This window comes from Nicotiana tabacum, chromosome 17 (assembly GCF_000715075.1).
Source record: "Nicotiana tabacum cultivar K326 chromosome 17, ASM71507v2, whole genome shotgun sequence".
Taxonomy (NCBI): Eukaryota; Viridiplantae; Streptophyta; class Magnoliopsida; order Solanales; family Solanaceae; genus Nicotiana; species Nicotiana tabacum.
Window position 1 is genome coordinate 32,477,450 of NC_134096.1, and position 72,089 is coordinate 32,549,538.

At 37.9% G+C, this 72,089-nt stretch overlaps 1 protein-coding gene across 1 annotated transcript; it reads right to left on the reverse strand.

The window, feature by feature from the left end:
• Nucleotides 1-25,655: 25,655 nt before the first annotated feature.
• On the reverse strand, nt 25,656-53,528 carry LOC107792842 (alpha N-terminal protein methyltransferase 1-like). Its single transcript, XM_075234174.1, has 8 exons — nt 53,218-53,528; nt 52,667-52,811; nt 44,123-44,181; nt 37,405-37,524; nt 34,302-34,403; nt 31,956-32,010; nt 29,176-29,273; nt 25,656-26,009 (listed from the first exon to the last, which is right to left on the reverse strand). The coding sequence occupies exons 1-8, from the start codon at nt 53,476-53,478 to the stop codon at nt 25,884-25,886; spliced, it is 966 nt and encodes a 321-aa protein (XP_075090275.1). The 5' UTR covers nt 53,479-53,528; the 3' UTR covers nt 25,656-25,883.
• Nucleotides 53,529-72,089: the final 18,561 nt, after the last annotated feature.

Consider the following 72,089-nt stretch of genomic DNA (forward strand, 5'->3'; position numbering starts at 1 on the left):
TAAATCTAATGCGTATTCACAAAATATAATTAAAAATTGATTAGGGGTACTTACCCAATGATTGTAGATGAAATTCCTCTCTCAAAATCGCCCACTCTCGGACCTAGGGTTCAAAATATGACAAAAATGAAGCTAAAACTCGGAATGGAAGTCTTAATATCAGCCTCAGATGTCGCATTTGCGACATCCGGATCGCAATTGCGATGCTCGAAAATGTGACAAAAGCGAAGGCTGACCAGCTCTGCGAAGGTCGCAAATGCGACACAAGGCTCGCAAATGTGAGCTCAGAGTTTTCGCAAAAAGCGACAGTTTGTGTCGCAAATGCGAAGCTGCCTAATCGCTAATACGATGAAATAGTTCGCAATTGCAAACTCCCTTGACCCAGACCATCATCGCAAAAGCGAGAATTATATCGCAAATGCGGACATCGCAAATGCGATGAAAACCTCGCAAATGCGAGAACAGAGACACCTGCACATCTGAACCTTCTTCTAATACTCCTAAATGCGTACGAAACTCATCTGAGCCCTCGAGGATCTATACCAAACATCTACACAAGTCTGAAAGCATAGCACAAACTCACTCGCGCGATCAAAACACCAAAATAACCTCTAGAACCACGAATCGAATGCCAAGACACATGAAAATCACCATGAATTTCAAAAACTTCTAGAATCGCAACAAAGCGTCCGAACCACATCAAATCAACTCCAAATGACACCAAATTTTGCAGGCAAGTCCCAAATGACATAACAGAGATGTTACAACTCTCAGAATTGCATTCCGACCCCGATATCACTAAAGTCAACTCTCAATCTTCCAAAACTTCAACTTTCTAATTTTCGCCAAAATGCTTCAAATTACCCTACGAACCTCCAAATCCAAATCCGGACGCACGCCTAAGTCCAAAATCACCACCCGATCCTATCAGAACCATCAAAACTCTAATCCGAGGTTGAATACTCAAAAGTCGAAGCTTGGTCAATTCTTTAAAATTCGAGCTTCTCAAATGAGAGTCACTCATAAAACTCCTTTTCGAACTTCTCAAAATCCCGAACCGATGATGCACGCAAGTCATAATACACTGTGTGAAGCTACGTGTGACCTCAAACTGCTGAACCATATGCAATCGCTCAAAACGACCAGTCAGGTCGTTACACAGACACAATAGTAGTTCTAAAAGATTTTCTGATTAGAATAAAAATACGTTCTCTACTTTAGTAAGACACTTAGAATTGATAATTGTAGTGAATTGTTAGTCATGAGTTTAGAAATTTGATGTCTAGGTAGGTATTATCCATCAAAGTACATGGGTTTACACTACAAAACACAATAGGGTCATTGAGAGGAGACAAAAGACCATTCTAAAGATGGCCAGATCCCTCAGATTTCAAGCTGCAATTCCATTGAGATTCTGGGGAGAGTGTGCTCCAGCTGTTTACTCGATCTACATGCTACCCTCAAGAGTAATTGGTGATGGTCTCCTTTTGAGATGCTTTATTTCCATGCTCTCTTGTTATCTCACCTCATGGTATTTGGATGTCTATGTTATGTAGCCAATCCTAAAGTGTTGGAAATATTTTCCTAAAGAGCCATGCATGCTGTCTTCCTGAGCTATTTATCCACTCAAAATGGATACAAATTGTATGATCTGCACTTCCAATCATTTTTTGTGAGGAAAAATATTGTATTTCAGGAGAATCTATTCCCTTTAAACACATGAAAGCAACATACACTCCTATATTTCTAGTGTTATATTTGATGTCCCCTACTACTTTGAATTAGAGAAATGAGCTCAATAGTGTTCCAGGGTCTCCTAGTCCTTTTACAACTCATCCAGTTGAGCCTGAGACACATGCTATTTCTATCCAGGGGACACCCTCTCCCAGTCTACAGAAAGTTCTAAAGGTGACTGTTCTATACCATAGTTGTACTCTCTAATTGTAGTCCCTGCTCTGGAGCTTATAAGATCATCTAGACCTAGATGCCCCCAGTGTGGTTGCAGGACTATGTGACCAAGGCCCCTAGTCATTCTTACTCTTGTCCTATGTTATTCTATGTTACTAATGTCAAGGGAAAACCATCTTACTTGCATGCTTTGTCAGCGTGTTCATCTCTAACAGAGCTCAAGTTCTTCAAAGAAGCTTCCACATATCCAAAATGGATAGAAGCTATGAAGTTTAAGGTTGATGCATTGGAAGATAACCACACTTGGAGTATTGTTGACTTAGTTGCTGGGAAAGTTCCTTTTGTATGTAAGTGGATCTTCAAAATAAAATATAAAGCATTATGGGAGATAGAAAGATATAAAGTTAGATAGGTAGCTAAGGATTACAATAAAAAAGAGGGTCTAGACTTCACTGAGACCTTCTCACCTCCAAAATGGTGACAATTAGGTCAGTGGTTGCTCTAGTTATAGCCAAGCAGTGAATGATCTATCAAGTGAATGTTCACAATGAATTTTTGAATGGTGGAGTTATTGGCGGAGGTGTACATGCAAGTGCCTGAAGGGTTTGCCAGACAGGGGGAGTCTTTAAAGGTTTGCAGACTTCATAAATCCTTGTATAATTGCAAACATGCTCCAAGACAGTGGAACAAGAAGTTAATTTAGTCCCTACTATATATGAAGTCCCAATAGAGTCATTTGAATATTCTCTTCTTACAAAGAAGGCATGCAATGGTCTAGTTATTGTGCTGGTATATGCCAATGACCTACTAATCACAGAAAATAGTTAGTTGTTGCTCTATCAGATAAGAGAAGGGTTACATAACCAATTCAAAATTAAAGATCTAGGTGAATTAATGGTTTTTTGGTTATTGAGTTTTCAAGGTCCAAGGAAGGCATTGTAATGTGTCAAAGAAAGTATACCTTGGAACTCATCTTTGAGTTAGGGCTAGGGGGAGCTAAAGTAGCTGGTACTCTACTTGAGAGTTGAATTAGAAGCTAACTTCCGAACAAAATGACAAATACATAAAAGGTGATATGGAGGCTTTAGATGAACTACTCAAGGATCCGGGTGGTTATTAGAGTCTACTAGGCAAATTGTTGTATCTAACTATATAACTAGACCGGATTTAGCCTTCGCATGCCAAGTCCTAAGTCAATTCTTGCATTTTCCAAAGATCTTTCGCATGGAAGTAACAATTAGAGTTGTGAAGCACATAAAAGGGGCTTCGAGCTTAGGACTCCTAATGCCAGTACAAAACACCAATTAGTTGTATGCCTATTGTAACTCTGATTGTATGCCTATTGTAACTCTAATTGAGGGACTTTCCTGCAAACCAAAAGGTCTATGGCAGGGTACATGGTTAAATTTAGTGATGCATTAATATCGTGGAGGTCAAAGATAAAAGAAACTGTATCTAGAAGATCAACTAAAGTAGAGTTCAAAAGTATGGCCTCATGTAATGTTCAAAATAACCTTGTTAGTATGTTGGTTCAAGGAGATTGAGTGTGCTTGGAACTACTAGTAGCTAATGTGTGACAACAAAGTTTCAATTCAAATAACATCAAATTCAATCTTCTACGAGATGACTAAACACATATACATTGATTGTTATTTTGTAAGAGAAAGAATTATACAAGGAGTATTAAAGACTAAATATGTATAAACCAAGGAGCAATTGGCAGATCTCCACACAAAGAGTTTAGGGAAGGCTCAACATGACTTCTTACTGAGCAGGCTTGGAGTGAAGAACTTATTCAAACTATAAACTTGAGAGAGTGTTGAAAGTGGTTAAGCTTAGCAAACTAGGGTTACCTTATTTGGGTTAAGTCTGTAGTGAGATAATTTTATTAGTGAGTTACTTAATTAAGTACATTTTACAATTCTATCAATACCAGCATGCATTTATTTTCACAGAATCACTTACTATCTTTCTCTATGTCTTAGCATCTCTCCAAGCTATTGTCTCTTAGTTGTAACTTCATGGTTATAGAAGATAACAGATCATTATCAGAACTCCAACTTAAGAATAATTTTAAACCATAATAAAAGATAGATAAGTAAATCTGGAGCTTTTTCCTGAAGAACTCGGGCACGTGGAGTCCATACATTTCATCCTAGAGCTCTGTTAATGACTAGGGCAAGTATGAGACATTTTCTAGCAGCACGAATATGAACACACCACATCAGAACTCAAGAGGAAGCTTTTATTGGAACGCCCAGAAGACCTTTGACTATATCACCGTTCAAATAAATCCAAGGGAATCTTCAAGGACTTCAAATCAAGATCAATAGGTGACTAGTGATGGAAGCTAATCTCAAGGTTTTGAATGATTTACACAAGAGATTAAATATGTTTGAGGTTAACTGTGGATGTAAAAGATGTAAGAGAAATAGGAAGCACCTGCTCAGCTTAGTAAAGATCTTTCAATGCACGGCAAGCAAGCTACCATTAAGAGGAGTTTGTTCACGACCATAACAAGTATTTCTAGGTCTTTTGGACTTAGTATTTCATTAGAGATCAGTTTAAAAAGTGGCGCATGCCACATGGCTGAACGTTAAGTTTTGAATTTTAAAAACTCGTCAGCTAAGTTAGTGAGAGCCTATTTTGCAAAAAAATAGGTTTGTATCTATAAAAGACTCTTTTAAAGTACAACAACAGATTATTGTATTGTTATTTTTGGAGAATCTAGAAGCTCTAGTAAATTCCAAATGATTTGAGATATGAGACTGATGACGAAACAAATATCATATGAGTATATATATACAATATATTATTGAAATAATATTGGGAGGTAACTTTTACAAATCATCATCACACAATTAATTGTATTCTAGTTCTACATTCTAACCAAATTATAGTAGTAGGTTTAAGAGGTTATTGATGGCTGTCTCTCATCTGTTATATCTCCATCCGTCTATAATAACCCGACTAGTCATTTTGAGTATTTTAGCCCTAATACCCTATTTATTGCCTCCTCTATGTCATATTATGATTATGTGACTTGCTAGAGGTATTTGGTTTTGGTTCGGGTGAGTTTCACAGTGAAATGGGACACATAGTCCCTAAGTTAGAGGCTTAAGTTGAAAGAATTAACCGTAGTTTGACTTTTGTGTAGACGACTCTGAAATGGAGTTTTGATGATTCTAATACCTCCGTATGGTATTTTGGACTTAGGTGTGTGTCCGGATGTTGATTTGGAGGTCCGTAGGTCATTTCGGTTTGAATTGGCGAAAGTTAGAAACTTGAAGGTTTGGAAGGTTGAGAAGTTTGACCGGGAGTTGACTTTATTGGTATCAGGTCCGGATTCTTATTTCAAAAGCTGAAATAGGTCCATCATGTTATTTATGACTTGTGTGCAAAATTTTAGGTCAATCAGAGTTATTTTGGTATGGTTCGACATTAGTTTTGGAAGTCGGATGTTTATAGTTTCAATAGGATTGAATTGGGTTGCGATTCATTGAATCGATGATGTTTGGTATGATTTTTGGCTTCGAGTAGGTCCGTTATGTGTTTTGGAACTTGTTGGTATATTCGGATGGGGTCACGGGGGCCCCGAGTGTGATTCAGATTGAATCTGTAACCAATTTGGACTTAATCATTTTTGCTGAAGCTTCAGCCATTCTGGTGTCATCACACCTGCGGTGGGAATGGCCGTAGATGCAAACTCACCGGTGCAAGTGAGAAATCACAGAAGAGAAGGCTAGCCAGGCCTGGGGTCGCAGAAGCGGAGGCCCTTCCGCAAGCGTGAGAGCGCAGATGCGCCCAGGTTCCGCAGCAGCAGACGTGCAAGTGCGTGATTTGGTTTGTAGAAGCGGAATTCTCTGAGCCTTAGGTGGAACCGCACTTGCAATATATTTTCCGCAGGTGCAGCATCGCAGGTGCGACCCTGTGCCCGCAGAAGCGAAATTGCTGGGAAGAAAAATGGGTCTTCAAGGTTTTATTTTCATTTTCATCTTTTGGACCTAAAGAGCTCGGTTTATGGCGATATTTCTAGGGATTTTCAAGGAAATCATTGTGGTAAGTGATTCTAACCCCGATTTTACTATATTACATAAATCTATTATTATTTTTATCATTTAATTAGAGATTTGCGATGAAAATTGAGGGAAAATTTTGTGAAACTTCATAGACTAAATTTTGTGGATTTGGAAGGTGATTTGAAGTCGGATATGAGTAATTCTTGTATGGTTGGACTCTTTATCGAATGGGTGCTCCGACTATATAATTTTGGCCGGGTTCCGAGATGCGGGTTCAGGATTCACTTTTGGAGTTGACTTTTTGTTTCTCTTTAAAGATTGCAACGTTATTGTTTGGAATAGCTTCCTATAATTTATATTTATGGTATGAAATCGTTTTGGCTAGATTTGAGCCATTCAGAGTTAGATAATCGAGGGAAAGTCTTACTAGCGGATTGCGTTAGTGATCTCATCCAATTTCACTCCTCTATTTGAGGATATGAAAATGGTCGATGCAATAATAATACTCAACAGAGTCAGGGTCGAATTCCACTGGGAGCTATGCGAATAGGTGCTAGTAGTATATATCTTAATGCGTGGATTAGTATATCTTAATTTGCACTTCCATAATATTGGGTTTTGTTTGAAAATCTAACTTAAACTATGAGTGTGATTTTAAAGAACAAAACTAGGAAATTGTTTTTGGTTGTTTTTCAATTAATAAAAAGGCCTAGGTCTATGACCTTCACCTAGGTGTTCGCCTAATGGGTTGTAAACTTTAAAGCTTGTTTTATTGGTCGGGGTGTATTATAGCTATCAACACCCAAGTACCCACTCAATACCTCTCGGTCAGAAAGTGATTTTGCCCAATTTGGCTTTCTCAAGTCCAAATGGATATTGAACAAAGCAGTTGATAATAAGCTCAAGTCGGGTTTTACTATCTCAAGGTTCAACCCTTTAATTGGGCTTATCAATCTCTCGATTGACCCAATTTCTTACTAGCCAAGTTTTTCTAGACTAAATCTCTCTTTCTCAAGTAGAGACCAAGTCAAATAGGCATGAAATAATATTTGCAACCATTAATTCTTCAAATTAAAGCAAGAACTAGGCTAGATAATCAACACCCAACCATAAACAAAAAATAAATCAAACACCCATTAAGTTTACACACTAGGGTTGGGTGACAACCCTAGTGAAAATCTAGCTACTCATGCTTAATTTGGAAGGGAAAGAAGAAGAAGAAGCGATAATGAAACCCATATTAATGATTAAGATGATAAAAGTAATATTCAAAAAGCTCAAAATAGAAAAAACTACTAAAAGGGGCAAAGTGGACGGCTGGTGATGTCAAAAGTTTCAAAAGTTAACCTAAAAAAGTATAACTCTTCTATTTATACAGTGCTGAAATTTTCGGACAAAATTGCCCCTTCGGAGGTTCTACAGCCGTACAATTCCATGTGCGGTCCGCACTTTGCTTCAGCTTGACAACTTTGGACTCTTGCGGCCACACAATTCTGAACTGTGGTAGCATCTCTCTCTTTATGCGGTCCACACAGTTTTTAGTGCGATCGCACATGGCTCTTTTGCGGACCGCACAAATGCAACTGTGGCCGTACAATAATTGTGCGGTATGCACTTCCGTTGAACTTGATATGCATGTTCTCTAAACTTTCGGTCTTGTCTTGCTTCTGCGGCTGCACATTTCGTGTGCGGACCGCCCTTCTCACAGATCTCTGATAAGTTCTTCTACATAATCTGTGGCCGTAGATGATAATCTGCGGTCCACACTTTAGAGCTTCTGTGCCTGTTTTTGTCCTTGGTTCAGATTACTACCTCTTGAGTTGGATTTCATCTTTGAGGCTCATTTTCCACCATTCCTGCAATTAAGCATATTTTATCAGTTTTTGGGAACACAATTAAATACTTTTGGACTAAAACGAAAGCAAAAAGGTGCTAATAAGTAGTCAAAATCTCCACTCATAAACTCCCCCAAACTTAAGCTTTTGCTTGTCCTCAAGCAAATAAGGTAATTCCCACCTCCACAAGTTAAGAGCTATTCCAGCTAATCAAAAAAATGCATCAATCACACATCAATTGGGACAAACAATTACCCACACACTTATGAATTATTAACAAGGCAATGGGTTGAACTTTTAAGCACAAATAGTTCTAATGTGACACTTGAGCATCAAGAGTTGACTTAATTCATCAAGGAAGCTCACTTTTTCATGTAGGTCATTGTGGATCCCAAGTTCCTCCTCTTCTACTCTCCGTTTGCTTATCTCACTTAAGAGTGTAGTACTCAATTCAAAGATTTGTGAAAGGTTCGCTCATCTCTCTCAAAAGAATGTCACAAGTACGGCTTTAAGTACCATAGGTTTTCCCCTCATATAAATCACCACTAATGTAAGCTCACTCAGCTTGAAATCACGTAGGGCTTTTTCGAAATGCAATGAAGGCTTTTGGACTAATATTGGATATGCTATGATAGAACGAGTTCATCTTTTCTTAAGCACTCCATTTTCTCTTATCGACTCATGTTTTGCCAACTTTTTGAGGCATTTTCTTTTCCATAGGGGGATTAGAGAGACTTAACTTCACTCTTTCTTGGTTATGATATTCATTTTCTACTTCTTTGCTTTCTCCATGCTTTGTATCACTACTATTCTTTGAAACTCCTTCAACTCTTCAACTTATTCACTTTCATTTTGCATTTTTCTCACTTTCTTTTTGCAATTTTCTTTTTGTTCTTCTTTCTTTTGCTTGCCTTTACTTCTCTTCATTTATTTTCTCTTTTTGTGCCTTGATACCTTTTTCAAACTCTTCGTCTCTCCCCCAAACTTACGTTTTTAGCTAATTGTTTCACAAGAGTGTCAAGGAAAGCTCGAGTGCCAAGAGAGGGTCACGACAAAACTGGTTAAGGCTTGTAACATGGTGATCAAATGAGAAAGGTTTTAGGCTCAAATGGGTTGAATAGGGACAACAACATTGGTGGGCCATGGAAAATTTCAAGCGGGTCAAGGAGAGCCTACAATCACTTATCAAGCCAAGCAAAACTTAAAATTTCGCCTAGAAACACATTCGGGGCAAGTTCTAGACCATTTGCACGCGTACTTGGACTTGCAACAAAAATATCTCACCTCTCACGCAGCTGGATTGTTAAAAGGGATAGAGTCGAGGGCCCACAATGACCATAATCAAGATTTGAAAATCACTATGGCTCGACTAAACCACTCAATGGTTGCCTAAGTCAACACAAGAGTCACAAGGTCACTAACTAGAGTTATTTCTTTCCAAAAATAACTTGTTTCTAATCATAAGCACGTAGTTAAGTGTGTTGGTACCAAGTGAAGTATATTTGACTCTTCGATCTTGACTCAATTAGGTCTTTTTTATTCCTTATTACAACTATTCTTACCTAAACACCAAAAATGGACTCAATCCCGTAAGAAGGTTGTCACACCATCGATCGCTGGGAAGAGTCATCCGGTTCACACAAAAACTACCTTTGGAAAGAACCGTGGCACTAAAAAAACCAAAGGCTTATTGTCTACTCAAACATAAAAAGAATCTACCAGATTAAAAAGAAGCTATTAAATTAAACAAGAAGCTATTGAATTAAACATTGACTAATAAGAAAATAAAATGAAGAAGCTACAAAGCAAGCTACTGCAAGTATAATGAATATATATAATGAGGGAGGAAAAGAGAAAATATATACATCAATAGAGAGAGAAAGAGGAAAATGTTATCAGTTATTACAAACCAAATGTCAAATCATCCAAATATCAAATAAACTCCACCCCCCGAATAAAAGTAAGCATTGTCCCCAATGCTTAACAAAATAAGAATAAATAAGGGTAGGAGTGAAGAGGATTCCCTATGTGGTTATGTCCATAGCAGCATCACCGCCCTCAGTCTCCTCTAACTGGCTCTCATTATCCTCGGCTCTGGGAGAAACTGAGTGGGTGAACATCTGGTGCACCGCCTCAGCAGTGTCGGCAACCAGGTCTGGCTGCTCAGACTAGCCAGCTGGTGTCACTGGTGCTACTAGAGCTACTGATGCTGGTGGGTATGACCCTATGAGCAAATCGAATGGAAGCTCACCAGCTACTACTATCTTGGTCACCTCTATCCTCAACCTGTCAACTGATTTCTTGGTCGCCTAGGATTTCCTCATTTTCTTTACTTGCTTCCCCAGATCCTCAATCACTGATCCATGTACTACCAAGGTGTTCATGATGGTGGTTTGGTTTTCTAAGATCTTCTTCAATGTGTCCTCGACTGTCGGAGGGATTAGGGGTGCCGGGGTGGATGACTGTGCTACAACAACACTGGATAAGTTAGACAGCTTTGCAGTAGCTATCTGTACCCAGTTGTTGAGGCTCGCCAGTGTCTGGGAGACTCGCAGCGCAGATAGTGAATGAGTGGGCATAGGCATCGACCTTAAAGTCGAGGTGGAGGGAACTGATGCTGAAGGCTCTGAAGAAGGAGGTGGAGGCATGTCAGCTGCACTGGTAGAAGGCACTGCTGAAGTAGAAGGCATGTCTACTAACTTTGCAGCTACCATCGAAGGCTCATCTGACTAGCCTACGGTAGTAGTTGGCTGACCCTTTTTCTTTGGGTTTCCACCACCCATCAAACAATACCAGTGCAGCTGACATGCCTCAACCTTTGGCATCTATCACACTCTTAGTGAACCATGTCCACCCTTCCGCTCCCGAAACTGCCTCGACACTACCGGGTTGTATTAATCAAGGTCTTTCAACAAGAACTGATGCTCAAGAGTGAGCAATCTCGACGGCCACCACTCTCTGAAACTAGAGAAGGCTTCAAGACTGACGATCCTATCTTCCCAAATTTCTTTCTTCTTAGACCTCTCAAGGCCGGCTACTATGGTATCACCCCCTCGACGATCATCCAGGAGATCATCAACATCCACTGTGGTAGCAGGTGCATTAGGGGCATGTGTGGATGAAAGTTCCGAAGCCTGACTGTTACCTTTCGAACCCTCAGAAGTGCTCTCAGAAGAGGTAAGCTCGTTTCTCAGTTGGTATCTGTCCTGAAGCGTCTGTGGCTGTGATTGCACAACAGGCTGCTCTTGCACTGAGTTGCCCTCTGATGCTTCCCTAGACGGGGCATATGAACTTGATTCGGAGGGTTCTGGTTGTCTTCGTCGGTTTGCTGTGGCTTTCTTACCGATTACTCTTTGGAGGGCGAGGGGTAAATTGCTTTTGCCTCTGCCTCTGGAAGGTTCACCCTTCCCATTTGATGTATCACCACGACCACGGGATATAACCATTTTCTGCAATAAACAACAACAGGAATCAATTCTAATTCAATTGTAGATAAACAGAAAGTCACAGAACAAAACATGTTGCAGGGTGGGAAGGTGCGGTCCGCACAATTGCAAGTACAGCCACAGCTCTGGTTGTGCGGACCACATAATTTTGAAGTGCGACCGCAACAAAGAAACTGCGATCCGCAAAATTTTAAATTCGACCGCAGAGTTGAAGTGCGGTACGCACTTTTCTGAGTACGGCCATACAATGGTACCTGAAAATGGCAACTCTCTGAAGACAGATAATGCCTTGATCTGCGGCCGCACACACTTTTCTACGGCCGCAATTGAATTTCTGTGGACCCCACAATTTCAAGTGTGGTCCGCACAAACTTGCTTCACCAAATCCCTAATCTACTCTTCTGCGGACTGCACAATTCCTTGTGCGGCCGCATATTTCAAAACTTAATCGGGCAGAGTTCTTAGGGTTTTGATTTTATGCACAAATTGGACAGTGTAGTCGCATTTAAACATGAAAAACCAAATACCCATTCCCCAAATAGCAACTCGGAGTTTACCCAACACAATTCATACCCCACATAGATATGAAATTGACAAATGGTCTAAAATAACTAACAAATTGTAAACTAAACTACTAAAATTAAAGAATCCTAGAAATGATTTGAGCATACCAGTGATGAAGTGGTGTTAAGGAGTGATCATAGATGCTCAATTAAGTGCCAAATGATTGAATCAGTTGTGTGCACAATTTTAGCCTTTGTTCTAATTTCTCAGAGATTGGAAAGTTTTAACAGTAGCATTAGGGCTACTATTTATACTAACCGGTTTTGGCTAAAGGATCAAGAGACGAGTGTGGCCGCATAATTCCTTCTGCGGTCCACACTCTGTTGTTCAAGTTCCCTTCGTTGATCTGCGGTCCGCATAATTAGTTGTGCGACCGTAGATGTTGATGCAGTCTGAAGATTTCCTTGTGCGGCAGCACTTTGGCCATTTCTCTGACAAACAAACTTTAGGGAGTTTGTATTTTCACATCTCAAATTGTGCGATCCGCACATGAATTGTGCGGCCGCAGTTGACTTCTGCTATAGCATTCAAAATTGTGCAGTCCGCACAATACATGTGCGGTCCACACCTTTTCCATACTTAGCCAATTTGTTTGAGCACAGTTCTTGGAACACAGTTCAAAACCAGTTAGCACAAATTAATATCTATCTAAAGAAAAATAAACATGGGTTGCCTCCTAAGAAAGCGCCTGATTTAACGTCGCGACACGACCCTGATTACTATCATTTGAAATGAATTACCGCCACAACGTGGCCATCACCAACTTTTTCTAGATAATGCTTCACCCGGTGACCATTGACTCGGAATACCTCATCACTTTTGTTCTTCAAGTCCAATGCACCAAAAGGTGTCACACCCACAATTTCAAAGGGACCACTCCATTTGGATTTCAGCTTTCCGGGAAACATCTTCAATCGTGAGTTGAACAACAAAACAAGATTTCCCACCTTGAAATCCTTGTTTCGGATGTATTTGTCATGAAGGTACTTCATTCTTTATTTGTACATGGACAAACTTGCATATGCATGGTACCAGAATTCATCTAATTCATTCAAATGTGCAACCCACAAGTTAGCAGCTGCATCCCAATCAAGATTTAACTTCTTTAAAGCCGAAATGACCTTGTGCTCGAGTTCCACCGGAAGATGAAAAGCTTTTCCAAACACCAACCGGTATGGATACATCCCGATATGCGTTTTGAAAGCAGTTCGATAAGCCTATAGTGCATCATCAAGCTTCTTTGACAAATCCGTCGTTAGCATTCACTATTTTGGACAAAATACTCTTTATCTCCCGGTTGGAGACTTCCACTTGACCGCTAGCTTGAGGGTGATAGGGAGTCATAACTTTATGAGTGACACCATACTTGCTAAGCAAGGTGTCAAAAGCTTTATTGCAAAAATGCGACACCCCATCTCTTATGATATCCCGCGGAGTACCAAATCTTGTGAAGATGTTCTTCTTCAAAAATGCCACCACACTTCTTGCTTCATTGTTGGGTAGAGCAACGACCTTAACCCATTTAGACACATAATCAACTACGACCAAGATGTAGGTGTTTCCACAAGAACTCACAAAAGGTCCCATGAAGTCAATACCCCACACATTGAAAATATCAATCTCCAAAATGGTAGTGAGGGGCATTTCATTTTTCTTTGAGATTCCACCGGCCCTTTTACATTCATCACAATGCTTGATTAGATCACTTGCCTCCTTGTAAAGAGTGGGCCAATAGAAACCGCAACTTAGCACTTTGGCCGCCATTCTTGCTCCACCATGATGACCACCATACGATGAAGAATGACAAGCCCCAAGAATTTTAACTTGTTCCTCCTCCGGTACACATCTTCTAATCACTCCATCTGTACAAATCTGGAAAAGATATGGTTCATCCCAATAATAGTCTTGACAATACCGTTTGAGCTTCTTCCTTTAGTTTGAAGATAACTCATCCGGGTTGATACCACTTACAAGAAAACTTGCCAGATCCGCGAACCATGGCACCTCTTTCCTTGAGATGGCTAAGAGTTACTCATCAGGGAAGGAGTCATTGATTTCAAAGCCATCATGCGGCCTCCCCTCCTCCTCCAAACGAGACAAGTGGTCCGCCATTTGGTTTTCACTTCCTTTTTGGTCTTGGATGTTTATGTAAAACTCTTGAAACAAAAGCACCCATCTCATAAACCGGGCATTGGAATATTTATTGCTCATAAGGTAACGAAGTGCCGCATGATCCGTGTGGATAATCACCTTTTCACCCATCAAGTACGGGCGAAACTTCCCAATACCAAACACAATGGCAAGGAGCTCTTTTTCGGTCACAGTGTTATTCACTAAGGCATCATTCATGGTCTTACTAGCATAGTAGACCGGATGAGAGATCTTGTTGATACGTTGCCCCAAAATTGCTCCAACCGCCACATCACTAGCATCACACATGAGCTAAAAAGGAATGATCCAATTCGGGGTGGTGATAATGGGAGTAGTTGTCAACTTGAACTTGGGCAATTCAAATGCTCTCATGCAATCATCATCGAAGTGAAATTTAACTTCTTTCTCCAAAAGCTTGCACAAGGGGTTCACCATATTGGGAAAATCCTTTATGAAATGCCGGTAGAACCCCACGTGACCCAAGAAACTTCTCATGCCCTTCACGGATGTTGGAGGTGAAAGTTTAGAAATCACCTCTATTTTCACCTTGTCGACCTCTATTCCCTTTTTTGAAATTTTATGGCCAAGGAAAATACCCTCCTCGACCATGAAATGGCATTTCTCCCAATTCAACACCAAGTTCGTTTCTTCATACCTTGCCAAAACCTTATCCAAATTTTCCAAGCAATCATCAAAGGAATCCCCGACTACCGAAAAATCATCCATGAAGACTTCAAGGTAGTCCTTTACCATATCCATAAAGATCGCCATCATACACCGTTGAAACGTTGCCGGTGAATTGCATAAGCCAAATGGCATCCGCTTGAAAGCGAAAGTGCCATAGGGACAAGTGAAGGTTGTTTTTTCTTTATCTTCCAGGGCAATAAGGATTTGATTGTATTCCGAATATCCATCTAGAAAGCAATAGAACGCCCGTCCGGCCAGCCTATCAAGCATTTGGTCAAGAAAGGGTAGTGGGAAATGATCTTTCCTTGTGAATTTGTTTAGCTTCCGATAATCCATACACACTCTCCACCCGGTCACCGTTCTTGTTGGAATCAACTCGTTCTTATCATTGGTGACCACAGTTATGCCCCCTTCTTCTGAACACATTGCACTGGAGAAGTCCACGAACTGTAAAAAATGGGGTAGAAACCCCGACATCTAACCACTTAATGATCTCCTTTTTGACCACGTCTTGCATGGCTTCATTAAGTCTCCTTTGATGTTCAATGGAGGGTTTGACATCCTCCTCTAAGTTAATCTTGTGCATGCAAAATGCTGGGCTTATTCCCCGAATATCCGCTAAAGTCCACCCAATAGCTTTCTTCCTCTTTTGGAGCACCGTCAATGTAGAGTCAACCTGCACGTTAGTCAAAAAAGAGGTAAGAATAACCAGTAAAGTAGAGCAAGGGCCAAGAAATTCATACCTGCGATGTAGAGGCAATGGCTTCAACTGTAAGATAGGAGGCTCTTCAATTGAAGGCTTTGTAGGAGGGGTTTTCCTATTTTCGAGATCCAAGGAACATTTCTAAGGTGCATAATTGTATGACCCCATCCCCATCCTTTGCAAAGACTTTACACATTCCATGAAGCCATCCATTTCATCATCATCAAAATTAAGCAAAACGGCCTCCAACATACTACCCACATTAATCGTGGCACTCGTATCATCAATAATTACATCGGTCTCTAAGTCCCCGAACGAACACACTTCCTTGCTATTCGATTGCCTCATAGATTTGCACACGTGGAACACCACCTTTTCATCACCCACCCGTAAAGTGAGTTCATCGGCTTCCACATCAACAAGAGACTTTCCCGTAGCAAGGAAAGGTCTACCAAGAATAATAGGCACTTCAAAGTCCACTTCACAATCAAGAATTAATAAATCCGCCGGGAGAATGAACTTGTCAACCCGAACCAATACATCCTCAATCACCCCCAACGGTCTCTTTATTGTACGGTCGGCCATTTGTAATCTCATAGATGTGGGTCTTGGTTTCCCAATTCCCAATATTTTGAAAATCGAATAGGGCATCAAGTTGATACTCGCCCCAAGGTCACAGAGAGCTTTTGCGAATTCGGCATTTCCAATGGTACAAGGAATTGTGAAAGCACCAGGATCTTACAACTTTAGAGCCATCGAATGCACAATTTCACTCACTTGGTGAGTGACTTTGTTAGTCTCAAAATTCATCGATCTCTTCTTTGTCACCAAGTCTTTCATAAACTTAGCATATCTGGGCATTTGCTCCAAATCTTCAACTAATGGCTGATTTATAGAGAGACTCTTAATCATATCAATAAACTTCTTGAATTGATTCTCGCCATTTTTCTTGGCAAGCCTTTGAGGATAGGGAGGAGGTGTCTTAGGCAATGGTACCTTTGATGTTTTCACTACCATTTCCAGTATGTCAATCACATGATCCCTAGACGGGTTCACATCCTCTTGAGTCTCTTCCACTGTGTCATCAATATCAATCCACACTTCATCATTTGCTTGCACCATATTTTTCGGGATCTCCTCTTTTCTACCACTTGCTCATCATCCACAAGTTGACCCTAGATTGAGGTAGGTGTATTCCCACCTTTTTCACTTCTTGTAGTAACGGCCATGGCATGCCCCGTAGTGTTCCCACCCTTCGGGTTCACTACAGTATCACTTGGTAGTGCTCCTTTAGGACTAGAATTTAAAGCTTGAGAGATTTGCCCATTTGCATTTTTAAGTTACAGATTGATGTGTTGTGTGAAGCAAGTTGGACATCGGAATCGGCATTCTTCTCCATCATTTGCTTGAACATATTCTCAATATGACCCATTTCATTGTTGGAGGAACTAGGACCATGAGAAGGATAAGGAGGTGGGTTGCTCGGTTGTTGGTACATCGGGGGCCTTTGAAAACCCTACCCCCGATTTCCTTGGTTGTTGTTCCACCCGACTTGGTTGTTGCCTCCCCAATTTCCTTGATTATTATTGTTTTGCCAATTCCCTTGGTTATTGCTTCCACTCCAATTTCCTTGATTGTTTCCACTATTCCAATTACCTTGATTGCTAGAATTCCAATTGCCTTGATTATTCGAAGGTCTCCATTGTTGTTGACTAGGGCCTTGGTAGTTGTATATTTGCCTTTGAAAGTTGTTCACATATTGGACCTCTTCATTTTGATCATTGTAAGAATCTCCTTAATCAAATCCACTATCATCTTGCACAAAATTGTCCACTCTTTGTTGCACTTGTGTACTTCTTGTTCTTCTCTTGTTTACTATCATATTGACTCCCTCCATAGAATTGACTTTCCTAGGGTTTTGCACTTGTTGAAGTTGAGCCTTTGCCAATTGGTTCATGGTGGTTGTCAACTCGGCTATTGCTTGACCATGGTCATGTAACTCTTTATGAATAAGAATCATATTTGGATCACCTTGTGGGACATTGGCTCTAGATTGCCACGCCGATGAAGTATCCGTCATTTCATCCAAAATATCACACGCCTCAGCATAAGGTGTAGTCATGAAGTTCCCACCTGCAAGTTGATTCACTACACATTGGTTGGTGGTATTGATCCCCCGATAGAAAGTTTGTTGAGTCATGTTCTCCGTCATATCATTGTTGGGGCATTCTTTCACCATTGTCCTATATCTTTCCCATATCTCATGTAGTGGTTCATTAGGCTCTTTCTTGAATGCTACAATTTCATCCCGAAGAATCGCCATGTGCCCGGGAGATAAGTACTTTGAAATAAATTTCTCCGCTAGTTCATCCCAAGTATGAATGGAAGGATTTGGCAAACGTTCCAACCAATCTAAGGCTTTCCCATGTAGAGATAAGGGATAAAGCCTTAGCCTCAAAGTGTCCTTGGAGACATTTATTTGTTTTCTCCCCCAACACGTATCAACGAACCCCTTCAAATATTTATATGCATTTTGATCCGGTGCACCGGTAAAGAACCCTCGTTTCTCGAGCAAAGTGAGCATCACATTGGTTATTTGAAAGTTTCCCGCCCTAATACAGGGTGGGACTATAGCACTTGCATGCCCTTCATTCGAAAACACCCAGTGTGGAGCTGCTCGTGGTGTAGGTGGGGATGGAACGGGCACATTATCTTGAGGCGGCCAGCCTCGTCAATTGGCTTGAGGTTCAAGAGGGACCTCATCCATTGCATAATCATCAACGTCCACATCCCTCACCGCTATGTTTCCGAGCTCGTTGTTTGCCATGATTGCACTTACAATACTCACACGTTAGTAATAAGGAAGGAAAAGAAGATATTCCAAAAATACACCTAAATATATAGCTAACACCATTTTTAGCTCCCCGACAACGACTCCAAAAATTGATCTCATCCAATTTCACTCCTCTATTTGAGGATATGAAAATGGTCGATGCAATAATAATACCCAACAGAGTCGGTGTCGAATTCCACTGGGAGCTATGTGAATGGGTGCTAGTAGTACATATCTTAATTCGTGGATAGGTGTTCGCCTAATGGGTTGTAAACTTTAAAGATTATTTTATTGGTCGGGGTGTATTATATCTATCAACACCCAAGTACCCACTCAATACCTCTCAATCAGAGAGTGATTTTGCCCAATTTGGCTTTCTCAAGTCCAAATGGGTATTGAACAGAGCAACTGATAATAAGCCCAAGTCGGGTTTTACTATCTCTAGGTTCAACTCTTTAATTGGGCTTATCAATCTCTCGATTGACCCAATTTCTTGCTAGCTAAGTTTTTCTAGACTAAATCTCTCTTTCTCAAGTAGAGACCAAGTCAAATAGGCATGAAATAATATTTGCAACCATTAATTATTCAAATTAAAGCAAGAACTGGGCTAGATGATCAACACCCAACCATAAACAAGCAATAAATCAAACACCCATTAAGTTTACACACTAGGGTTGGGTCACAACCCTAGTGAAAATCTAGCTACTCATGCTTAAATTGGAAGAGAAATAAGAAGAAGTGATAATGAAACCTATATTAGTGATTAAGATGATAAAAGTAATATTCAAAAATCTAAAAATAGCAAAAACTACTAAAAAGGGCCAAGTGAATAGCTACTAATGTCAAAGTTCCAAAAGTTAACCTAAAAAAGTAAAACTCTTCTATTTATACAGTGTTGAAATTTTCGGACAAAATTTCCCTTTCAGAGGTTCTGCGGCCGCATAATTCTATGTGCGGTGCGCACTTTGCTTCAGCTTGACAGGATTGGACTTTTGCGGCAGCACAATTCTGAACCGCGACCGCATCTCTCTCTTTCTGCGGTCCACATATTTTTTAGTGCGACCACACATGGCTCTTTTGTGGACCGCACAAATGCAACTGCGGCCGCATAACTGATCTTTTGTGGCCGCACAATAATTGTCCGGTCCGCACTTCCGTTGAACTTGATATGCATGTTCTCTGAACTTTCGATCTTTTCTTGCTTCTGCAGCCGTACATTTCATGTGCGGACTGCACTTCTCACAGATCTCTGATAAGTTCTTCTGCACAATCTACGGCCGCAGATGATAATATGCGGTCCGCACTTTAGAGCTTTTGTACCTATTTTTGTCCTAGGTTCAGATTACTGCTTCTTGAGTTGGATTTCATCTTTGAAGCTCATTTTCTACCATTACATCAATTAAGCATATTTTATCAGTTTTTGGGAACACAATTAAACGCTTTTGGACCAAAACGAAAGCAAATGGTTGCTACTAAGTAGTCAAAATCTCCACTCATCAGTTAGCGTTTTTTGAGGTAAATGTCTTGCCTAACTTTGTGTCGGGGAATTACCCCTTAGGATTGGTGTTGTTTGTGTTAATTATGATATGTGGAAGCTGTGTACGCAAGGTGACGATGGTGTCACAGGCTAAATATGGTAATTGACCGGTACTAGCGATGTAGATTACTTTCATGCCTTTAATTGAGTTACCATGATATGTTATATTCATCATCATAAGTCTACCATCACATGCTTTACTTGTCTTATCCCTTACTTGTTAATTGCCTTTACATGTTTAGTTGAAGTTATTTCTTACTCTATTCCTTATTCATTATTTAACCGCTGAGTTCCTTACGTGAAGCTGGTTTTTCTTGGAATATGTTATTGTTGAAATTGGTATTGAGTTATAAATGTCGTGATTCACATTGAGGCAAAGTTGTAATGTTGTGAAATACCATTCTTGTTGAGTTATTCACTTTCGGTTGTTATTGTTGAGACTCTTGTGTATATTATGGTGGAGCCATGGGTTGTTTATTGTGGAAATACTATTATTGTTGACTTCCTTGGAAAGTTATGGTATTGGGCACTTGAGGTGCCATTTGTGATACATTGTGATATTGATACGCATGCAGTGGTATAAGGATTTGGGGTTGAAACGCATGCAGTGAGATAAGGTGGTCTTGATATGCGTGTTGCCAGTAGGGAAACTACTTGAAGCCACGCGATGTGATACGGTGGGCTAAAACGCGGGAAGCTATTTCGGGAAAAAATGATTTTCCATACTAAATGTAAGGCTGCCGCGGTGATATAGGGAAAGATTGTGAATTATTTTGTGATATAAGACTACGAGGCAGTACCTCGGTAGTGATTCTTGTTGATACATTTCTATTACATCACTTGTGTTTTGGTTGCTTTGTTTCCTTGGCATATCATTCCTTGTCTCTTCCGTGATGCCTTATTTGCCTTAGTTCAGTGTAGCTATTCTTGGTATATTTCGTCATTGTTTCATTTCCATTGTTTATCATTATTACATTGTTATATTCTTGTTCAGTTTCTTATTTATTCTAGTAGGGCCTTGACCTGACCTCGTCACTACTCTACCGAGGTTAGGCTTGGCACTTACTAGGTACTGTTGTGGTGTACTGATACTACGCTTCTGCATATGTTTTTGTGCAGATCTTGGTTCCTCTTACCAGTTATGACACCAGTGAGTCGAGTTCAGATTTGGAGACTTCAAGGTATACCTGTCGGAGTCCGCAGGCCTCAGAGTCACCCTTGTAGAGTTTGTGACTTGATATCACAGGATTTTGGGGTTGACAATCAGACACCCGCGCCCCCTGCTAAAGCCACGAGAGGCCTTGGCCAGGGCAGAGGCTGAGGACGGGCACGTGGTGCAGCCAGAGCACCTGCCCGTGCTACGACAGAGGAGCCTCCAGTAGATCCAGTTGTAGGTCAGGCACCTGAGATGCGTGTTACTACCCCTGCACTTCAGGAGTCTCTCTCCTAGTTCTTGAGCATATTTGGTACTCTAGCTCAGGCACGATTGATCCCACTTGCACCGGCCACATCTCAGGTTGGGGGAGGAGCACAGACTCCCACAGCCCGTACCCTAGAGCAGCGGGTCTATGTTGACCAGGTCCCAGAGGTCATACCAGTGCATCCGGTTGTCCCAGTTCATCCTGAGGTTAGGGCAGCATCATCTGAGGAGGAGCAGCTCAGGCTCGAGAGGTACAAGAAGTACCACCCTCCTACTTTCAGCGGCTTAGCTTCAGAGGATGCACATGGTTTTCTTGAGGAGTGCCACCATATACTCCACACTCTGGGTATTATGGAGATGATTGGGGTTGCTTTTACTACGTTCCAGCTAAAGGGAGCGGCATATAAGTGGTGGTGAGTGTACGAGTTGGGTAGCCCAGACGAGGCAGCTTTACTTACTTGGGCTCAGTTTTTACATATGTTCCTGATAGAGTTTGTTCCCAGAGCCTTCGGGATGCCTGGCCCGTGGAGTTTGAGAAGTTGCGCCAGGGTGATATGACCATATTAGAGTATGTTGTCAGGTTCAACGAGTTGTCCAGACATGCGCCTGCCTTAGTTTCCACAGTCAGAGAGCGAGTCTGTCGATTTATCAAAGGGGTCAACTATGGTATTAGATTCAGCATGGCTCGAGAGTTGGATACTGATACCTCATACCAGCAGGTGGTAGAGATCTCTCGGAAATTGAAGGGTATGAAGGGCAGGGAGTGAGAGAAAAGGGAGGCCAAGAGGCCTCAAGATTCTGGCACATACAGTGGTGCCCGTTCTCCAGTTGCAACCCTTTATAATAGAGGTTATGTGAGCCATCCAGTTTACTCAGCACTTCTAGCTTCCAATGGTATTCCGGCTACTGCCTGGTCTGAGGTTGCCCATTATAAACCTCCACTGTCTAGTGCACCTCCTGTACGGGGTGCTTTCAGCAGTCAGACCAACCGACCAAGCCCAAGTCAGTTTTAGTAGCCACGTCCTCCGAGAGCTTGTTTTGAGTGTGGCGATACTCGTCATATGGTGAGGGACTGCCCTAGACTCAAAAGGGGCGCACCTCCACAGACTACTCAGGATCCACATATTCCATAGGGTCCCCAGACTTCTTAGGCTATGGTTACCGCACCAGTTGCCACTCCACCTGCTCAACCAGCTAGGGGTGGAGGTCAGGCGAGTAGGGGTTACCCTAGAGGGGGAGGCCATACCAGATGTTATGCTCTTCCAAGTAGGACGGAGGCAGTTGCATCAGATTCAATTATCAGAAGTATTGTTCTAGTTTATCATAGAGATGCATCAGTCTTATTTGATCCAGGCTCCACTTATTCGTATGTATCATCTTACTTTGCTCCATATTTGGGTATATCCCATGATTCTTTGAATTCTCCTATCTATGTGTCCACACCTACGGGAGATTCCATTATTGTTGACCATGTGTATCAGTCGTGTTTAGTTATTCTTGGTGGTTTTGAGACCAGAGTTGATTTATTGTTGCTCAGTATGATTGATTTTGATGTTATTTTGGGCATGGACTGGTTGTCTCCCTATCATGCTATTCTTGATTGTCATGCCAAGACGGTGACGTTGGCTATGCCAGGTTTACCGCGGTTGGAGTGGAGAGGTACTTTAGATTATGTTCCCAGCAGGGTGATGTCTTTCCTTAAGGCACAACGGATTGTTGGGAAGGGGTGTGATGCATATCTAGCATTTGTGAGGAATGTCAATGTCGATACTCCTACCTTTAAGTCAGTTTCGATAGTGAGAGACTATCCAGATGTATTTCCAGCAGATCTATTAGGCATGTCGCCCGATAGGGATATTGATTTTGGTATTGACTTATTGCTGGGCACTCAGCCCATTTCTATTCCACCATATCATATGGACCCAACAGAGTTTGAAGGATTTAAAGGAGCAGTTGCAAGAGTTTCTTGATAAGGGTTTTATTTGGCCCAGTGTGTCACATTGGGGTGCTACAGTCTTGTTTGTAAAGAAGAAGGATGGTTTCTATGCGCACGTGTATTGATTATTGCCAGTTGAACAAGGTTACAGTGAAAAATAGGTATCCATTGCCACGCATTGATGACCTATTTGATCAGCTATAGGGTGCCAGAGTGTTCTCATAGATTGATTTGCGATTAAGTTATCACCAGTTAAAGATTCGGGATACATATATTCCAAATACTGCCTTCAGGACTCGGTATGGTCATTACGAGTTCCTTGTGATGTCATTTGGGCTGACCAACGCCCCGGCAACATTCATGCACTTGATGAACAATGTATTCTAGCCCTATCTTGACTCATTCCTCATTGTGTTTATTGACGACATCTTGGTGTACTCCCAGAGCCGGGAGGATTATGAGCAACATTTGAGGATTGTGCTCCAGACCTTGAGAGAAAAGAAGTTGTATGCAAAATTTTCAAAGTATGAATTCTGGCTTGATTCTGTGGCATTTTTGGGTCATGTGGTGTCGAGTGAGGGGATCAAAGTAGATCCGAAGAAGATTGAAGCAGTACAGAGTTGGCCCAGACCGTCTTCAGCCATTAATATTCGGAGTTTTCTTGGTTTGGCAGGGTATTACCGTCATTTCATAGAGGGTTTCTCTTCTATTGTTGCTCCTATGAACGGATTGACCCAAAAGGGTTCTCCACTCAGATGGACCAAGGAGTGTGATGAGAACTTTCAAAAGCTCAAGACTGCTTTGACTACAGCCCCAATGTTGGTATTGCCTATGGGTTCGGGGTCTTACTGTCACGCCCCGAACTCGGGGAGCGCGATCGGCGCTCAACCGAGATAACCCAGCTGAGAAAGCCTGCTGGATTTATTTCTACCCAACTCACCCATAAATAAATAGGATATAAACTTCATTAATAAGCTTCCAAAACAATACATTTCACAACCATTTTTTTACAGTGGAAGTAGGAGATATAATTACAACATGTTTAGTTTAACTTTCTCACACTAATACATAACCCACACTGTCTTCGGAGCCTCTAATATATATAAAAGAGTACAATGATGGTGCCGGTAACAAGGCTCTGGCTATACATCAAAACATAATACATTTTGCTATTGGTATTGCTTGATATTCCTTCCTTGTTAGCTTTATGTTATATCCTACACAGGTTTATATGTTTGGTACGTGTCTTGACCTAGGCTCGTCACTACTTTACCGAGGTTAGGCTTGACACTTACTGGGTACCACCGTGCTGTACTCATGCTACGCTTCTGCACATTTGTTTTGTGCAGAACTAGGTACCTCGGATGAGTTGGTTTTGAAACTTACACTTGGTGAGGCTGGAGACTTCAAGGTACACCTGTTGGGCGTTCGCAGGCACCGAAGTCACCTTCTATTGTATTTATTTCCATTGTTTCCTTTTGTTCCGGAACAGTGATGTATTCATTATGTAAAATTTCTCCTAGAAAGGCTTATGACTTGTACTACCGGTTTTGGATTGTAAATTGTATAGAGATTTTTATTTCGAAATTGTTCGATGTTAGTAAACATTGTCGTTATTTCAGTTAATGTTAGGCTTACCTAGTTTTAGAGACTAGGTGCCATCACGACTCCTTCGGAGGGATTTTGAGTCGTGACATATTTTGTTAAAAGGAGTAATATATATATATATATATATATATATATATATGTATAGGTTAAAATGTGAGCCAAAAACTGGGTATAGATGCAAATCCCCCTTGATATTCTCATTACTCAACTTTCGGTGAGTTGAACGAATTTCAGTAATATAAATATTAAATTTCAGATATAGAGCTAAATTAAAGAACCATAATGGGATTCGTTAATATGGATGGGAAAAGGTTGCAAGTAAAGTTCCCAATTTTTTGTCCTTCCATTAACAAAAATCATTTCAACTCTCTTAAATTAATTGACGATTACTAATTTTTTTTTTTAACAGGTAACTAAAATCAACAAAGGTGGACGATTCAAATTTAAAAAGAAACCGTTCGATTTAGTAAACTTGTCGCATTCTTAAAATTCATTTCTTTTTTCCTTTATTTCAAAACCACTTGCTTACTTTTCCAGAAAATGGGTACGATAAAAAAAAATGTAATTTCAAAGAAAGCTTCGAATTAGAACTTATAACTCTAACTTCAGATAATAAAATAAGCCCACTTGACGAGATTAGATCTTGTTCCCTAAAAAGTTGAACATTATTTCAAAAAATCATTTGCACTAATAATAAGTAAATCCTTCTCTGCGATTAGTTGTATTAATAAATATTCGAAGTATTTTATAATCTAATTGTACAAGACGCTTCAGCCAGTTATCACATCATAAATTGGGAAACAAGGTCTTCAAGATGTTTAAGGCAAAATAGTAATAAACACTTTCTTTTGTATACACATTATTAGCTGTTGGATTTTAAGTGCCTGTACCTTGGTCAAATTTCAGGTTAATTATTTTTTCATCCTTCAACTTGAATTGCATAAAAGAAAAGCAAACCCGTTTCTTTTTTCTTTGGGTCTTTTAACCATACAAGAACAGAAGAATACATTGATACAAAAGTGGTTGCATAAATAATTCAACATAAGAAGTAACCTATAATAAGCTAAAGTGCACAACAAATCTCTTCACTATCAATGTATATAACTTATATCCAAAAGCAATAACCTAACATTGACAGACTTCGCATACATGCGACCTAAAAACAAATAACCTATGAATTACTTCATCCAAAGTTAGTAAAACCAAACAATGATTTACACACCAATGTGATATTCATCATCTGATGATAGCAGGTCTATTAGTTGTCCGTTTAGGTCTAGGTTTATTACCTTGCCTTGGCATCTCAGTAGTCAATGCATACATCTTCACAGCAAATAATTCATCTGGAAATCCTTTTTGATCCTGACAAAGTAAAGTCTATCGTTAGAGCAAAAATGAATTGTACCTTTCAGGGAGACGAGACATATTAGAAGTAGCGTTACACACTTCCAACTACAATTTAGCTAATATTATTATTGTATCTAGATGAGGATACTCGAGAGAAAAGATTTAGGAATCACGTTCATATTTCGTTCTCCAAAGCTGATGCGGGGTAAGAAAAATTATAAGCAAATTCAGAACCACAAGGTACTACCACAAAGATTACAACAGGGGGGAAATGAGCGCCCATCAATTTTATTATGGAAAAAAACACCAACTAAAGCAGAAGCTTGATTATCAAGCTACAAAGCCAAGGGGGGAGAGAAAGGCCATGTAGGAGTTCCAAATGATAATACCAGTTAGAATTTTAGACACAAAAAGATAGACACACAAATTCTGAATATCATTCTTTCACATTTCCCGACTCCATAAGGTCATTTACGATTTCCAAATAATAATTAACAGTAGTTCAACATGTTCTGACCAAGTCAAGCACATCGAGGACGAGGATGGCAAAGTATTGATGGACGAGGCACTTATTAGAAGAAGATGGCAGACATACTTACGTTGAATGAGGAGAGGGATAGAAGCATTGTGCTGGGTGAGTTAGAGCACTCCGAGAGTCGGCGGGATTTTGGAAACTGTAGGAGGATTAAAGTAGAGGAGGTGGAAGGGGCGATGCGTAAGATGTGCAGGGGCAGAGCGACGGGCCAGACGAAATCCCGGTGGAATTCTGGAAGAGCGCGGGGCGAGCAGGCTTGGAGTGGCTCACTGGGTTGTTTAATGTTATTTAAGAACGAAGAAGACGTCCGATGAATGGAGGTGGAGTATGATGGTTCTGTTGTACAAGAACAAGGGTGATATCCAAAATTGCAACAATTACAGGGGTATCAAGCTGTTGAGTCACACACTATGAAGGTTTGGGAGAGAATGGTGGAGGCCAGGGTGAGGAGGTGCGTGTCTATTTCCGAGAATCAATTTGGATTCATGCCAGGGCGTTCGACTACGGAAGCAATTCATCTGGTAAGGAGATTAGTGGAGCGGTATAGGGAGAGGAAGAAGGACTTGCATATGATGTTCATTGACCTTAAGTAAGCGTACGATAAAGTTCCGAGTGAGGTTATGTGGAGGTTGTTTGGAGGCTAGCGGTGTTCCGGTAGCGTACATTAGGGTGATTAAGGATATGTATGATGGTGCTAAGACTCGGGTGAGAATTGTGGGAGCCCTGCTGTGATGGGGCTGTACTAGGGATCGGCTCTTAGCTCGTTTTTATTTGCCTTGGCGATGGATGTACTGTCATGACACATCCAAGGGAAGGTGTCTTGGTGCATGCTATTTGCCGATGATATAGTGTTGATTGACGAGACGTGAAGCGGAGTTAACGCGAGGTTGGAGGTTTGGAGACAGACCTTGGAGTCTAAAGGTTTCAAGTTGAGCGGAACCAAAATAGAATACTTGGAGTGCAAATTCAGTGACGGGACCCATGAAACGAATGTAGAGGTAACGCTTGATGCTCAAGTTATCCCCAAGAGAGCTAGTTTTAAGTATCTTGGGTCTATTATCCAAGGTAACGGGGAGATTGACGAAGATGTCGCACATCGCATCGGAGCGGGATGGATGAAATGGAGGCTCGCTTCCGGTGTTTTATGTGATAAGAATGTGTCGCCAAGACTTAAGGGTAAGTTTTATAGAGTGGTGGTTCGACCGATTATGCTGTATGGGGCTGAGTGTTGGCCAGTCAAGAATTCCCACGTGCAGAAGATGAAAGTAGCAGAGATGAGTATGTTGAGATAGATGTGTGGGTGTACCATGAGAGATAAGATTAAGAATGAAGCTATCCGGGACAGAGTGGGAGTAGCCTCCGTGGAGGACAAGACGCGGGAGTCGAGGCTGAGATGGTTCGGACATGTTAAGAGGAGAAGCATTGATGCTCCTGTTAGGAGGTGTGAGAGGTTGGCCATGGCGAGGTTGAGGTAGGCCTAAGAAGTACTTGGGAGAGGTGATTAGGCACGACATGGCGCTGCTTCAGCTCACTGAGGACATGACCTTTGATAGGAGGGGGTGGAGGTCGAAGATCAGGGTAGAAGGTTAGTAGGGAGTTTCTTAGTTGTGGTTTTTTTCGCCTCAGGTATTGTATTCCTTATTGCTATTATTTGGCACTACTTATCCTTTATCTCCCTCTCTCCTCATCTCCTCCTCATGTTGGGAACATACTGGGTTTGTTGTTGTTGTTTGTAGTTCAGCATGTTAGTTACTAAAAGTAGTGTCACTAAAATCTTTGATAACATTCTTTTAAGCTTCTGAACTCCACTAATTGTTATTAGTAGGATGTTCTTTTAGTATTTATCGTTTCATAGCCTTCTTTGGATGGAGGGGAGCCTCGGCGTAACTGGTAAAGTTGTTGCCATGTGACCAGGACATCACGGGTTCGAGTCGTAGAAACAGCCTCTTGCATAAATGCAGGGTAAGGCTGCATACAATAGACCCTTGTGGTCCGGCCCTTCCTTGGACCCCGCGCATAGCGGGAGCTTAGTGCACCGAGCTGCCCTTTTGTTTAGTCTTCTTTGGATCATAGTCTAATGCAATTGTGATATCAGAGAGGGCCTGCCCTCTTCTTTATCGAAGACATCAAGTTGGTCATAAATAAGAAATAAATCTAAAATATCGCCATGCTTCTATCATGGAAACAGATCAGCTTCACAAGAAAAAGGGTTAAAGGGGAATGCAATACTTGCTAAAAGCGCAGAGAAAATGAAAATGTTTGCTGCTAATGGGAATCAGCAGAGATGAAACAAAATTATGCTCCCATCTGAAGAAATTTATCATCTTGTGACAGTTAAAATGTTATGCACTACTAAAACCAAGTAACAAAGTTAGTGACCATGGAAGAAAATCATGATTTTCATATGGCACATGAGATGGAAGTAATGCTGTGTTTGTCACCTCCGTCTTATAGAAAGAGGGACAAAATGATGCACCGAAACCATTAGAAGAAAACATTCTTTTCCTAAAAGTTACAACCTAAGCACTGTACAAGCTAAGTAATAAAAAATTCCAATGACATGGAAAATAGGACACATAAACTTTCCCTTTTTTCTCAAGACTTCCCTTATGGCACATGAACTAGAAGTAAAGGCTTCATCTTTACCTTCATCTTGTAGATGTATAGTCCACATTGATTGAACAGCTCCTTAAAGTATGAATCTGATCTTGTGATGCTCTTATCTTCTTTGTCCAAGACAAATCCTTAAAATAGGTTACATACTTCAGTTAATTTGCATATCATTACAACTCAATCATTATATATACGTCCCATAACATCAGAAAACTGGAGTCAAGAACCTACTCAGCTCTAACTAGAAATTCATCAAATCAAGAAACAAAAACTAAAGCTCAGCACAGTAAACAAATGGAAACTGTATGATGCCCAACCAAACAATAATATGGACCAGACATTACGGAAAGCAGGGATATTCTGAACAATCACCTTACGTCCTTTCACTGTAGGATCAATTTCCCTGCAATTGCTGTTTTAAACTATAATACATTTACGACCAATTCTCTATTTTTGTAAAGGAACTGATATACCTGCAGACAAGATGTATTTTAAAACATGGAATCTTAAACAATATGCTTCTTTTCTTAAATTGCTAAAGGACATGGGTTTCGGCAATAAATGTATCAAATGGATTTGTTGGTGCATTTCCATAGTCAGATTATCTGTGATTATCAATAATTTTCCTCATGGTCCTCACAGATTATTTCCCACAAAAATGGCCCTGAGACAAGGTGATTCTCTATCACCCTTTCTGGGTTTCTCTTTATACTTGTGATGGAAGGTTTCAATACTCAGCAGTGCAAAATAGTTGGATTACGGGATTTTCAGTAGGGTATAGAGGGCTACACGTACTCTGCACCTCCCATATTCTCTAAGTAGACGACACTTTAATCTCATGTGACGCAGAGGTAGATCAAGTCCTTTATCTGAGACTGAGTCTTGTGAATTTTGAGGTTGTTTCAGGGTTTCACATTAACTTATTAAAGAGTCATATGCATCCTGTCACCAATATGCATTTGCTGGCAGATATTATGGGCTGCAACATTGGTTCACTCCCTACGAACTATTTGGGGCTTCACTAGGTGGGAAATCAAATCTGGGATGATATTTTGGAGAAATGCAAAAAGTTGTCAAATTGGACAAGACCGTATATTTCATTGGGAGGTAGATTGGTTCTCATCAACAGTATGTTGGATTCGACCATATCTTTCATTGGGAGATAGATTGGTTATCATCAACAGTATGTTGGATTCTTTACCCACATACATCATAGCTCTTTTCCCCATGCTCGTACAGGCGTCTAAGCCCCCGTTTGGCCATAGATTTTACCAAGTTTTTGTCAAAATGTTTTTGGCAAAACCTGTTTGTTTATAGATTTTATCCATATTTTGGCAGATTTTGAAAACAAATTTTCCAAATCCCAAATCTAGCTCTACACCTGTTTTTGGCCAAAAATATTATCTTTGAATTTTTTAACAATTTTAAAAATTACCCCAAACTTTTGTATTTTATAAAAAAACGCTCCATCTATTATGACCCAACTAATCAACTAGATAGTTACTATCATTTTTTTTGGACTGGTAAATCTTGTAATATTATTACAATTTAACGAATTGTTGTAGCTAGTGATTGTGTTATTAGCAGTTGATATTAAAATATCAGGTTATGGTTTTAGGATAGTGTATTATGTAGTTCATTATAAAAATAATGATTTTGTGCCAAACTTATCTATGTTCAAGACTATGGTTTGTGATAATGATAATGAATGGCATTGATGAAGGTCTGCATATACATGATTAGCAAGTTTGTTTGTTTGGTATTGTTGGGTATTTTTGATAGTTTTTAGAACTTATGGGTACAAGTCACGTTTCATGTTTTTTCATAAAAAAAAGTGAAATATGTTTGGGAAAATGACGTCCAAACAGATTTTCATCTTCAAACCAAACTTCACCCAAATCATATTTTTTAAAACAAATTTGGGAATCTATGGCCAAACGCTAGCTAAGAATTCGGAGAAAATCCGTGCAGACTTCCATGGCAAGGGAATAAGGAGAAGTCTTAAAATTTGGGCAATTGGAAGACTGACACGAAAATCAAGAAACTAGAAGGTTTGGGACTCGGAGATTTGAAGACTCATAACACCATCTTGTTGAGCAAATGGATCCGGAGGTTCAATCAAGAAGTAAAAACCGCAGTAAGGAGAGGTGTAATCAGCACCAAGTACGGGCTTCTCAATCCTTGGATGACCAAACCAACTCCTTCCTTCTTGGTCTCTGTTTATGGAAACACATTAGGGCTCACTGGGATTTCCTCAATATGAGTTGTGCTATCAAGGTGGGTGAAGATTTTGGCACATGATATTTAGTATTGTTACTATAGCAGTTAAATATGATCTCAAAAGATTGATCTTTTATAGCCAATTAATTAAAATTGGGGTTAAAGTGGTCTTTTGTTTTTTTGAAAGGGTAAGTATTGGGATTGAAGTTAATCTTCATGGAATTTTTTAAATCAAATTGCTAATTGTAGTTGTCAGGATTGATATTATCACTATTTTGGATTTTTTGATTAGTAATGCTAATAGCAAATGTTATGATATAATTACTCTATTTCTATATGTTAAGAGAGTTTTTCTACTTGTGTGCTTTACTTTTAACGAGTGTCTCTTTCGCTTGTTGGTTAAAACCCCAAGAGTCTTATCGTTGTTTTACACTTATCATTTTAAAAACATAAGAGTTCCCTTTCAAGTTTTATACTTTTATAAAAAGTGCAACAGAACCAAAAATCGTGCCCAACTTGATGAAATAACATAACACGAGAAGGAAGTAGGTGATACTAATTTCCACATAACAAAGAAGTCAAAGAGATGATACCTGTTTTTGCAATGTTCTCTTTTAGAACAAAAAGTCCACCAGGTTTCAAGCCGACCTAGATGAAAAATAGAATAAAAACAAACTGTTTAACTGCTTTATCGGAGAAAAGAAAAAATCAGATGTGGTTTAATTGAGAACAAGTAAACATGTCAGGTATTCTATTACAAAACTAAAGTTCAGAAAATCCATGTCCCACACACAGCTGTCAATCCTTGATAAAAGCAACCAAAACAGAAAACAGATAAAGATAAAAAAATATAACAAGTATAACTCTTTAGCATTACACTTTTTTTGATAAGGTAACTCTTTCGGATTACACATTTTGGGCGTTATAAAGGAATAAGTACTAGTACCTGAGATAAGCATCTTTAAGATGATGTTCGCCGAGACCATTATAGTGGACAAACTTATGGGCAATGAGTTATCAGGTATCCGATATGATCAAGCAGCTCTTTCATATTAGATAACAAATAGATTTTACTTAAAAAAGAGGTAGAGGGAGGAGCACGAGCTTTCCTTAATCAAAAGTGTAAGTTATATCAAAAGAATCGTGTTTTTTTTTCATCTCGATCTTGATGCAGGTCAATTATGCCAGTCATAAGAGAGATCTATGGCCTTTGCAACACAGAGAGCAGAAGTACTTTGTTCTCTATCCCCGTGCATAACTTAAAGAGATCTGATAACAGAATGATTCAGGTCTCATATTCCAACTACATACCCCAGTCAGCTAAACAACTAAATCTCATTAGAATTTACCTATTTTTCTAAACAAGTAAAACAACAAAAGCTTATAAAATGCACAAGAATATGTTTCATGACCCGGCTATGGGTATACATCCCAGGCGTAAGGAAAACAAAGAAGAAGATGCAAAATCTCTAACTATAAGGCTGAAAAACATGCACAATGGCAGCACAAGTTTGGCAGATGTTTTGAAACACATCAGGGCTGCAATGGGCTATGCCATGTCTGCCACAGTTTGGCTAAAATATCGGAGCAGGAAGGGCATGTCTAAAACAGCAAAGATACAATGGTGGAGCCAATGGAAAGAAAGAAACAGAACATGCTTTGAAGGTTAGCTCTACTCTGAAAATTAAATCAGAATATATTTTTTGTGATTTCCTTTGTTATACATTGGAAATTATAAATGAATTTGAAACCCTGTTAGACTTTCTACATTCACTACATAGCCAGAAATGGTTTTACTTTCTTTCTTGTCTTTTTTGCTGGGATGTAACCACAGCACAATACTTCTGCTGCTTTACCTTTTCAAAAAAAAAAAAAGGTCATGCCACGGAAGTAAGTATAGATTGTTCACAAGCTGGCATTCTACTGATAGCGATAGGGACTGCAATCAAGTAGGATATATTGTTGAGAAGGTTGTTGACAAATTGTTGAATGAAGAGGATATCGAGATTGTGGTGGATGTGAAAATCCTAGCAGCTAAAAAAGCCCAGTCACATTCTCTCAATCGCACTGGATATAAGGATGGAGAGCTAAGTAATCCAAAAGTTCATATTGTTGAGAATAGCAGCAAAGAAAGTACTAAGGTCCTGTCTGACCACGGATCACTTGCTATGCTACGGGGTGGAAAAACAAGTACTTGGAAGCATTCTCCCTGACACTCTAGCATAAAATGAATCCTAGCTTTTAGTTTCAGAAATGGTAGAATACATGGTTATCGGTTGCCTACAGTGGAAGTTGCAGTAACCTGCAGAAACAAAGCTATAGCAGAAACTAAATCTACTACATGGCATAGCCTGTTGGCTCGGGATAAAAAGTTGTTGCAAGCTTAATCAATCACAGTTTTAAAAAGATTTTCTTGATCAGGAAAATAGATTTTTATAAAGAATAAAACTATGATGTTTTAGTGTTATTAAAAGCAATTGCTTTGTCAGTTAAAGCAATGTGCGAATCACTTCATGGGTGAAGCCATGCGCTTCATAGAAGTGCATGCTTCAAAAATACGCGCAAAATGATCCAAACAAGAAGAGCTATGTTCTTTCAATCTCAACTTTAAAGAGTTGGATTTATTTATATTGGATGCTGAGATTAGTTATTTTAATTGTAATATGATTATTTTATAGTAATAGATTTAAATATGTTCTGTATTTTTTAAATTTTCTCTAAATTGTTATTTTCAATTCAAAAGGAGCTTGTGTTTCGCTTCAGGTTTTTGCTTCGCCGTGTAGACCTTGTTGCTTTTTGGCACTACTGCCCATGTTTCATAAGCTAATGTAGCTTGCAAAATATTCACATTGTACTGGATCATGAACATAATGAATAGTGCAATAGCTACTTATTACAATCGAGCCCTAATAGAACTTCATTTTAGAAGATCACTTCACCTTTGCTCTCTTGAAGAATGAAATGAAGTCATCATCTGCAAGATGCCCAATACACCACTGAACCCAAATAACATCATATCTTTCAGCATCAGGGGTAAATTCCTTGAAGAAAAAAGAAAAGGGAAAACAATGAGTAAGCAACAGCCTAAAAGTGAAGTAAGACACTAACCAAAACCACGGTAATCTTTCTAATTCAAATATGTGGAAACAAAGTGCAAGCACGAGTCAGATAAACACACTAGACTTACCTTTAAAACACCCAAACCATAAGCATGTGACAGATACTATGAATTGCAATAAGCTAATGTTTCAGTTTAAGTTTCAAATTTATATGCATATACATTTGTGTGTGTGTGTGTGTGTGCGCACGCGCTGCATATTTATTTACCGTGAAAAATGTTTCACTCAATATACATACTGTTTCGAATGAAATCATTCGAAGATAAGAGAAAGAGATATGACCAGAGGTTGATATGGTGTGCTAGTGAGATTCGTTCTTAAGCTCAATGGATCAGCAATAAGTTTTGAATGCATCATGATGACACGCTATGACTAGAAATAACTGAATTTTGAGATATGTATGGAAAAAGCCTAAAGGAATCTCTTTAAAAATGTAATTCCCTGAAATCTCTGTCTAGCAGCAAATGGTTCTTTGGAGAACAAAACAGAAGAAACAGTTTAAAAAGGAAAATATCTATTTTCTTTCTTCACACCGCAAAATGGGGAATCAATTTTGTTCTCAGCAGAAGTTACAACACAGCATATTGTCTTCTTTTTTTTAAATTTTTTAATCTGAATAGCATACTATTGTCTCTGTTCTCTGTTCTCTGCTTCCAGAAATCATAGTATCAAATGCTAAGGGATAGCTACCGCAATAAGGACTTCATTACTTGAAATGACCATGTCTCAAGAGATACTGATTGATCATAGGACCTCCTACCACTAATTCTTCCTTCTTTTCACCTGATTTTGAGACTGATTACATGGAGAAACAAACAGCTGCATTGTTAAAGTAAATCACTTGCTGCCTATGCATCACCTAGGGAAAAGAAAAGATAAATGTAGAAAGCAACATGTTTCCAATTTGATGACTGAAGAGGTGAGTGAAAAAAAAAAACTTAAATTAGATATATGTCCTACTTCCCACAAACGCGGAGGTTAGACGGGTCAGTGATTGCATGATCCATAAGGGCTGTGTTTTGCTTAAACTTTTAAGCAAGATAAGGCTCTATGATGTGGATATTGGTCCTAATGGTTTCACTTTGAGCTATCTACCAGAGGTGTCAAAGCTCGGTCAAACGAAATGCTATGGAGACCGTCCGTTCTTTTCAAGCCACTGGAAAAGTTTAAAAGAGGGCCAATGCTTCCTTCAAACAATCATATCAAGGAAGGATGAGTTACAAGCATTAAGAATTTTGAACCTATGACGGTAGCAAGAAGCATCTATATGAGTTTGCACTGTTGCTAAGGTGTTCTTTATCAGATTTACCAAATTATGGGATGTGATGGTCTTAACCTCCCCAATTGCATTCACTGAAGAAAGGCAAATTCTGAATGTCGAAATAGTTATTAACGCACTAGTACACTCTTGGATTAAGATGAGTGTAAAGGCTCAAGCCCAACTGCCAAGGTACTGTCCCTTCAGGCCCAACTTTGAGGCCTCACTATTTTGTCCATCTGGCTAAATGCGGCTCAACAGTTGAATCATGAACTCACCCTCATATGGCCCCTAGCTTTCGCTTCCCATCCTGATATGAAATTTGTCAAGCTTCACCATGAACCTTCTTTCAGTTTCAACCGCCAATGGCTCATGGGCTGTTACACCGACTCCCCCTCCCTTATAGACTCGGCTCCTCGCTGAGGTTTTTCTGACCATCATACTAAGGGGGTTACTAGCTCTAACACCACTTGTAACGACCTCGGTCCAACTGCCAAGGTATTGTTAACTCTTGCAAGTCTTTGGAACGACACGGTTTTGTCCCCATAGACTTTAACCGAAAAGGTGCCCTCTACAATTGAATCCTAAACTTGCCTTTATATGGCCCCTAACTTTCCTGTCCAGATGAGGCCACCAAGACATTATTGATAATGTTATCTGATGAAAGCTGGAAATCCTAAAAGCAATGTACTAAATCTTGTACTACCATATTTATTTTGTTGTTTGGACCATGATAATGTTGATGATACTTCAATGTTTGAAACGTACTCATATAAGTGAAAACAACACCAGCCATGCCATTACTGAAATCTCAAATTCAACAATCCAGCAGAAACGTCAAAATATCGTTCTCTCCACAAGCACTAGTTGTACCTAGGAGGCTCGGATAAAGAAATAATTACGGGATAGAATTTCTTTTATCACCTGATTCTGATGAGGTTGCAGCTTGGTGATATCTTTGCAGACTAAAATCGTAGGAGAATAGTAGGATTGTTGCTATTCAGAGATCATGATATAAAATTCAGCAGGCAGATCCACGAGAATCTACCGAATGAATTAGGAACCGAGCAAACAGTAAATGGTTCTTTCACATTCCAACTTTTTTTGTATAAATCCAAAATGTTAAATTGTGTGACCACTTCTTTAAAAATTTAATTGTTAAAGAGGAGATATTCGTTGTATATGCCTACAACATTCCGCATCATGTGGAGGTCTGATTATTCTTAATGAGATGCACGTGGAAATATTTTTGTCGACAGGTAGCTGTAAGTTCGAACCTAGGACCTTTACTGACTCTAGCACCATGTTTAATTGTGTAACCACCACATCTAAAATCTTAATATGTTAGAGGGGACACTTTTATTTATGTATTATATGCCTACAACGGATACTTGTTTTATTCATCTCTTGTTTTTAGAAATTCCTTATTTTTTAGTGGAACCGGTATTATTTTAATAATATTTTGGTTTATTTATACTCCTATGTTTTGCACTTTTATCATCACCAAGTTATTGACTTGACAATATAAATCTACCTAACTTTAATGCAATAATTAATGTTAGTCAAATATCAAATATCAATTATTATGCTTTCATAAATGAGTTCTATAAGCAGATAATAGCAAAAAGGGAATAACTTTTTTAGTGAAAAGGCAGCAACTTGTACCTGGAGTGGAACACAATAAAAATTGGCAGCTCTGTGCAACTCTGACACCATTAAATTTTCAGGAGCCAAATTTACCCGGGCTGATTCCAAAAAATGTGATACAGGCTCTAGAAGGTCGACCTGATGAAAAAACGAACATGTCAAATTTTTGTCAAAGGAATATTAACTGCAGGTAAATCTGAGGAATAAAAGTTTCTTAAGTAGGTGAAGCCATTTACCATGTTTGTGAAGAAACCACAGCCATTTAGACGAGATGGCAGCAGTAAATTATGGTGTAAAATGGTGGGCAGAATATATGTTGCATATATATGCCATGTGACTATAGGGTGGGTGTGGAAAAGTGCCCCTGTATTCAAGAAAAGACTACATGCTAGGAAACTAAATATTACAGAATCATCCTTGGGACCAGGACAAAGCAATCAAGTGTGAAGAGCTTAAACTAAAAACATCAATCAAGACTTATTGCAAATGTACACTGCATCCCACAGTAATTATTGCATTTACCAAACTTCTTCTCCAAAAGAAGTCCAATAAAACAAAAAGAGGAGAAGGATGCCCACCTTGAGCAACCCAGTGTCTGATAAGTCCCCCAATTTGAAATGCGATGTGCAAATCCATTATAAGTTAACACACAATTCGCAGCCTAGTTTCATAATGTATTATTTCGCAAGAAACAAAAATAACAAAAAGGAATTAGGTAACTTCGTAACAATCACAAGCATCCAAGGATGATGGTTACTTTTTGGTCCTTCATTTCTTTTTTCCGTGTAGCATGAATAATGAAACCGGAATATTGTCAACAGTTAATAGAAAGCAATAATAAAACAGGGTATGTTCATTTGTCCATCTACAACTACAAGCAAAACCTTTCCTCTCTGCTAATTGTTAAGCTTTCCTGTAACCTAACTTCAGAACAGTCCTAGATTATGCATCATCAACTGACTCTTCAGCCATCAAGGTTTCAAGTATGTTTTTAACAGTTAGCACCAATAAAACTACTCACGGAACAAGAATACAGTGGCATCTTGCTCTGACGGTCTGCCTACCGTTTCGACTCAAACTTGCTGAGTTGTTCATGCTCTTTGTTGGCCTTATAGGCTTATAGTTAAAAGGCTATCACTGAGAATATCAGAAGCTATACTCTATATGACCATTTCAATTGTAAATGCAGTGTGGAAGATGCAAGATGTAATCCTGATTAAAACAGACTTCATAGCGTCCACAGCACTTTGTTCATGGAATAGGGCCATGCATATACCAGTTCACTAACTCAAGCAGATAGAGAAGGAACAGTTTTATTAACAGTGAAAAGCGCAAGAAAGCGACAAGATCCATGGGGCTTGAAGCGAAAAGCGAGATGTGCAGCGCATGCTTCTTTGAAGTGAAATGCACAATTCACGATGTTACACATATGAATTAAGTACTATAATGATCAAATTGCAGTTTAAATAAATAATCTCAGTACCCAAATATACAAAAATGTCAATATTAATCCAACTCTTCAAAGTTGAGATTCGAAGAGCTGACTGTTTCTTGTTGGGATCACTTTGTGCGTCATTGTTTGAAGTGCTCTCTTCAATAAAGTTCGCCCATGAAACGATAACCCCTCACTTTGCACTTCAAACGATGAAGAGATGACTTTTAATAACACTAGAAGGAGAGCTAACAGGGACAAGAGGACCAGTAGAAGGGGATAATTTTCCATCAACTCATTGGACGGTAGTGGGAAATTGGGCCTTAAGAGCAGGAGAGAAGAAACTTGCGCCTGAAATTAGAACTCCCGATTTCTTTGACGGAGAGGAAGATCTTTTAGCAGGGAGCAAGCCTCAAGAACAGGGTGTAACAAGTGAGTGACATGGCAATGATTCTGTTTAACAACAAATAGTCGGATGGTCCAATCACCTAGCTGTTGCAGCCAAATCAACTTCGGGTAGAGGTCGTTTTAAATTCCCCAATGCAGGAGGGGCAAAAGTAATAATTCAAGCAGCAGCAGTGTGACTGTCTAGTATGCCTACATAATGATCCTGCCAAAACTCCACCAAAGAGATGCTTAAAATTTTCAAAATTGTCAACATCAATAACAAATGATGGAGAGGATGTTCTTGCTGCGAGACGCTAAATATATGGGGTCAACAAGATGGGTAAGTACCGGAATGCATGAGAAAGACAAAGAATCTTATTTTGGCAGAAGAAAAGAAGCCTTGGGTCTAAAAGGGGTGGCAACCAATGCATTTGCTTCCAGTGTTGTTAAAGGCTCGCTTAAGCCCTGAAAACATGTTGAGCGATTCGCCTCGCCTTGTGGGCGCTTTAGTATCGCATCAAGGCTCTAAGGCATACTATTCCTTGCCAATGAGTGCAATCATGAAAAGACGACATTAAACAATTAATATTTCACTTTATCATAATTTTTTCCCAATTTCTTTGTCCATATATTTGTTTTTCATGCTTATAATTATTAGTCTTGGACTACATATACATATTTTTACTTTTTCTCCAGTTGCGCCTTTTTTCATTAAAGCCCACGCTTTATTTGCGCTTTGCGCTTAAAGTCCCAACGGACCTTAGAGCTTTTTTGCGCTTTTCGCCTTTGATAACACTGTTTGCTTCTTTAAAACCCATGGTTCTTCAATTTGATATGTCCATATATGAGTTGAGCCAGTGCAGACAGGGAATATGGCTTTGACTAGCAAAGCTTATACTTACTGCCTCACCAACATGGTAGGAAATGCCAGATCTTGAAAGGAACTCACTCTCTTAAAGCTGAACATTGCCATTATGTCTACATCAGCCATAGTATTTAGCCTATTAAGCCACTCTGCAAAGAATAGCTTCTCAACACACTTTGAATCGGGCCAAATTGGTATTAACATTGACGAATACATGTTCGATGAAAATTATATTTCGTCGAGACGTCAATTTCACACCCCAAAAGGGGATCCCTAACCATCAACGTGCTCGTATACTGATAACAATTTTTGCGAGCCTTTCTCTTGGGAAGCAATTGCGCATGTCCTCTACTAAACATGATCGTATTTCCTTTCCGGAAAAAGAAATCACCTAGACTCTTTTTTCTACCATCAAGAAGCAAGGAGGCAGCTTACTGAGCCAATGATTCGCAATTAGGTACCTCGACGCATCCTATAAGTGGGTAGCTTTCATCTCGCTCCTCATGCAAGGTTAAAGAATCGAACTTGAGAAAAATACATGTGTAATCCAGAGCTAGAGCCATCAAAGAGTCTACTAATTGTTTTAGAACAATGCAAGGAAAGAAGCAAAAGGGCAAGGGTAAAAGAGTCTTGTAGTCAAGTATGACAGCCACGGAATTCATACAAACATAGTACTTCAGATCCTGTGGAAGAGGAAGGTCTAATGCTCACCGCCACTGAGCATGTCCAAAATGTCTTGCTTGTTATTCGAGAACAAGTAATGAGAGGAGGCCGATTTAGAAATTTGGCAACTAATATCCTTAGAATGCAATGATAGATGAAGATGTTACACATAATCAAAATCGAATTGCTAAAATGGAGAAGTGTTACTGGGATATTATGTAATAAAAGGATGCCTGTGAAAGTCAGAGGTAAGTTTTATAGAGTAATTATAAGATCAGCAATGTTATATGTGAGTGAATGTTGGGCCACTAAGGTGTTGCATATCCACAAGATGAGTGTCGAAGAGATGCGGATGTCAAGATGATGTGCAGTCATACAAGATTTGACAAGATTAGAAATGATCGAAATGAGACAATGTCACTTAAGATGGTTTGGTCATGTCTTGCGTTGACCGCCAGATGCACCAGTGCATAGATGTGACACCATGGTGGGTAAAGGTGTTAAAAAGGACAAGGTTAACCTAAAATCACTTGGAAGGAAGTTATCTCGAAAGACTTACAATCTTTTGAGATCCATGCAAAAATAGCGAAGGATACAACAAAGTGGAAGAAAAAGATCTATATAAGAGAGACCTACTAATTGAGAATATGTTTTAGTCATGTTAGCACTTTTACTTTACGTCTTATGCTTTTATAGGAGGTGTAGTCTTTCAGAGATTTATACATCAGTAGAAAATATAAAGAACTTCTAGTACTTTTTACTATTTCTTATATCAAGGTTCTAGTACTTTTTAGTTTTATTCTAATTATTATTTTATATTGTATATTATTGGCCTGAGATAATTTATATGCAATAATATAACCAGTGAGGATTCATATAGGCGAACCCAACTTGTCTGGGACTAAGGCTTAGTTGTTGATGTTGTTGGAAACTAATATCCTCAGACTTAATCGCATAAAGCTAGAGCCTCATCTCCATCTGCTGAGAGCCAAATAATGGCTATCACATTCTCTATAGTAGGTCCCATCACTCCAAAACAAGCAGTAAGTTGCTGATTGAAATAAAGACAAAAATCCAAAAAAAACACAAGATTGGTTTCATATCCATAAGGATGTCATAACGGGAGAATTGTACCATGTCGTAAATTTCTTGTTTCTTTCAATCATTGCCTTGGCCTTCTCACCATGAATAAGCCAATCCCCACGGTCACTAGAATTCTTGCAAAAGTACAGAATCATTGAGATGTATAGGGAAGTTATTTATGGTGAACCATTGAGATCGTGAGATGTTATAGGGCAAACAGGACATAGAGATGGTCTGTCTGAAGATCCCTTCTCAAAATCATCTACTATGAGGGGACCCAACATATAAGCTTTTCTGTTTGCGGAAAAGGAACTAAAGCGTTGGAGGCTACAGGTTCTTGAAAGGTTTAGAAAGGAGATTATCTGGTAGCCATTGAAGTGGATGATTTGAAAGTTAGATAGAAAGGGAAGATAATTAAAGGCATTGATGAGGGTGATCGAAGGTTAGTTAGAAGGGGAAAACAATGAAGCAAAGAGTACATAAAGGGGTGAGAATATGTCATAACAATTGCAAAAGTTTATAGAGAGTTTCAAAAGGTAATCACTGGAGCAAATATTCCTAGGAAGAGAAGACTCCGAAAAGACCAGTCATAACCTTTGGTAATTGCCAATGATATCCAAATTTAGGTGTTAAACACGGCAGAACTCTTCAACTTTTTAAATTCTCAAACGGTTACGGGGACAAAGTGTTAATGCCAAAATTCCAAAAAATCAAAATGTGCAGCCAGCCTTGCCATCGCAAAGTTGGATGATCAAGAGGTTGACCTTAGCTGCCTAGCCGAATGGTTGACAAATGAGCTTTCATGGAGTACAGGTTAGGCGAAGACTCAACAACTTGGATTGTGAGTGGTTGTACAATTATGGATCAAAATAGAACAACCACCTCCGGGCACGGGAAGAATTGAAATTACTAATAAAACTACTTTTAATCAATGATCGATTCTACAATCAATAACTGCTCTCCACAAAAATGGGATAGATTATTGCTGACTGAACATATGACACAGACAATTAGGCAGCATCGCTCATAGACATAGAATGAACAGTTGATCAAGCCAATAGCCACTTGCACATTATTCATGATGCGCTAAAATTTCACAAGAATCCGGAGTACAACAAAGAAAGAGGCTGAGACCCAAAACATAGTAGCTACAAATAGACATACATTTGTGCATATACACATCATCTCAACCTATCAACACAACATCAAATCTATCTTTACTTCTTGTACATAGATACATCATCTCAACCTAACAACCAACATCAAATCTATCCTTACCTCTTGTCAATTCCTTTCCTTTACAACAACAACAACTACGCCTCAGTTCCAAACAAATTAGTATTTCCTTTCCTTTATCGAATATATTTAGCTTATTCACAAGTTTCCTCCAGCTCCCAGTACATTGCTTTCTTTACATACAGGCCTATTCTAGCTAGATTATTTAATCAAAACTCTATTTATTTCTATGCCAATAATCATAACATGTTCTTCTTTGTTTGAGAAAGGTAACAATAGTTGTAACACTCTCAAAACTAGGACAGCCTGTGAAGAACTCCAATGAATCTATAGTTGAGGAATCACGCCCTCAGAATCATAGTGGTGAATTCGACTACATAGCTACCCAGCTTAGATGACTCAAAATTATTTGCCAACATATTGTTACTTAACCAAGTCACTAACATGTTTTCTCTTATCTTTACAATGGCAAATGTAGATATTAGGTAATGGGACAATGCCTATATAATATGCACAACTGAATTCTAAGTCCAAACAATTGCATTCACAAAAAGTAAGATACAATAGACATATACCGAAAAAGGAAAAAAGATTATTTGAAATATAATTTGTCTTGGTTCATGTTTTAAAACTTTAAGCTGAACTAAAGGCAATTTTTTCATATCAACCAACTAATTCAATCCATTTACTCATTTAGTAGTGACTGACAGGTGATACATGGATCTCCCCCCCCCCAACCCCCAAATTTCCATAGATATCAAATGCAGTAATCATTATAGAAACTCGCCTCAAGGATAATCGTTAGGACCTCTTGAGGGGAATCATGGAGTCCTCCTCCCCCACTTCTAGTTTTCTGCTTAATCAAGGATTCTTTACTATCTTCTTAGGAATATATAAGTACCCTGAAATCTATCATTCAAGCCAAAGTCCAATCTGGTTGTCTGCTGTTTTTAGCCTAGATAGCCATTTTAGAGGGATTAAACAGAATGTCTTGTCAAAAAGATCAAATTGTTTGAATATCTTATTTGATGATAAATCAGATATACTTTATTCAAATTGAAAGTATATACCTCATTGAAATATCGTATAAGAAGATTCTTGGTAACCCTTCCAATGCCAGATCCACAATCTGCACCAATTGGAGCAAACTGTCCACGCGTTATAAACCAAGAAACTAGACAATATGGTACACAATTGCTGTCAATTCTGCAACTTGAAGCAAACAAAGAGTTCCAATAGGTATTTAAAGTTCAATCACAAGTCAAAAATGATACACTGCACTTAAAATCAGCATTTGGGAGGTCATTGCTTTTGGGTAAGTCATTCAGGAAAAATAGTAATGCTCAAGTTCTTCGGAAACTGTGTATTAAGGTGTAGCCAGGCTGCACAAGTTAGAGAAGATTTGGTGTATGCGCCCTCTGTAAGTCTTGAATTAATTAAAAGACATTCATTTTCTTTTTTCTTTCTCTTCGCGGAAGTTTAAAATTAAGGGAATGCCCTTAATCGACCAAGAAGGAGGTCAATTATCGACCATAGGTTGATGTCCCTGCTACTTAGCCATTCAGACAGATGATGTTTTACACCAAGAAGGAGGTGGCAACCGACCAAGAAGGAGGTTGAGTAGCGACAACGAGTTGATAGACGACCAAGAAGGTTGATGATCGACCACTAAGGAGGTCATTTTATTGACTATAGGTTAATGATTAACCACGGAGGTGATACCAAAAGGAGGGTCGATTATCGACAATAGGTTGATAATCAACCAAGAAGGAGGTTGATAAACTAAATGACCAATAAAGAGGGTTGAATATAGACAATAGGGGATAATCGACTAAAGAAGGAGGTTGATTAACCATGACAGATCAATTTAAATGAAATAGCAACAGAAGAAAAATCGATATCCTCTTAATTCTTTAATGTAATAAAAGGGTCATCTGTTAGCAGCTGCTACTAGCTCATAATCAACCCAACAACAATACGACTTCTATTGATCAAATTCACTGAACAATTACAGTAATCTTAGGGAATGAAAATACAATAAACGGAGTTACAACTTAGAAAGTAGAACCAGAAGAACAATCAGAGTAGAGAAGAAGGAGGAGAAGAAGAAAGAGAGAGAAGAAGCAGATAAGGGAGGAAGGAGGTTCACAATCAGCATAATCCATAATGGTCCCATCACACAAAGGCAGAGAAGAAGAAAGACAGAGAAGAAGCAGATAAGGGAGGAAGGAGGTTCACAATCAGCATAATCCATAATGGTCCCATCACACAAACTTTAAAACTCTCACGCACACTCTGACCTCTAACAGAATTCTCAGGGAGGGTCCCACGAATAATCCCTTAACATTCTGTTAGTTGTACGCAGCCTCGAGCTTTTCCTTGTGCCACCTGAAATATCCAACTCATCAACCACCGTGGCAATTTCGATAGACTGGGCTGCCCTATCCTTCATAACATTACCCCCTTCGGCAAAAGGAACCTTGTCCTCAAGGTTCGTTGAGGTATTAAGCAATTGAAGAGGAGCAATCTAGTTCTCCAGCTTGCCAATACATCGCTTAAGCATGGATATGTGGAAAACAGGGTAAATGTGTGCACTGGCAGGGAGGTCCAATTTATAAGCGACCTGATCAACTCGCTTTAGTACTTGGAAGGGGCCAAAGAATCAATGACCCAATTTGTGATGAGGTTGTTGACGAACTGAGTATTGTCTATAAGGTTTCAACTTAACAAATACCCAATCACCCTCGAAAAAGTGATCATCTCGCCTCTTGCAATCCACTACCTCTTTCATCCTCGTTTGTGCCTTCTATAAGTTAAGTTTCAAAATGCCCAAGACCTCATCTCTGCGGGTCATATATTTCTCCACCAAATCATCTGAGCTGCCACCCAAGACATATCGAACCATAGCAGGAGGTTATCTACCATATAGAGCTTGGAAAGGAGTCATACCAGCTGATTGATAGGAGGTGTTGTACCAAAATTCTGCCCATGGTAACATGGAAATCCAATCATGGGGTGTATCCGCAACAAAGCAACGAAGGTACATTTTGACGCATTTATTCAAAGCTTCTGACTGGCCGTCGGTTTGAGGGTGATAAGCGTACTGGTAGCAAGAGTGGTACCCTGAAGTCTGTGAATCTCTTTCCAAAAGGAATGTAGGAACCTTGGATCAAGATAGAGATAATCACTCTAGGAGTACCATGTAGCTTCAAGACGCGGCTGACAAAAGCAGTAGCCACTGGTTGTGTTGAAAAACTAGAGGGTAAGGCCACAAAGTGTCCATATTTGGTCAAGCGGCCAATTACCGTCATGATGGTCGCCTTGCCTTCCGAAGAAGGCAAGCAAGTAATGAAGTTCATGGCTACTTCTTCGAATAACATATCCGGGATTGGAAGGGGCTGCAACAAGCCCCCAGGTAATTGAGACGAGTCCTTCATCTGTTGACAAATTTGGCAAGAGGCAACGTAAGTCTTGACATCTTTTTTCATTCCTTTCCAAAAGAAATTAGAAGACAACCTATGAAATGTTCTTGCCTCCCCAGCATGACCATCCAATAACGATGAATGGAACTCTTGGACCAAGTGCAGACGAAGTGGAGAATCATATGGTATCACCAGTCTATTCTTGTGGAACAGTAAACCGTCACGAAAGGAAAACTCTGCAACAGTAGCTAAATCTTGCTGCAGTGCTGCTTGCCAATCTAATAATACCGCATGGGACAGATTAGCCTCTTGTAGTGTAGTGATGAAATCAAACGTCCTAGTGGATAAAGCTAAAAAGGAAGCCATAGGGGTGCGAGACAGAACATCTGCTGCTAAATTTTGACGGCCTGGACGGTAGAGAATAGTGAAATCATACCCCACAGGTTTACACAGACAGTGTTGTTGCTCCGGAGTTTGAATGACCTGCTCAGTTAAGTTCTCGAGAGACTGCTGATCCGTCAAAATGGTAAAACTATGTCCTAACAAATCCTGGCGCAATTTGCTGACTGCTTGAGTGATAGCATACATCTCACGGTGGTAAGCTGAGGCCTTTTGCATACGAGGACAAAGTTTGTGGCTATAGAAAGTAATGGGGTGGCCGGCCTATGTTAAAACAGCCCCAATACCAGTACCCGAAGCGTCTGTTTCAACCTGGAATGGTAGGGAAAAATCACGTAACACAAGAACAGGTGTGGAACTCAATAGTTCCTTCAATTTATCAAAAGCAGCTTGGACATCAGAGGTCCAAGCAAAGAAGTCCTTTCGCAACAAATATGTCAGGGGGCTAGACACTTGAGCATAGTGGCGAATAAAACACCTATAGTAGCCAGCTAATCCAAGGAAGTTCCGGAGTTCCTTCACATTCCGAGGCGGCAGCCATCGCTGAATTGCAAGTACCTTGTCTGGATCCACAGAGTCCTTGTGGAGATAAAACATGGCCCAAGTAGTCGACATGAGACTGGCCAAAGATACACTTAATTAGTTTAGCCACCAACTGGTGGTGAGGAAGCAGCTGCATCACCAGAGAAAGATGCTCCAAATGACGCTCCAATGACGGACTATATACCAGGATATCATCAAAAACACCAAAACGAACTTGCGAAGATAAGGCCAGAATACTTTATTCATTAAGGCATGTAAGGTTGAAAGGGCATTCGACAGACCAAAGGGCATTACCAAAAATTCATAGTGACCATCATGTGTGCGGAAGGCTATCTTTTCTGCATCGGTAGCCTTCATACGGATTTGGTGGTAACCTGCCAAATAGTCCAACTAAGAGAATAACTGCGAGCCATGAAGTTCATCAAATAATTCATCGATAGTAGGAATGGGAAAACGATCTCGGACTGTAATGGCATTGAGAGCCCGATAATCCACACAAAAATGCCCAAGTGCCATCCTTTTTGCGAAACAACAAGACAGGTGAAGAATATGGACTGGTACTAGGATGAATTATACCATCCTTCAACATCGCATCCACTAAGCGCTCTATTTCATGCTTCTGAAAATACGGGTACGTGTAAGGTTTGACAGTAATAGGCCCGGAGTTTGGTAACAAATGGATAGAGTGATCCTGTGGGAGTGAACATAGATTTTGAAAGATGTCAGAAAATCCATCGAGAAGCATCTAATCAGCCAATGATAAAGAAAGGAATATTATTAAACTCTAGTAGGACTATATCTATGTTGCGCGGACTCTCCAAAATGATGCCGCACCCGTGTCGGATCCTCCAAAAATACACTATTTTTGGAGGATCCGACACGCACCCGGTAACATTTTCGGAGAGTCCGAGCAACATAGCTTACAAGTCAGATTATTTTCAAGTACCACAACTGTCCCTTAAATTAATCTAAATCTATCTGCAACCAATACTTGCTCTCACAAGATTTCAAAACCTCAAATGAAATATTCACTTCTTTGAATCATCTGAGATGCTACTGGTGCTTATGTGCAAATCTGAACTCTTCGATTAGTTGATATGAAAAAGAAAATTTATCAGCATTTTGTAAATTGATCAAAATATGATTTGATAGCATTATTGATAAGAATGCTGATGGGTAATTCATTTTGATGCAGACAATGGTAAAATCTTTTGAAGTTACTGAATTACACAAAGTTATGGGTACTAACCCCATCCAAGAGAACCTGGACAGGAGATCCTTGAATATGGCCCCAGAAGCATAAGGTGGCCACGGAATAAGCACCAGTAAGGGCGTGAAAGGAAATGGTGGAGCGAGCTTCCATTTCTAAGGCTTGAAGATGCTCGGCCAGAGCCTCATCAGAAATAGTTGGGTCGAAAACGCCTGATGTCTCCAAATGCTCATTGGATATCAATAAAAGATGAGAGAAAGGTTTGCATTTGTGGCCGGGGGTAATTGGTAAACATTTTGTCACGGGAAAAACACAAGCCCTTCTCGCGGCGTTCACGAAGCTCTAATGTAGAGAGTCGGTTGATAAGCAATTTAGGCATGGCTAAAGCAGGACTAGAGACGGGTGAAAAGGGGGAAGACGAAGTGGGTAATGCGGATGTGGGAGTAGGCAAAAGGGGTTGTGATCTGGGCCAACTGGATCGAGAAGGCCCATGGTCACGCTGCAGCATATGTTCATACAATTGGGCAAAGTGGACTGCCTCATCTAATATTTTGGGCTTTGCAATTAGCACATCATCCTTTATCTCAGGTTTAAGGCCCGAAGTGAACCCATTTAAAATCATAGCATCTGGAAGGGCTACAGTTTCAGTAACTATTGCCTCAAACTCGCCCGATAAGCGGCCACCGTCATCACTTGTTGGAGTTTGGCCAAATGTCCTTCCGGCTCCTATAGGTACCTCTTTTTGCAGTGGGACATTAATTTTTCAGAGAAAGCCGACCAGTCACTTAACTACTTATTACGAAAAAGGCAGCAATACCACGCAATAGCTTCACCGTCCAGATAAAATGAAGCAATGGTGAGTCGATGGTCAGCTTCAATACCGTAGAAATCGAAATAGCGATTAGCTTGAAAGACCCAAGCCTCTGGATTGTCCCCCGAAAAACGACCAAATTTCACCTGTGCCGGTTTATGGCGCAGAGTTGGGTGGTCGACCGCCGCCACAGTGGGGTCACATCAACCTGAATAGGACAAGAACGACTAGATTCAGCAAAGAAAGAAGTGATCTGATTACCCAAGGCAGTGATATGAGTGATGATCTCCTGAATTTTCCATTGATGGCCATCGACCTTAGCATCAAGATTGGCCATCGAAGCAGTAACTTCACGAATCTCGTGCTTGAATTCGAGCTGAGTTTCCCTAACCTCCTTCATGGAGTCATCTAACTTCTGTAAACGAGTGTCAACCATTGTGAGGCTAAATCAATGAAAGTAACAATGTTAGCAGTTGCTACTAATTCACAATCAACCCACCAACAATACAGACTTTTATTGATCAAATTTACGGAACAATTACAGTAATCTTAGGGAATGAAAATACAATAAACGAAGTTAAACTTAGAAATAGAACCCGAAGAACAGTCAAGAGTAGAGAGGAGGAAGAAGAAGAAGAGGAGAATAGGCAGAGAAGAAGAAAGATAGAGAAGAGGCAGATAAGGGAGGAAGGAGGTTCGCAATTAGCATAATCCATAATGGTCCTATCACACAAACTTTAAAACTCTCACACACACTCTGACCTCTAACAGAATTCTCAGGGAAGGTCCCACGAATAATCCCTTAACATTCTATTAGTTGTACGCAGCTTCGAGCTTTTCCTTGTGCCACCTGTAATATCCAACTCATCAACCACCATGGCAATTTCAACAAAGTGGGCTGCCCTATCCTTCATAACATCATCACCTATTTGAAAAGTATTTACTCAATTGAAGACTTAAAAGGGGTCATCCACCCAAGTAACCCGTTAGTTTAAGAGTTGCCTCTAGTAAATAAATTTGTCTAATACTCCTCCATTTCATTATTATATTGCAATGTTTACTTGGACTCGGAGTTTAAAAAAAAAAAAATTGGCACATATCAAAAGTACCCTTAGAACTTGTAGTCATAAACATACCATGGCAATTTACTATAAGAACATGTCACTAATCAAATAAAGAAAGGTGTTATTATTTTTTAAACGGTCTAAAAAGTTAAGAGCTTCATATAAAATGAAACAAAGGGAGTAAGAAATTTGTCAAAACATTTTAACTCAAAGAGGCAGCTTCACCTTATCCCTGTAGCAAATAGTGTAAAGATAGCAATGGTATAAAGTTCTAGTCTTGGGTGGCATTTAGGGTGGAGGAAAATGTCTTCCATGAAAAACAATCTATGATTTATCCCTTATGAAATAATTTTTTGAATCATTTTTAAATGTTATATTGGATACAAAAGTACCTCATGTGTGGTCATTGTAGAAGGTGTATAAAGAGTATGAGAGCAATATTTGATGATATTTCTAGATATTAAATGTTGACGACAACATCCAAATGTTGATTAAAACGAGTAAGATTGAATAGGACAATAGCGCACGGGTGGAACTCGGCGGATAATAGGGTCGGCCTTCTACCCTTCTCCACTTAAATACCAGACTTCTATCTGCATAAAAGTTTGAACCCATGACTTGCGCTAAACCAGTGTTTTGAAAAGCGAGCGCTTCGTCGCTTTAAGCGAGAAGCGAAGCGAAGCGAGAAGCTGTCGCTTTTTCCTTACCGAGGCGACACGACCAGCAGAAGCGATCGCTTCAACCAAGAAAGCGAGAAGCGACCCAGAAGCGAAAAGCGCAGAAGCGAGCGCTTCTGCCCAAAGGGGTCATTTTGAAAAAAAAAAAAGTTTGGGTCTTTGTTTTTGTTATACAAAACAGACCCAAAGTGAAAAGACCTTTCTTTGTCTTGCCAAAAATTGAACGTTAGCAGCAGCAGCAGCCAACTAGGGTTCCAGCCTCCGGGTAATTTTTCTTCTTTTATTCTTCTTTCTTCTTCTTCTTCTTCTTCTTCTTCTTCTTCTTCTCTTTTTTAGTTTTTCTCGTCCAGTATCTGCGCTAGGGTTCTTCTTCTTCTTCTTCTTCTTTTCTCCTTTTCTCTTCTCTTTTTTAGTTTTTCTCGTCCAGTGTCTGCGCTAGGGCAGGCGTTGGTTCTCCCCCCCCCCCCTATTCTTCTTATTTATTAATTTTAATATGTATTTTAGTTTGTAAAATTAATTATTATATATATGTTATATTTTCAGTTTATTTGATTTGTTTAAGGTGTATTTCAGTTTATAAAAATAATTATTATATATATGTTATATTTTCAGTTTATTTGATTAATTTTATATGTATTTCAGTTTATTTGATTATGTATTTTCTTATATTAATAGGGATTTAAAAATGTCTATATATATATATGTTATATTTTCAGTTTATTTGATTTTTTTAATGTGTATTTCAGTTTATAAAATTAATTATTATATATATGTATTTTGATTATTTATATTGTGTCTTTGCAAGGTTTACATTGATTAATATTATATGTATTTTCAGTTTATAAAATTAATTATTATATATATGTTATTTTTCAGTTATTTTCATTAATTTTATATGCATTTTCAGTTTATAAAATTAATTATTATATATATATATATGATATGATATGTTTTATTTTCAGTTTATTTGAATTTTTTAATGTGTATTTCAGTTTATAAAATTAATTATTATATATATGTTATATTTTCAGTTTATTTGATTAATTTTATAGGTATTTTCAGTTTATTTGATTATGTATTTTCTTATATTAATAGGGATTTAAAAATATCCCAAAGTTTTTAAATTGAATTTTTTGATTATTTATATTGTGTCTTTGCAAGGTTTACATTATGTTTTTTTAAAAATTGCGCTTCACTTCAATGAAGCGTGCGCTTCGCTTTGCGCTTTGCTTTTGAAGCGAGGCAAGCCCCTGTCGCTTTTTTGCGCTTCTCGCTCTTAAAAACACTGCGCTAAACCCACATATCATGTGTTGCATAAACACTAAAAACCATATTCCTAGAAAATATTTTACTAAAAATCCAAATAATTTGGGGAGCTTTTTTTAAGAAATACATTTAATCTTGTATGCTAACATGTAATACTGAGTTACCAATATGTTCCATTGTTTCAGAAAAAGATCCAAGAATAAAAGAGAATGGATGGACTACCCAGAGTTACAAGATGGCGGCCTCTTCCAGCATCAAGGAACCTTTCTGCCAAAATGGTGTTGAGAAATTCCTCACTTGCCTTTATATCAGCCTCATTCACATGCCCATATCCGCCTAGCACACCATCCACTGTGGCTTCCACACCCTTCACATACCAACAGAGATAAATCAAGTAAACACATAGAAATTACAAGCTAGTCAGGTTTAGCTGCATTAATCCTCAATATCCATTTAGTTCCAGTTGGACCCTTCTCATTCCAATATTTAATATTTTGTGTTCTATGCCCTATAGTTCTTTATATTTTTTTATGATGCTAGTGTCGGTGTGTAACTCAACTATTCCATCAGGTACCTGCTACTCCCACCAGGCAAGCCGGGTAACTCACAAACACTTAGACAGACAGGGAGAAATCACCTAGCGTGTTTTATCTCGCTTGGATGAACCTCACACCTCATGGTTCTCATCTCATTTCATTGAACAAATCTCCATACAGACAAAAACCAACAACAGAACGCGTATAAATAACATAAAGCAAAAAAAGGGAACTTACTTCCCAGTAATTGATGCCTTTGTTATACCATTGAGACTTCTTTTGGTGGTCACCATCTCCTACTTCTTCTCTCCACATCTCGTCCGCGTTTCTAAATTCACGGCCATCTGAGTCTAATCCGCCGATTTCCATTTGGGTCAGTGGCCGAGCGGCCAATGCTGTCCTTGCTCTGCGTGCTGGTAATTTCGGCGCTAGAAAGAGGTCGGGAATTTGAAAGTGAGAGCCAAGGCTAGGAAGGGAAAGGGCTCTTCCCGTGTCCATATGAAAGTATCATAAGAGAAATTAACTTACTTTTTGTTTTTAGTTTTCATTTCTTTTTCCTTCGGAAAAGCGCCGAATATACCCCTTTTAGTATAGGAAATTATTTAAACCTACCCTTTATATCAAAAATCTGTGTACTTGAAATTCTACAATTACACTTTAATCCAAAATTGCTCTTAATTTAGATTAAATAGACTCACCCCAATTTAAATTACATAAATCCATTAAAACCCACCCATAACCTGACCTAGCTCCCCTCGCCCAACTTAAAATCATCATTGAATTACTAAACTATCCCTCAAAGTTAGTTGACTTTTTTTGTCCTTGAAGAAAAAAAAATCTTTCATTAAACGATTACTTTTAGATTGAAACAGGTTAATGTAAACTGAGAAAATTGCTTCATATACCTGTAGTTATTGTAGGTGTAAATTTGCTTAGTTAACTCATAGTCATTTCAATCTTTATTGTTTGATTCTTTCTTCTTCCAAGTTAGGTTTAAAGGAAGACTTTAAAAGTTGGGGGTGAACGTCTTGTGAGTGATGAATGTTTATGACGTTATTCCAAAGTCCAAGGAAAAGGTATTGAACGAGCATCAGCCGTCTATGGTAATGAAGATTCGTGATGAACTATCGTGAAGTTACTCGCATATTGGAGTAGAGTTGGCATTATATTACAAGAATTCACATTTCTTGAAATCAACTAATGATCTTGTTTGTGCTCATAATTTGGAAGCATTTACACTTGCTTGAAGGGTTTGTCTTCTTTATTTTGTGTTTTTTATTTTAACCATACTGCATGTTCTTTTTTTGTTGTTCTTTAGGAAAATGCATAAGTACCCCCTAATTTATGATCGAAGTTCCAACTAGACACTTTTTCTTTTTTGGGTCCTATTACCCCCTGAACTATTTTAAAATGGAATAAATTTCTCCTTAAAAGATCAAAATCAGGTTCGTATCAAAGTTGTGAAAACACACGCGCCTGCCAAGTGTAAATTCCAATTTTTAAATTTTCTTATTCTTTTCTTTTATTCTTTTTCATTTTCTTTCTTTTCCACCTTCCTTTCTTCTTCATTTCGTTCTTGGAGTCGTTTGTCCAACGAAATCAAATGCCAGTTCCTCGCCTTTTTTGTTTTTAGTTTTCCATATTCTCTTCTTCTTTGTTTTTTTCTTGCTTTAGTTTATTTTATCTTTCTTCTTTACGGGTGTTTTTGCATCGTCCAAATCGCTGGCGCACTAACATAGCGGCAAATTCGACGATGGAGAAAGAGGGAAGGCCAGCCGCCGCGTGAATCGACTAATGGAGATCTGATTGGGGTGGACAATGAAAACTCTTTTCTTCAAAATCAACCAAATATGTTTTGCATCTGATCAAAATCAGTAAAAACTAAAGTCAAGTGTTAAGGTGTTTCAATGGACTTTTGTGATAAATTGGCCATAGTGGATTGTGAAGGAGGTGTTGGAAGCATGGAGAGGATAGTTGTGTTAAGGATGATGTTTGTGTTAATGGTATTTCCGGTAGTTGTCGGTAAGCTTTCGCCTGAGGATATTTTTGTATTCCAATGAAAGAAAGGAAAAATAAATAAATATTGACTCTATTAAAAAAAAAATACTAAAAAGATATATCATTTTAAGTTATAATGTTAATTAATTATAAATGCTTGTCCAATTAAAATATAACACGTGGCAATATTAATCAGACATTACTCATGCTTTGCTTTTCACATGCCTCCAAGAGAGTGAGCACACTCTCTATGCCCGCTCAGCACCTAATGGTATACTTATTCCATTTTAAAATAGTTCAGGGGTAATAGGACCCCCGAAAAAATAAAGATGTGTAGTTGAAACTTCGGTCATAGGTTAGGGATACTTTTGTATTTTCCCTTCTTCTTTTACAAACTTTACCCCTTTTTCACATAATTAACAATTCAAGAATTTAAATAAAAAGCCTCTCCAACAATCCTGTTAGATGGAGAAAATAAATTGCGTTGACAATTACAAAAGTTTAAATTTATTAAAGGTAAAAAAAAAACATACTTATTTTAAAATATTTGAAATAATCTGTCAGTATACTATATACGTAATTTCTATAAATTTTATTTAATATAATTAATTCAGATATTAGTGAGAGTAATTTTAGATACTGCAATACCTATTGAGTAACAGCTAATTTTAGATACTGCAATACCTATTGAGTAACAGTTTGTTTGGACGGTTGTTACATATCGTTTTATAATGTATCGTATTGTATTGTATTATATTATATTGTATCGTTTGATGAATATAATAGTTGGATAGATTATATCGTTTGTTGTCGTTTCATGATATCACGCACCAGGAATATGAAGAATAAACTTGCAATATTATAAAGAAAAAATATGATACGGGATAGAATTATTATATAAAAAGGTAGGGTAAACGATAAAATAAAACTATTTAATAATAATGAAAAGAGAGATGAGAGAAAAAGATAAGGTAACGACACGACCACACTGAATCGGTCGTTACATAAAGTGGCACATTTCTTCGTTACGTAACGATGGATTTAGCGATACGATATAATAAAATTTAAGTAACAATAAAAACAAACATCATATTTAAAGTAATAATACGATACAATATAGTAGATAACAAGGTAGGGTAAACGATAAAATAAAACTATTTAATAATAATGAAGGGAGAGATGAAAGAAAAAGATAAGGTAACGATACGACCACACTGAATCGGTCGTTACATAAAGTGACACATTTCATCGTTACGTAACGATGGATTTAACGATACGATATAATAAAATTTAAGTAATAATCAAAACAAACATCGTATTTAAAGTAATAATACGATACAATACAATAGATAACAACCATCCAAACAAGCCGTAAGATCTCTAATGAATAATTGTAAGTCATCGTTAGGTGAAGAACATTAGTTATCGTCACAAAATTTGAGCTCATCTATTATCCGGTCTAAATTAAATGTGTGCCACAATTAGGAATATACATGGATCGGGTTGATTCGGTTTTTTATCAAAACCAAATCAAACCAATTATATCGGTTTGGATTGGTTCGATTTTGTCGGGGTTTTCATATTTTTGTTACATAAATATTATTTCAATCTTATTTTGTTAAAATTTTTATAAGTAAATATATGTTTAGTAAAAATTTAAAAAATTGACAAACATATTATCTATTAAAAAATTCTTATGGGAGAATTTACTTAGTAACACATGATAGTTATCTTTTTAGTCGTCTGACAATAATTTTTTTGTTGATGTACACTTTCAAGGTTAATCAAATTTAGTATTTAAACATAAAAATCAATACGATACCTAAATAATAATAATCACTTCAAATTCGAAAAAGATATAAAAATTTAATAGATCTTGACATATGAATATGGAAGAATAAAAAAATTGACGCATTTCAGTAACACTTGATAAGAAAGTGATCATACAACCCATTATATATTTAAAGCTAATAAATATGAAGCACTTCATATTCTATTAAATATTATATCACGTAAAAGAATCCCAAATATTTCTAGACATTTTTAAAGAAAATTCAATATAAAATATTAAAAATATATATAAAAATTATATATTTATATGTCGGTTTGGTTCGATTTTTTTTACTCAATACCAAACAAAATCAAACCAAATCTAGTCTGATTTTTTAATCGATTTGGTTTGACTTTTCGATTTGGTACGGTTTTCCGATTCAATTTGTACACCCCTAGACACAATTATTACATCATAAATCGTTCAATAATTTAGTGATATTACATTATTCTATAGATTTTTCTTTTATATTAGATTCAAACCACGAAATATTAATCTTTTCACAAGTAACAACGAACAATATTTTTAATAAGTGTTAAATTTGATCATTTGCTATCTAGGCATAATTTGGTGTTTTCGTCAAAATAGACTAATTGTTCATCAATTTGAGCTTGTATTTTCTTAATTTTATATTACTCATTACGCACATATTTTAATATTACCAATAACATTTTAAAAAGTCTTTACTGATAACCCCTAAACAAATGAAACTCTCATTTCACCCTCACGGCCTAAAATTCAGAGTAATTGTAAGCACACCGCAAACAAAACTGAACTTAGGGTGTGTTTGGCATGAAGGAAAATGTTTTCCATGGAAAATATTTTCCATCATGGAAAATGAGTGATTTTATAACTTATTTTCCTTTGTTTGGTTGGTGAGTGAAAAAAAATTTCCGAAAAATATTTTTTAGTATTTGGTTAGAGAGTAGAAAATATTTTTTAGAAAAATAATTTTTTATACTACTCTCCTTACCCCTTTCCCCCAAGTCCATGTGTTTCCTGTGCTCTCCTCTCCCCCTCCCCTCCAAATACCCAACGTTTTCAGGACTCTATTTTCTTCAATAATTTAATTATTCTTCTAAAAATTCACACAAATCCAAAATAACTAATGTGTTACATTAATTTTTTACGCAAAAATGACGTTGAAATTTGTGCTCCATAACTAAAAAGAAAATACTTTTTTTTAATAAAAAGAAAAGTACTCTTTCTACAATATGAAAATATACTTATTTTGTTGAAATGAAAGAAAATACTTTTTCTACATCATAAAAAGAAAATGCTCATTTTGTTGAAATGAAAGAATTTTTTTTTTTCTACATCATAAAAAGAATTTTTTTTTTGTTAAAATGAAAGAAAACACTTTTTCTACATCATGAAGAAAAACCTTTTTTGTTGAAATGAAAGAAAATACTTTTTACTACATCATTTTGTTGAAAGGAAAGGAAATATTTTTTTTTACGTCATGAAAAGAAAATACTTTTTTTGTTAAAATGAAAGAAAACACTCATTTGTTGAAATAATAAAAAAGTACTCTATCTATAACATGAAAAGAAAGTATTATTAATAATATTTCTATTTAGGGTAGGGGTTGGGGGCGGGGGTAAGGGTTGGGGCAAGGGTGGAGGTGGGGGTGGGGGTGGGGTCTATGTGTGGTGGGGGTAGGGGTAGGTGTGGGTGAGTTGGTGGGGATGAGAAATCGGGTGGGGAAGGCTATAAAAGAGTTTTGAAAAATATTTTTCCTTCTCTTGATAGGGAAAATATTTTCCTCCAATTGGAGGAAAATGAGTTCATGAGAAAAATATTTTCCAAAACATTAAAGCCAACCAAATATGAGAAAAATAAAAAATATTTTTCGAAAAATAGTTTTTTCGTACCAAACACACCCTTATTTTAAAACATAATTAAATGCATTCATGTAGATGTTCACAGTGGATTTATTGCAGGTGCGCAACTGCAAATGAAAGAAGAAAACTTCTTATTCTTGTCAACGAAGAATTAAATGATCTTACAATTGCGTAGTATTCCAATTATTCTGAATTTCTCTTTATTCCCATTACCCACTTCTACCTAAATAAAATAAAATTACGACTCTGATTTTTATGACTATGTATGTTACAATGTCCCATTGGAATGGAAGGAATATTGTATATGATGAATATCATAAGTTGCACAAATTTTCTATTGCTCATTTTGTGCTGGGTTGAAGCTTTTGGAGTGAACGTTTGACGGGAGGAAGAAGTTGAAAAGGGTGAGGGTGAAATGAGGGTTTCATTCGTTTAGGGCTTATTTGAGAAACTACCGATTAAGTGCCAATAAGCAAATTAGTATAAAAAATAGTTTCATAAAATATTACCAATATTAGTCAATTGCTAACAATATTAGCCAAATAGCTACTTATAGCAAAAAAAAAAAAGGTCAAATTTTTACTTTCTCTTGAGTGGGTATTGTCGGAATAGATTGGCACATCTTAAGGAGTTTGTCTATGTTTGGGATGATTTGATAGAGTTTTGAGGTAGTTTGAATTGAAAATTCGAAGTAGAAGATGAACATGGAAAAAGATGATATGTATATCACTACTAGAAATTCGCTAAAAACCGACCAAAAAAAACCGACCAAAACGCGATCATTAGGGTGTGGACGGTGTTTTGATGGTCGGAATGGCTTACCGACCAAAGTTGGTTTGGTCGGTAGTTTAAAACGACCATCTGACAAGTTTAAGTACTTACCGACCAACTTTGGTCGGAAACATATTTTATTAATTTAATTTTACCGACCAAAGTTGGTCGATTTAACTAATTATATTTTTTATTAATTATTAAAATTTAAAAAAACCGACCAACTTTGGTCGGTAATTGAAAAAAAAAATATATTTTTTAAATAATTAAAATTATACATTACCGACTAACTATGGTCAGTAACCTTAACAGTGCAGGCAAAATACCGACCAAAGTTGGCCGGTAATGTTGAATTCTGGGAATTCAATGTTCATTAACCGACCAACTTTGGTCGGTATTTTGGATTAATTTTTTTTATTATTATTAAAAATCGACCAACTTTGGTCGGTTTTTCTAGGTTTAATTTTGGCATAAAATACCTGTTTTGGCAGCTACACCACCTGCTAGCATACCAATACACCTAACAACAACAACAACAACAACAACAACAACAACACAACAACAACCAAAACATTCAATAAATACTTTAAAACTAACAAATTAAAGTTCAATTGAACGTAAAAATCCAAAAGCAAGTTAAAACTAATTACAACTAGTTCAAAACTGGTTCTATTTGTCTAGTTCGAAGTATATAAAAGTCAAGGGGTATTTTCTACAACATCATCATCACCGTCTGATGAACTTTCATTTACAAGACGATATAGAGAACGGTCTTGTGGAGGACGGGAAGAACGATCATGGGAAGGACGGGAGGAACGATCACGAACAGGACGGGAGGAACGATCACGTGGAGGTCGACCCTATGGAGATGACTCACGAGATCGGGGCAACGGAAAAGCTCCACTAGATAGGAGAGTTCTGATCTGAGCTTGCATGCCAAGGAATTGAGCATCTCTAAGCCTTTCTCTTTCCTTTGCCGCTTCTAGCTCGGATGTGAGCTTTGTCACTGTCTCCCGCATATCAGAGAGGCTTTCCCTATTAAGTTGCTCGCCTTGCGAGGAAGTCCCTATTCCTCGCATTCCACACTTATAGCGATGAAAGTTTTTAGTAGGAAACCTGTATACCTTCCCCCATTTTGGACCGCCAACAGACTCCAACCATATTCATTTAGCATCCTCGTTCGAAGGTTGGGTTGGCTCACCCGATTCACCAGCTGGATGACTACGGATGAATTCCTCCACATTACTTTGGTAGCGACCCTATATTATTTTAAATTAAATCAGTATTTCAAAATTTTTATAAAAGTAAATTATAATACTAAAAGAAAATTGAAAGCTTACATATGCAGTCGAGGCCTGGTCTTCGACCCACCTATCTTGATCCCCCTCTTTCTTCTTCTTCACAATATGCGTCTCCTTGAATAACTCATCATGACTCATTGGATGCCCATATTTCTTTTCCTGAAAAATAAATTAATTTAGTTAATAAACATAATAGATATACTTAGAAAAGTAAAATAATTTAAGCAATTACATACCAATCTTCTTTTTATTGTCCCTAGGCTGATCGCACCTCCAGTGTGCAAGGAGTCTCCCTTCTCGGATGAGCGAGCTTTCTTTTCTTTTTTGCTCCTCTCTAAGAACTCTGCGGTAAGCCAGGCCTCTTGTTCTTCTTTCTAACATCCGAGAAAGCATCCGTCAATCTCTTGCGAGCTTTATGATAAAAATTTGCTACCACTTCCGCGCTATAACTGTCTTCCCATACACACTTGCTATGTATTTCAAAAGTTAAATATTAGATGGAAACATCATAAATATAAATTATTAAACTGTTTAAAAGAATATTTATACCTTAAATTGATTGAAAATTTGCTCCTTCAGCGAGAATGGGCAATCAGTCCAAGTCGCATAAGGGCCATCATAAAGCTTTCTGATGGCATTGGTGATTATCTTCGTAGTCTTATTACCCGTCCTGAACCTGCAATTTAACAATAAAACACATTAATATCTTAGTAAAAATGTTACAAATCAATAGACGTAAAAATAATGAATAACACTTACCCATCACCCTCAGGGACTATGATGATCCTGCCATATTGATCATAATGCACTACCTCGTCATCACCATATGAAGCATGTATATCAGAGGCATGTGAAGACGGTGTAGGCGGGTTAGAGCTACTGCCTCACAGGCGAAGGCCTGCAATAAATGGAGTTGATGATGAAGATGGTTGCGATCCCTGTGACTGCGACATAGCTGGATGCGACCCAAGTGGATGTGATACTGATGGCTGTGACCCGAGTGGCTGTGATTCGAGTGGCTGTGACATGGATGGATGCGATCCATATGGCTGTGATATGTAGGGATGTGATTCATGTGGCTGTGATGTAGATGGCTGCGATGCAGATGGCAGTGAGGCAGCTGGACTGTATGTCAGACGTATAGTCCTATGGCCCTGTGATGGAAGACCTGGTGTCTGAATGAAGGTGTACGGCTCGTGATGCTGTGGCAGCTCAGTATAGCCGTGTGGTGGAGGATAAGACATAGGCATCTCTGAAAAGGGTGGACAAGAGGGACTATTATTTTCTACCCTCCTCTTTCCCTTCCTACCCTTTTCTCGACCCCGAGAACTAGTAGGGTCATTGTTACCTTGACCCTTGCCTGCCATCTGCATAATATAATACACATTTAGATTGAAACATATAAGAAACTAGCTATAAAACGAGAGTGCTTTAAAAAACTAACTTTTTAATCCTCATCGACGTATTGTTCCTCGTTCGAGAATTCTTCGTCTTCACTTGTTTGAGCTTTATCAGTTGATTCTTCATCCTCATTTTCTATAATTGTTACTTCATTTATATCAACTTCTTCCAATATGCGTTCAGGATGTTCCAAATCATTTTCTAACAGATCGTCCACTATTTGGTGAACACTGGAGATATCGTTTTGATGTGCAACATCTAACACATTCTCGACTTCCACCCTACCTACAGGCTTAGTTTTTATTACCCACCACCAATCGGACTTTTTCCGCAGCAATGGATAAGGAGCATAATACACTTGCCTAACGTTATGTGCAATTATGAAAGGATCATAACGATCATACTCCTTCGTATGATTAACCTCAATTATGTTGTATTGGTAGTGTACTCTTGTACCTCTTGTTGGATTTGGGTCAAATCACTTGCATCTAAAGAGTATCAATTTCTTATATGGCCAACCTGTATATTCTAGTTGTAATATTTCTTTGACCACACCATAATAATCAATATCTCCAACTTAGTTGCCATTACCACCTTGAACACACACCCCGCTATTGTTGCTATTTTTATTTTTAGAGCAATCTTCTGTATGAAACTTATAACCATTCACTACGTACTTAGACATTGTTGTGACCTGAAGCCCAGGTCCCCAAGATATATCTTTCAAAAATTGATTTACACTATTATTTGGATTATTTACCTACATAGTGTTAAAAAAATTCATAAGTTAGCACAACTTATGAATCAATTTTTATACATTCACTACGTGTATATATATATATATATACACACACACATATATATATATATACAACATCAAATCTCGTATATACAGCATCATGGCCAAATTGACCCAAGAAGTGACTGTGACACATCAAATATTTTTAGTAGCTGCATCAATATGTAGTCACAGTAAATTTTACATTTTGATAACTAATAAATCAATACTTACTTGAGAAATGGTACAACTTCGGGACAATTTAGCAACACATGAAGCGTAGCTGACTTGCACTCCATATCACTCAAACTTCTCTTTCTAACATCCTTAGAACATCGGCCTGGTTGATTGAATATGCATATTGGTAGATATAATGGATCATTCACACATTCGACCGTGTGTCTATTGGGTCTATTCCTAGAACATGGCACGTTACTCTCAAAATAATAAGAACAAAAATGTGCAGTTTCCTTTGCAAGATAAGGCTTCGCATATAGATCCTTCAGTCCTATTCCTCTGCTTAACAAATTGTTTGCATTTGCCAATTGTCCTACATAATGTCATGTTAGCCAAGAACATTCAAATAAAATAGAATATTACATCAAACTTATAATATTACCTCTCAAAGGGATACATCCATCTGCATTGAACAAGCCCTCCAAGTCGTGCCTCGTGTACAAGGTGTATTGGAAGGTGTTCCATCACATCAAAGAAACCACATGGGAATATTTTTTCCATCTTACTAGAAATTACACGAATGTTCTGATCCATCTGAAGCAGGTTTTCTTCCCTTAATGTGGTAGAACACAAGTCTTTGAAAAACAAACTAATCTTTGTGATGGGTTTCCAGATTCTTTCAGGCAAACCACAAAATGCAATAGGCACTAAGGTCTCCATGAAAACATGGCAGTCATGACTTTTCAAATGGCTCAACTTCCCTACCTCCATATCTACTTTTTTCCAAGATTCGACGCATAACCCTCAGACATCTTCAATTTCGTAACCCAATCACAAATTTGTCGTCTTTCCTCCAAAGTGAATGTGTAACTTGCTTTGGGCTTGAACACCTTACCATTGTTTGTTGTCTGCAAGTATAATTCAGGCCGCCTGCAATATTCTTGTAAGTCCATTCTAGCCTTCGGATTATCTTTTGTCTTACCTTTAACATCCATCACTGTGTTGAACAGATTGTCAAAATAATTCTTCTCAATATGCATGACATCAAGGTTGTGTCAGAGAAGATTATCTTTCCAATAAGGCAACTCCCAAAATATACTCTGTTTCGTCCAATTATGATTAACACCATATCCGGAAAATCTATAAGGTGGAGCCTCAGTAACTTTACTAAAGTTCTAGACCCTCTCCCAAATTTCCTCACCTGAAAGTATCGGAGGTGGAGAATCATATTCCACTTTATTCTTTTTGAATGCATTTTTCATCCTTCTAAACTCATGATAATCAGGCAAGAATTGACGGTGACAATCAAACCATGATTGCTTTCGGCCATGTTTCAAAGTGAACGCTTTACTATTTTCCATGTAGTAAGGACAAGCTAGCTTCCCAGCAGTCATCCACCCAGACAACATTCCATACGCAGGAAAATTGTTAATAGTCCATATTAAATTAGCACGCAAATTGAAATTCTGCTTGGTTGATATGTGATATGTTTCAACACCATCATACCACAATTGTTTTAGCTCATCAATCAAAGGTTGCAAATATACATCAATCAAACTTTTCGGATTACGTGGACCGGGGATAATACAATTTAAGAATATATATAAACTAGTCATACACAACTCAGGTGGTAGATTATAAGGTGTAAGAAAGACAGACCAACATGAATATGGTGTCGCAGATATAGAAAAAGGCGTGAAGCCATCCACACATAGACCTAACCGAATGTTCCTTGGTTCACTAGCAAAATCTGGATATGTCCTATCAAAGTGCTTCCAAGCTTCTCCATCTGAAGGATGACACATAACACCAGGTGGTCATCTATTTTCAAAGTGCCATCTCATATGAGGAGCAGAACTCATCGACGCATATAACCTCTTTAACCTAGGTATAAGAGGTAAATAATGCATCGCCTTGACATCGACCATATTCTCGCTGGAAAGCCTCTTGAAACGAGGCTTTTCGCAAAATTTACAACTGTCTAAAGTTACATCATCTTTATAATATAACATGCAACCATCTTCACAATAATCAATTCTCATTGACGAAAGTCCTAACTTAGAAACCAATCTCTTTGCCTTATAGAAATCACCAGGTAAGTTGATATTAGGGTCAACTAGTTCACTCATAAGGTCAATGAAAGAGTCCATGGCTGCTTGAGAAATATTCCAATCAGATTTGATACTTAGTAATCTAACTGCAACAGACAGCTCAGAGTGCAGACTTCCTTCACGTAGTGGACAACTAGCTTCCTCTAACTGTTCATAAAAACGTTTTGCGTCATCATTAGGAGTTTGTTCAACATTTTCATTGGGCTCACCCCCGAAGTGCATCCCAAAAGCATCCGCAACCATATCCTGAATTCTAGAATCAAGATTTGTATTCTCCACCGACCTACTACTTTCACCAACAACCATGTTATGAAATATGCCACGGCTACCATCGATCTCTCCATGATTAGTCCACACAAAGTAATTCTCTATAAACCCCTTCCTATAAAGATGAAGCTTAACTTCCTCCGATTTTTTAAACTTCATACAATCGCACCTGACATAAGGGCACCTAATTACTCCTTCACTTTGGTATGGTGGAAGTGACATTGCATGTCTAATAAAGTCATCAACCCCTTCTATAAAATCCTCCCGCAATCCCCGCCGATTAGGATAATTCCTATTGTACATCCAAGTACGATGTTCCATCTATACAAATAAAACAAGAACAAATTAATTTATTCTACAATTATAAATTAATTATATCTTTTTTAGTTAATTCAAGATAATTATTTTTTCCTAATTACACCAATTTATATCCTAAAAGTTCAATTCATATCCAAAAGGTCCAATTCATATCCTAAAAGTTCAATTCACAAGAACAAATCCTAAAAACTAAAATTTCAATTCATATCCTACGAGTTTAAACATAAACTAACTAAACTAAAGAAATTCAACCCATACCCTAAAAGTTCGATTCACAAGAACAAATTAATTTATTCTACAATTATAAATTAATTATATCTTTTTTAGTTAATTCAAGATAATTATTTTTTCCTAATTACGCCAATTTATATCCTAAAAGTTCAATTCATATCCAAAAGGTCCAATTCATATCCTAAAAGTTCAATTCACAAGAACAAATCCTAAAAACTAAAATTTTAATTCATATCCTACGAGTTTAAACATAAACTAACTAAACTAAAGAAATTCAACCCATACCCTAAAAGTTCGATTCACAATAACAAATTAATTTATTCTACAATTATAAATTAATTATATCTTTTTAGTTAATTCAAGATAATTATTTTTTCCTAATTACACCAATTTATATCCTAAAAGTTCAATTCATATCCAAAAGGTCCAATTCATATTTTAAAAGTTCAATTCACAAGAACAAATCCTAAAAACTAAAATTTCAATTCATATCCTACGAGTTTAAACATAAACTAACTAAACTAAAGAAATTTAACTCATACCCTAAAAGTTCGATTCATAAGAACAAATCGTAAACCCTAGATTCTAACTAAACTATTCAAGACAATACAAAGTTAATAATTCAATTCTAACTAAACTATTCAAGACAATACAAACTCAAAATTGAAACACTCATCAATTAAAACTAATTCATAACTAATTGACTAATTAACAAAACTAATTAGTTAATAAAACTAATTAACAAAACTAATTAGTTAATAAAACTAATTAACAAAACTAATTAGTTAATAAAACTAATTAACAAAACTAATTAAAACAAGACCTAAACCCTAATCCTCAATAAAATGCAATGTTCAAATAATTGAAACACTAATCAATTGAAACTAATTCACAACTAATTAACAAAACCTAGAAATAATAAATAAATGGGTTGTAATTCAAACCTAGAAGTTTTAGGAGATGGAGAAGGAGATGGGCGGCAGTGGGAGTGGCGACGGCGGGGGCTGGGCAGTGGCGACGCGGGGTGGGGAATGAGATTTATGTGAGGGAAATAGAGAATGAGAGGGGAAGGTATTGAGTGAGGGATATAGAGAAGGAGAGGGGAAGATAAGAGAGAAATGGGGGTTCCCCCGTTTTTCAATTCTGATTTCAGAATTACCGACCAAAGTTGGTGGGTAATTTTGGTCGGTACATTAAGTGTTGACTGTTTGGTCGGTTTTTAAAAAAAAAAATTAATTTTTTTTGTGTGTGTTTTTTTTCCTTAAAATATTATAAACTATAAAAAAAATTATAAACTATAAGCATTTATTTTATTTAACTATACAACTATTATACATAATTATAAACTATAAGCATAATCTTTATAAATAATTATATTAACTATTTACTTTTAATAAATTATAATAGCATCTATCTAAGTAAATTTTCTAAGTTATAATTAAGTATGTGAGTAATTTCTCAAACACACACACATACACTATATTGTAATTGATGCTAATAACTTCTTTTTTCATTCGTTCATCATTAATAATGCATGACATAGATTAATCGATATATATGTCGAGACGTTTTGATGAATCATCGATTAATATTCATCGATACATCTAAGTAAGTTAAAAGTCGATGAATCAATTTACAAATACATATATTTGATGATACAGTATATATACTAATTAGTATCTTCCCAAGTCTATCCCTAAAAGAACCCGACCCTGTGGTCCTAGCGCTTCGTGTTCTTATATATATACGGCTATACCTATATATATATATATATATATATACACACTAACATATACTATAACAAGCTATATATATAGTTAAAGTATTACAGTGAAGTGTGTTTGTGTGTGTGTATATATATATATATAACACGCTTCGTTGTACTACTTTAACTGCATATATAACATGTTATATATAGTATATGTTAGTGTATTCATTATTTGTATTACAAAAGTGTTAACGAATTACATTTATATTATTTAGATAGTAAATATAAAAGTAATTAAAAAGTTTGACCAATGTTGACGTAATAACCGACCAACTTTGGTCGGTTATTTTGCAGAAAATAACAATTACCGATCAAAGTTGGTCGGTAAATGCTTCCCCTGCATTAACCGACCAACGTTGGTTGGTAATTTTAAATATAAATTCTTAAATATTATAAAATATTTTAAATAATAAAATAATTATTAAAATTTAAAAAATTGGATCCAGATTACCGACTAACGTTGGTCGGTAATCCAAAATTTTCTTGTCTGACCAGCTATTGACCAATTTACCGACCAACGTTGGTCGGTATTTAGGTATTTAGTTTAAAAAAAATATAATTTTTTTTCCAGTTTCCGTCCAAGCTGGACGGTTTTTGGTCCCTTTTTTTGACCGACCAACGTTCGTCGGAAATATTTGGTCGGTTTTTAGCGGATATTTAGTAGTGTATCACACTGTGTATCATTTGTCTATCATATATGCATCATATGTGTATCAAATATGTATCACATGTATATTCACATATACTTGTGTGTGAGATACATGTTTGATACGTGTGTCGCAGAAGAAATTTTAAACTCAATTTCAACTACGAATTTTGACTCAAAACTAGTCGAAATCACCTCCAGTATTCCTCAAATTTTGTATATTGAAACTTCTACTCCCTCGGTTCCAATTTAAGTGAACATGTTAGACTGAAAACGGAGTTTAAGAAAAAATAAAAACTTTTGAAATTTGTGGTCCTAAACAAATCAAAAAGAAGTTCAGAGTATTTGTGTGGTTATAAAAGCTTTTCATTAAGGGTGGAATTGGAAGTTTAAGCTAAACTGTTTTCAAATTTAGAAAGGGGTCATTCTTTTGGAACAGACCAAAAAGAAAATAGGTTCACATAAACTGGAATACATGGAGTATATGTCTTCAATCCATACCCATTGAAAAAGGTCCATTTTTGCTTAGGTTGTTGGATCTTGCATAGTTTTTTTCTTTGTGTTTCATCACCTTGTTTGCTACTTAATCCATGAAATTTTGTAACGATCCGACCAGTCGTTTTGAGAATTAGCGTCCTGTTTGGAGGCTTAAAGTCTCGAGAACCTTCGTATTATGTATTATGACTAGCGTATGTGGCCGAGATCGGATTTCGGAGGATTCGGGATCAATTTGGAAGAAGGATTCTTATTTTAGAAGCTTAAATGGTAAGAGTTGAACATAGTTTGACTTTGTGTAGACCACTCCGAAATGGAGTTTTGATGACTCCAATAGCTTCGTATGGTGATTTTGGACTTAGGCGTGCGTCCATATTTGGATTTGGAGGGCCGTAGGATAATTTGAAGCATTTTGGCGAAAATTGGAAAGTTAAAGTTTTGGAAGGTTAAGAGGTTTGACTGGGAGTTGACTTTGTTGTTATGGGGCTCAGATTGCTATTCCGAGAGTTGTATTAGCTTCCTTATGTCATTTGAGACTTGCATGCAAAATTTAACGTCATTCCGGGTTGATTTGATATGTTTCGGCACGAGTTGTAGAAGTTGAAAGTTCATAAGTTCATTAAGTTCGATTTGAGGTGTGATTCATAGTTTTGATTTTGTTTGTTGTGATTTGAGGCCTTGATAAGGTCCGCGTTATATTTTGGGACTTATTGGTATGTTCAGACGGGGCCCCGAGGGGCTCAGGTGAGTTTCAGATATGTTTGGGTTGTATTGCACTCATTTTTTATGTTTCGACATTGTTTTTTCAATCATAAATGGTACCACATTAAGAAAATGAGATCCAATTTATGTTTTGATTGAAGCATTAGATCCGTATCGTAATTACAAAGCCATAACAAAAATAATCGTCGAATTTGGATATCGTATGAGGAAGTTATGCTTATTTTAGAATCGGAGAAGAGAGCTGGTGCCGGTGCTTCGCATATGCGAAGTTGGGTCCGCATCTGCGACCCCACAGGTGCGAAAAATGGTCCGCAAAAGTGAAAATGATAGCTGGAAATGCGCATGTGCGGATGTTTTTGTCGCAAAAGCGAAAATCATTGAGTATAAAAAAAATCAGACCGCGTTATTTTAGTATTTTGAGTTCTAGAGCTCCGATTGAGATGATTTTCAAGGCGTTCTTCACGTCTTTTCATGGGGGTTAGTTATATAACTATAATTTTTGTATTTCAATGTGATTATAGAAGTTCAATTTTGAATTAATCCATATTTTGATTGGAGAATTGAGGGTTTTTATCAAAAACTTTTCTAAAGAGAATAATTAGGTTTTGAACCTCGATTTAGAGTCGGAACTGGATGAAATTAGTATGGTTGGACTCGTAATTGAATGGGTGTTCGGGTTTTATAAATTTTATCGGATTTTGAGGTGCGGACCCGGGGGTTGACTTTTTTATTTTTGTTAAAGATTGAAGCTTTATCATCCGGAATTATTTCTTATGAGTTTTATTTATGATTTGAAGTTATTTTGGCTAGATTTGAGCCGTCCGGAGGTTATTTCATTCGAGAAATTCATTTTAGAGTAGCAATCTATCTTCTTTGAGGTAAGTATCTTGCCTAACTTTGTGTGGGGAAACTACCCCTTAGGATTTGAGTCTTCGGTGCTAATTGTGTCATGTGAAGCCCGTGTACGCAAGGTGACGAGTACGTGATCGGGCTTATTTGTGGAAATTTGACCGTTTAAGGCTCTTAGGTTCTTATGTTCATTAGATATGAAGTCGTTTTGGTTATGTTAAATTCCCCTTTTACTAAATTCACCTTACGTGTCTTAAATAGAATTAATTGCTCCATGTTTTACCCTTATTGCTGATTAAACTCTTATGTGCCTTAATTGAAGTTGTTGCTTCTTTTATTGCTATGCTATCCTTTCCGTAATTGCTTATCCTTGATTGAAGTTATTATTATCTTTCCCATGATCTGCTCATCCTTAATTGAGTTTGTTAAATCTCTTCCGTAATTTCTCAACCCTAATTGAAGATTTGTTATCCCTTATCATTGTTGACTTACCCTTAATTGGACCATTGGTTCACGTTATCCCTCTTATCGTTGAATTGTACTTATATGGAATCTTTGCCACGCAGTATCTCTTCCTTGTTGAGTTATTGCTATGTTGTACCATTATTTCCTGTTGTGCCTTTCCTTGTAAGTTTGTTCTTCCGTCTCTTTGTGTTCTGGAGTTCCTGAGCTGATTTACTTACCGTATTCTTGTGTTATTGTCGTTGTCATTGTTGTTGTTGTTGTTGTTGTTGTATTCAGGGTTATGTTTGCACTAGGATTCTGCCGGGCAGATTGTTTTAGTGGCATGAGATTTCTGTCGTGCAGATATTATTATGGCACGAGGTTTCTGCCGTGCGGTTGTTATGGTGGCACGAAGTTTATGCCATGCAGATGTTCTTGTGGCACGAGGTTTCTGTCGTGCGGTCGTTATTGTTACAAGAGTTTTCTGCCGTGTGGTCTTTATTATTGCATGAGGTTTCTGCCGTGTCTTTGTCATTCATTTTACGATTTGAGACTACGAGATGGTACCTCTAGAGGGCTCTATTGTCATTTCCCCCTTTCTGTGCGCTTGTCTTTGATTGATGTTTTCCTTAGCATACTATTAATTGATCCCCTCCGTGTTGCATTATTTGCTCGGTTATATGTAGCTAATCTTGTTGTGCTAGTCGCTACTTCAAACTTTGTTACTGTCTTATTTGCACTGTATATTTTGCGGTGATCATTTCTTATGTGCCATTCATGGCCTTTGTTCTTATTTGTTGACTTGGATCGCTGTAGAACACTTGCACACGCATACACATAGATTAATCACCCATATCGGTTTAAGAAGATGAATCCTGACATTATTGACCATTACGTGTATCCTTGTCTACTTGCCTTCTCTGTGAGAGTTGTTTTCCCTTGGCATGTGAGTCGTCCGTGCGGTTATGAATTGAAATGTGGACACAAAATGCCAAGTGATTAGGGTTCAAGAATTAGGACCCGTGAGCTGTGATTATGAGGTTCGGTACCTCGTGAAAATGCTTGAACAGATCTGGTGTGAAAACGGTTGTACTTATTGAGTTGTTGCTGGTTTTTCCTTTATTTGGTTTTCCCCAGACTTAGATTGTGATCAATT

Coding starts and splice junctions, on each gene's coding strand:
- LOC107792842 (XM_075234174.1), bottom strand. CDS start 53,478: ATGGACACGGGAAGAGCCCTTTCCCTTCCTAGCCTTGGCTCTCACTTT. Junction 52,812..53,217: donor AAGGCATCAATTACTGGGAA/GTAAGTTCCCTT, acceptor TGGTATGTGAAG/GGTGTGGAAGCCACAGTGGA. Junction 29,274..31,955: donor AGAGAACATTGCAAAAACAG/GTATCATCTCTT, acceptor ACCTATTTTAAG/GATTTGTCTTGGACAAAGAA.